This window comes from Cynocephalus volans, chromosome 3 (genome assembly GCF_027409185.1).
Source record: "Cynocephalus volans isolate mCynVol1 chromosome 3, mCynVol1.pri, whole genome shotgun sequence".
Classification (NCBI taxonomy): domain Eukaryota; kingdom Metazoa; phylum Chordata; class Mammalia; order Dermoptera; family Cynocephalidae; genus Cynocephalus; species Cynocephalus volans.
Window position 1 is genome coordinate 23,535,353 of NC_084462.1, and position 72,089 is coordinate 23,607,441.

At 40.3% G+C, this 72,089-nt stretch overlaps 2 protein-coding genes across 4 annotated transcripts in view; both read left to right on the top strand.

Moving 5' to 3' along the window:
• Positions 1 to 481: 481 nt before the first annotated feature.
• Positions 482 to 27,052, top strand: LOC134371550 (cytochrome P450 3A4-like). 2 transcript variants are annotated; one of them, XM_063088373.1, is made up of 13 exons: positions 482 to 552; positions 4,215 to 4,314; positions 6,196 to 6,248; positions 7,678 to 7,777; positions 10,115 to 10,228; positions 10,485 to 10,573; positions 11,882 to 12,030; positions 15,688 to 15,815; positions 16,944 to 17,010; positions 20,445 to 20,605; positions 22,059 to 22,285; positions 24,498 to 24,660; positions 26,892 to 27,052. In XM_063088373.1, the coding sequence occupies exons 1-13, from the start codon at positions 482 to 484 to the stop codon at positions 26,985 to 26,987; spliced, it is 1,518 nt and encodes a 505-aa protein (XP_062944443.1). In that variant the 3' UTR covers positions 26,988 to 27,052. The 2 variants fall into 2 exon arrangements, with proteins under 2 accessions (XP_062944443.1, XP_062944445.1); XM_063088375.1 differs by having other exon boundaries at positions 4,215 to 4,308.
• A 32,235-nt stretch (positions 27,053 to 59,287) lies between these two features.
• The window catches only part of LOC134371551 (cytochrome P450 3A4-like), a 26,373-nt gene continuing 13,571 nt past the window's right edge, over positions 59,288 to 72,089 (top strand). Inside the window, exons 1-7 of one of the 2 annotated variants that reach the window (XM_063088376.1) lie at positions 59,288 to 59,358; positions 63,021 to 63,120; positions 65,005 to 65,057; positions 66,483 to 66,582; positions 68,939 to 69,052; positions 69,313 to 69,401; positions 70,710 to 70,858. In XM_063088376.1, the coding sequence (XP_062944446.1) occupies positions 59,288 to 59,358; positions 63,021 to 63,120; positions 65,005 to 65,057; positions 66,483 to 66,582; positions 68,939 to 69,052; positions 69,313 to 69,401; positions 70,710 to 70,858 (676 nt within the window). The remainder of the gene's footprint in view (positions 59,359 to 63,020; positions 63,121 to 65,004; positions 65,058 to 66,482; positions 66,583 to 68,938; positions 69,053 to 69,312; positions 69,402 to 70,709; positions 70,859 to 72,089) is intronic. The other variant, XM_063088377.1, reaches the window with a different exon arrangement.

The following is a 72,089-nucleotide window of genomic DNA, read 5'->3' on the forward strand; positions in this document are numbered from 1 at the left end:
AGGAAACTACCTGGGCAAAGATCTGTAGGTATAGCACGATTGGATGGATTTCAAGTATTTTGGAATGATGGCAGCATGGAGACCAGAGCAGGATAGAGATTTAATGCCAATGGCTTCACTTCAGTTTCTGACAAGAACCCATGACCTTTGGGCTTATTGATACCACTGATTAAGTTGTTTATTGATTGACCACAGAATATGAACTCAAAGGAGGTCAAAGTAGTGGTGTCCATGATCCTTTGCCAACCGCCAGGGTGCAGAGGGCACCCGAATTCCTCCAGCTGCAGGAGGAGCACAGGTGGCCCTTCTACTGGCTGCTGCTCTGGCCCCACCTCTCTCCTCAGCACATAAATACTCCAGGCAGCCCCAGTGAATCAGTGCTGGGCAGGGCAGAAAAGCTGTGTCTGCACAGCTCAGCAAGGAGCCGCACACAGAGCCAAAAGGAAAACCCAGAGAAGAGAATTGGGGAAGGAAGATGGCGATGGACCTGATCCCAGACTTTTCCCTGGGAAGCTGGGTTCTCCTGGCTACAAGCCTGGTGCTCATCTATCTGTGAGTAACTGTCTAGGCTTGTCTGCTCTGTGATCTTGGACTTGAAGTGTTAACCAGGCCTCTCTTTTCCTTATCTGTTTTGAAGTTCAAGAGAGAGAATGGTGGGGAGGTTACTTAAGCTTTGGATGCTACAAACACATAAGAGATTATTATTAATCTTATGCTGATCCATTGAAGGAGTGAAGAAGCAATCACCTTCCCCTCTGCCCCCTGCTATTCAGCTCCCACCTCTGTGACTTGGAGGGTTTAGCGACCTAATTTGGTCCTGGGGATAATCTTTTGATTGACTGTCAGTTTGGACCTAACTAAGCAAGCAGAATTCAGCAGCAGCAGAATACAAATAACTGGCCTCCATGTGCAGTGGGATCCTCATCCCCTTTTCATGCTCTGGGGATTCTGGGCATAAGAGGGTTTGGTTTGGTTTCTGTCTCATAAACTTCACCTTCTTAGCTTCGTGTCTGCTGCAAGAGATGTGTAGAAGGATTGTCCCCTGTGGACGTGGGTGGGTCCTGCTCCCCTCCCTTCCACCCCCCAGGATTATTAAGCAAATACCATGGAGCACTGAAGACTTCACGGGATACTCAGACTTGTCTCTTCCCTCTTTTCTGTGTCCCTCCCCTGGAATTCCCTCCCTCCTGAAACTCAGTTCCTCCAGCCTGTGATATGCAGAGCTATTTACCTCTAAATGAGGAATCTTTAGAGCAAAGGAGACCAGGCAGAACTCTTGAAGTTATATTCTTTTACATTTTTCTTCCAGTCTCTGTGAGTTAAGCCTCAGTATAGAGATTTATTTCTTCTGTGATATGAAATCTACTAGTAGCCTGAGAAAGCAAGATCCCCAAAAGCCAATCTGGATTTTAAGTTTTTTTTTCACTCTAAGTTTCGGGGGAGAAGGATAAATCAAAACCATCTGGTAGAGGAATTCCTTTCAGTGGTAGGATTTGGAGCAAGTGGAGGGAAAAGTATATTTCCATGTGTGGGTGGGACAGGCTCCCCCCATGCCAGATTTGACTTCCATCTCCATCTCTCTTCAAGAGTAGAGAATCATGATGACATGAAAATGGAAAATATCTACTTGGTTATAATTCTTTGAAAGAAAGGTTGAAAATTTAGGATACTGTGGCAACATATTTTCCTTCCAATGACACTTAAAAATTAATTGACATGGTTTAATTTCATTCTATTTAATATCAGATTTTTAAAAATTGAGGTAAGAGTATTTCCAGTGTGTTTGTTACAAAGGATAAAAGAGGGTTGTTGGCTCAGTGCTTGTGATAACAGAAGCTGTAATATAACCTCAGTTTGCTAGAATAATGTCAGGAATATGAGTCTAATGCGGAAATATGAACCTTTATGACATAGGTCCCACATGTGTTTTTAAATATACCTGCCCAACAGGTTATTTTAATCCCTTAGTTTTAAATATACCTGCTTAGCAGTTTATCTTAATCTCAGTGCAGATAAGTAAGCAAGACCTTGTGCCAATGATGATATAAAAGGTATGTGGGTAGGAATCAGGATGAAGTGGGAGAATATTCCTTACCCTTCCAGAAAGAATTCCCAGAGGTATTCTTCATGGTTCTTGGCCCCTACTGGAGGACACATGAAGGGCAGATGGTTTAGCATGTCAAGTGCTTGAAGCCTGGGGACAGGGACACTGTCTAAGTCACTCTTTGTGTGGTCTGTTTGGAAGTAGAGCTGTCACTAGTGAATCTGGGAGCTGAGCAACCAACTCTGCAGCCTTAGAAGACATTGGTGCAGCCCCGGGTTTAATAGTTGTATAGCAGACAATGCCCTCATTATGCCAACACGATGTAAATGTAATAAAATAATTGGGTTTTCTGTTAGCCTCTTCATTTGTACCAAAAGCAGCATGTCTCTACTAAAAAGAGGGGAGCTGGAAAGGAACCAAGGAATTCACCCAGCCTACTGTCTGCCTTTATATAGTCCTATGTGAGATTTGACAGGCCCCCCTTGAGGGCCACTGTTGCCGGCACATTAACTCAGTTGCTTGGCCTCACTTGAGAGTTCATGTAACACACTGAAAATTCAGAAGCAGAAATTAGTCTAATTGATTTGCCATGGTTGCAATAGCAAGGGAAGGAACTGGAGTGGGACTAAACAAGGTTATCCTGGTTTGAGCAGTTGGTGCACACCTTTCCATGGACAGTTCTGGGCAAGAGACCCAAATGCCCGGCTGGGCCTTGCTGTGATGCCTCTGCTGGGTCCTTCCAATACACCTCCCTTAGTGCAATTTTGGTTTTATTTTATCTAGGTTTACTGGATTTGTACAGGATATTTGAATCCTACTCTGTCTGAAAGACTAACATCTGAAAAAGAGGAAACAGGGTTTTAATCCAACTGTCTAGAACATTTTATGGTAACTGATTTTATGTTATCTTTTGCTGAAATTTGGAAGGCCCCATCTCTTTTGTCTAAAGCCTTTGTGTGGCATGTAGAACCATTTATACACAGCACACTTTTCAGTTGTGTTTTCCTAATTTGCCTCTATGGGTCTACCTGGAAGGTTCATGGTTAAAATGGTGGCTGGCTCTCACTTCCCTCAGTCTCTCTCCTTCCTCCAGTCTGCCATCTCTCAGTAACACTACAGTTAGAGGGTCTCCTAGGAACCAGAGCTCCAGTTGTGGAAGTCCATACATGACACCTCAAAGAGGAGTTGCAGGCATGCCAGCCATAGGGAGCTCCAGCCTTAATAGATATTTGTACGGAGAATGTTGATGTAAAGAGGTGGTAAACTAACTGTTTTGTGATTGACCATCTTGAACAAATGAGTGTGCCTAGCAGTGCTTATCAGGTGAGTACAGCCAGTTGGAAGCCAGATTCTGTGAGGGAGGAATGGCCTGGAAATAGTCTTTAGTGGTTAGTTCCTCTGCACGGTGTCATTCAAGAAGCACATGGGTCGATATCATCATTCCCTGTAGCTCAAATAAACCAGATTGTCTGACAGTGAAAGCTTGGGTGTAGCTGAGAAGTGCTCACATTTCTATGAGGCCAATGAAAGCCTCAAACACAGTTTTTGTTCTATAGAAATAAGAACTTGTGACTGCTCCAAGGTCTCTGTGTGAAGGCAGATTTGAAATGGACCAGATTTTAAAACAGGATCTTGGCTTAGAGAGAATGAAAAGCACAAAAGCCTCTGAGCAAACTGTAGGAACAATGTCACCATATGTTCTCAGTGGCCCTCGGTGATGGGGTTGATGCAGTTATGCAAAATTTTATCACTGGGGCAGAAATTTTTTTTTCTTCCTTTCTACCTAGAATGAGAAAATACCTAATCATGGAAGGGTGGTCAACTTACTAAGTAGACATAAGCAAATGGGATGCCCTAGAAGAATTCCAGCCTGAACCCATCAGGAGCACTCAAGTTTGGGGATGTGTATCAAGCATTCCCTTTAGCATTGGGACCATGAAGCCTTCAGTGGCTTTTAGCTAATCATTGCATTGTTTGAGGGGTTTCCAAGTGGAGGCAGGAAAGGAGATTAGGAAGTAATGTAATTTTTGCTGTATGAGTTGCTGTTGTTATTTATGGCCTACATGTTACCTCCATCACTTGATAGTTAGTTTCTGAGTCATTGACTAGTCAGCCCCTGTATCTACAAAGTCACAATTGCTGTGATCTGGTTTTCTCTTTTACTTTTTAGATATGGAACCCATACACATGGACTATTTAAGAAGATAGGAATTCCTGGGCCAACACCTCTGCCTGTGCTGGGAACTATTACAGGATACTTCAAGGTGAGTGTTGTTTGAGCTTCTTTTGTTTTTTATGGTCATAAGTACCAAGTTAGTGCCATCATTAGAAGTGTCACTCCTTGGGAGGAAGCTCTTCAGTTTCACACTTTCAGAAACCATGTGTAGGCTCCACCCAGGGCATGGCCAGGGTCACCCCAGAAAACTGTTGTCAACAGTTAGGAGCCTTAGGATTGCCTCCGTCAAACAGCTCCAATCTCTGCAGATTCAGCACTTGATGTTCAGGATTCAATTTTCAGACTGTGTGAGCAGCACAAAAAGGATTTTCTTCTACCCAGTGCAGATTCCCAGGAAAGTGGTTTCATCAGGAGGAAAGCAGGAAGGAGAGCTGCAGTAGTGGCTCATTAAGCTGTGTACCCCAGATTCAAACTTTTCTGGTCATAGCATGAGCTCTGAGTCACTCTTTTTTGCCTTCTTCTTGGACAGTTTTGAAACTTCAGTTTATTAGGCAGCCTAAGTATTCACCATTGGGGAATCTGCACTTACTCGAGTTCTCTCAAGAACTGCTAAGTTCCCTGCAGTTATTTCCATGGCTCTACCCCGGCTTTTGTTTCCCATGACATCTTCGGGGATTTGAGACAGAGCAAAGTGTTCTGCTACATTTCTTGTCCTTCAGAGGAGGCACCCTATGGGTGAGTCTGAGCAGAGAGTGGGTATAACTGAGGCAAGATGTGGTTGTCTATCAACTCCAGATATTTAACCACTAATGAGTTTTGTGTTTTAAACAAAGGCAGAATCATTTATACAAAATCAGTAGAAAGTAGATGATTTGAAAACATTATTAAAAATTTAATTTAACTGAACAGAATATAATATGGGCCACTCAGAAAGAATCTTTGCTGAGCTTTCTTCGCTCACCTGGTCTGAGGCTTCGCCCAGAGCCTGGTCCCTGGACCGAAAGTCACGAGCTCTTGTGGGAAGGACAGTGGCAAAGCTGTGTGCAGGCTGCTCTCGGGCTCAGATTTCCATTCCCACAGAAGTGAGGCTTGTTTCTCAGATTCTGCTTCTCCCAACTGAGGCCTTTACTGTCTGATTACCACCGAAGAATTTCATACTTTTTTTTTCCTCTGAAAAAGCAATATTTTATTTTTCACAGGTCAACTCCTTAATAGATGTAACCCAAGATCTGCATGTCTGGGACTTTCTTCTGCATAGTTAAAACATGACAACTGAAACTTAGTAATGGGGAAATTTTGTTTTTAAGTTTCAAAAGTGAACACTCAGAGCAAGTAGTTTAAAATGCTGTGTCCTACGTGTAGAGGTGATAGTTCCCCACGTTTTCTGAGCTGAGCAGGAAAACGTCGTCCCTCACTCACTCATTCACGCTCACTCAGCAACGTGTCTTACTTAGACTTTTATAAAACCGCTGGACTGAACGAAGACACTTGTGTCTTCAGCTTCCTCATCCCGCTAGAATTCCAGACCGAGCTGATGAGATGAATGAAAAGATGCGGAAGGAGGAGATAAGAGCGCACACCCTTGAGACCCTCGCCCACTTTCCCTCTGCTTCAGTTCCTCACGTGCCCACGGAGGAGATAACTCAGAGGGTTGCAAGATGTTAGATTCAACCCTCGCACAAGCAAAAACACATCAGCAAGACAGGCAGTTACTTAGTATTCACAGACAAGGGTAAGTCATTCAGGGTCAACAATATTCAGAGAAAATTCAAGAGTGACATTAAATCTTCCATTTTGAATATCTCTATTTTATCTCATTTTCCCTCAGACGTCTCTGAATAAGAGCTTCCCTCCCATTGCTAGTGAACGATAGTAATACTGACTTCATTCAATTTGGGTCATTTTTGCCCCAATTACAGATAGGGTTCAGTTCATTTGGAATAATAATCGAAATTTATTTTGTTTCTCTTCCCAGGGTTTTTGGGATTTTGACATAAAATGTTATAAAAAGTATGGACATACGTGGGGGTGAGTATTCTGGAAACTTCCATTGCATACACTTGTTGTGATGAGGCACCCACTGCATGGAGGACTGTCTCTGCCCAGAGTCTCTTGGGATGCACGTGTCTAGTGTAAAGCTTTTGGAGGCTTGTCCTACCAAGGATCCCCTACGTCATCTGCTGTCGGGGTCTACAGTCTGAATCAGCCCGAGAACGTTGCAGGCCATCCCTTTCCTCCAGGCTTTGATGGGCCCGGTATCCCAGCATCACTTCCTGTCTGGTGTCTGGCTATTCCCCTCTTCTCCATTTTTCCTTCTTCAGGTCCCATTTAAATGCATAAAAATGTTTTATTTCAGACCCTTTAAATGTGTGCTCTTAAATGTATGGTATTATCTCCTCAGATATGTCACTTTCAATTAAAAGCCAAAAGTTCTTCATTTAAATTTTGGATTTAATATGCACTTTTGGAAGAAGAGCTGGGGGTTGTAAGTAAAGAGATTGGCAAGCCATGTATTCTCAGCATTTTTACTTTCTCTCCAAGTGTCAAGTTCTTTGTTTCTCTTTAAAATTTTAAGCCAAGACTTTTCAGTGGAAGTGTACATAAGTATTTATTTGTCTACTCTATTATACTGACTTTGAAGAAGAAACATAGAATATTTTTAAACCCCTGTGTTCCCTAGTGTCCTGATGGACTTTATGATTTTGTAGGGTGGGCTTGGCTGGTTAAAGCTTCTCCCCTTCAGAGCTGCTGGACGTTTGGTTTAGTGAGAGCAATGGAAGAGGGGTAGTATTGCGTTTTACGCTGAGAGCAGGCGGAGAAGACTTTGCCCCTTCTACCTCTTCACCTTCTCTCATCAAGTCCTCTGAAGCCATTGGGCTGGCCACAGAGTTCTGCTGAGTTGGCACAGCCCACAAAGGCAACATGACCGAGTTCAATGAGCGCACAGCTCTGGATCTCCTCTGGCCCAACTCCAACTGCCCCTTGCAACATTCACACTTCTTGTGAGCACTTGATAATGTACTTGCCTTTGATATTTCACTGACCTAATATCCTTGTTGGCAACGAAATATTTTAAACATAGAAAATATTATGGGGAATGGTATAGGAAATGCCCATGTATGAACCACCTACACTTCACAAAGGTTCTAATTTTTGAAGAACTATTTTTTCTTTGAAGAGCTATTTTCTCTTTAATTGTCTCTTCCCTGTTTGAGCTGCACTACCTTTCATTTTATGAAAGCTCAAGTGGCTTCTGTGGACAGAATCTGGCTGTGTGTTATACCCTAACTTGAACTAGGAGCTACCTTTGCTATGTAGCTAAGGGTATAGATACCCTTATAGAGCTCAGGGTATAGATTGTGTTAATATGTCAGGGTCAAAGTCTGCATTCCTGGGCATGGTTCCAGCTGCAGAATCTGGCTTGTGAGATTTAATCAGCTCTGTTTTCCCAACACAGGTTATATGATGGTCGACGGCCTCTGTTGGCTATCACGGATACAGACATGATCAAAACAGTGCTAGTGAAAGAATGTTATTCTTTCTTCACGAATCGGCGGGTAGGCATCCATTTTTAAAATTCAAATATTTTTCTTTTACTTGAAAGTACTTACAGACTCACAGGAAGTTGCCAAAAAAATGTACAGTGAGGTTTCCTGCACACTTTTTCCTGTTTCCCTGATGATAACATCTTGCCTAATGTTTTGCAGTCACTGTAAAGTATATTCCTGTTGTTATAGTAACAGGAAATTAACATTGATACCATCCACAGAGATTATTCAGATTTGGTCAGTTTTATATGCCTTCTTTCATGTGTGTGTGTAGGTGTATGCAGACTTATCACATGTAGGTTTGTGTAACTACCAGCACAATCAAGATACAGAACCATTCCATCACCATGAGGCTCCCTCTTGCCTCTTATAGTCACGATGTGTAGCTTGTCTTTTCCTCTTAAATGGCTCTTTATCAGAAAAAAACTTGTTTTTATTTTCAGGAGGCCACCTTATCAATTTTCCCTTTATGGATTGTGCTTTTATAGATTGTCAATCTTAAAACTTTTCTTCTAGCCCTCCTATGTTGTTGTTGTTTTTCTGTAGAAGCTTTATAGTTTTATGCCTTTAAGTCTATGAGCCATTTTGTGTTCATTTTTGTGTGTGGTATGAGGTTTAGGTGAAGGTTCAATTTTTTTTATTGTGTTTTTTCTGTTTTCACATATTGATTTTTGTTACATAGAAATGTGGTTGATAGTTGTGTATTAATCTAGTATCCTACAACCTTGCTGAATTCACTTATGATTTTTAGAGGTTTTTTTCCTATTTATCCCTTGAGATTTTCCACATCAACAATTGTATCACCTGAAGATAGGAACACTTCTAGTTTTTCATATACAGTATTTGTAGTGGATTGAGTTTTGTCCCCCCAAAATTCCCTGAAGCTTGAATTATGTCCCCCAAGTTTTTTTTTTAGATGACCAGTAAGGGGATTTTAACCCTTCATTTGGTGTTGTCAGCACCATGCTCTTCCAAGTGAACTAACTGTCCATCCCTACATAGGGATCCGAACCCTTGGCCTTGGTGTTATCAGCACCACACCCTCCCAAGTGAGCCAGTGGCTGGCCCTCCCCAAGTTTTGTGTATTAGAAACTTAGTCCCCACTGTGACTGTTAAGAGGCTGTGAGACCTTATTATGGTAATTGAAATGTGGAGCCTTGAAGAGGTGATTGGGTTGTAGGACCCTGCAGTAGTGAATGGATTAAAAATGGTGGTCAGGGGCATGGTTCTGAGGGCTTTAAAAGAAGAGAGTATGTCTTTCTTGCTCTCTCTGCTTCCACCGTCTTGCAATGTGAGACCCTTGGGTCACTGTCACCACCACCAGATGGACTTTGGACCTCCCATCCTCAGAACCTGTAGCAATAAATTTTGTTTTCCTTTTAAATCACCCAGTCTCAGGTATTTCTGTTATAGCAACACAAAAAGGATTAATACAATATGTATGCCTTTTATTTCTTTTTCTTGTCTTATTGCACTAGCTAGGACTTCTAGTATGATGTTGAATAAGACTGGTGACAGCAGACATTTTTTAATTGATCCTGACATTAGGGGGAAAGCATTCAGTCTCTCACCATTAAATGTGTTTGAAGCTGAAGATTTTCTTTGTACATTGTCTTTATCAAGTTGAAGAAGTTTGCTTCTTTTCTTAGTTTGCTAAGTTTTTATCATGAATGAGTGTAGAAAGTATACAGTTACAAATATATTTATATTTTTAGAAGATTAAAGAAAGTTTCAAGCAAGTTGACTTGATAGGCCAGTTCCAAAGTTGGAAATATAATTATCTTTTTCTTTTTCCTTCTGTAGCTGGGGGCAAAAGTAAGGGAAAAGGACTTCCATGTAATTGCATTATTTGTTCAGAATCTTTTAAGTATTAACTACTATTTCAAAAAAGAACCATATCAAGGCATTCCTTTTTTCAAGTTGCTCATGCTGCAGATATATGTGAAAATAGAACTGGTCTGAGGTGAAATACACTTGCCAAGGCCATCAGACTATCAGGGTATCTGTCCGCAGTCCCTGTCTATTCTGTGCAGCCCTGGAGGATGTACTATGTCTTTTTCCTATCTATACACCTGGAAGAACAGCTTTCCTACCATATGGTACATTTGCACTTAAAGAGAGACTGCAATATAAAGGCTGGAAACCACACCAGATAGCCAGGTTTCTCCTCTACCCACACAAGAGCCTAGGCACTTGGGAAAATTCTTTATTGAGCATTCAGCACAGGACCTGCCAGCTAGTAGCAAGTCACTAAATATCTGTTAAATAAGCGTTTGACAAATTTTCTACATCTGTGGAGACCTCCGAGACTCACATAGGGAAAAATGTCTTTTGCTTGGTCTTTAGCCGTTTGGTCCAGTGGGATTTATGAAAAGTGCCATCTCCATATCTGAGGATGAAGAATGGAAAAGAATGCGCACGTTGCTGTCTCCAACCTTCACGAGCGGGAAACTCAAGGAGGTAATGAAATGACAGGATTTTTAGTTAGAAACATAAGGAATGACTGGGGAGAGGTAGAAAGTAAATTGTTCATTTCCAATGAGTAGTTCCCTGAGTTCGGGCTTCCTAAAAATGGTCTTTTATCTTATGTCTCAGAAGGAACATTATATAATTTATTGTAAAATATCGCTAACTGCTCCATGCTTGGGACAGCCATGTCCTTTTGAGACTTGAGTGTGACCATTTAACTATAGGTGGTGTTATGTTTTGTGCTTAGATGTTTCCCATCATTGGCCAATATGGAGATGTGTTGGTGAAAAACCTGAGACGGGAAGCAGAGAAAGGCAAGCCTGTCACCATGAAAGAGTAAGTAGGAGTGCAGCTTCCGGGCTTCTGAACTGTGCCACAAAACCCTCCAGCTGCCTTCCACAGAGCTGAAATCCCCACTGTGGAATTTCTTCAGTGAACAGACAAAAGCATGTGTGTGGTGTTACAACTCCAATGAGCCACCCTAGAAGGGATGGCTCACAAGAGAAGGCAGGGCAGCCAGGGGGAGAAAGGGACTTCTCCTCTGTATACAGGAGCCAGGGCTTCATTGTTAGCTGCTATATTCTGGAAGAGGAAATACATAGTTTAGCAAGAAGAAACACGACCATACTAAAGTTTGGAGTGTTGAGAGTATGGAATGGTGGGCGGGGATGGCACTTGGTATATTGGCAGGCAGTGGGTGGGGCAGGAAAGTGACAGTGTGGAACTTGGAACAACTTAAATCCCTTCATGGCTTTGCTGAGGATACCAGCAAAATACTGAATATTAAATCTTCCCACCACTTCTCCTTCCTCCATGCTCAAAAGAGAGAAGGCTCTTTAAAGGCTATGGGTAGAGTAACCATATCACTTATTGTCTAAGCTAAGATATTTTTGAACTATGCAGGAACTACAGCTGTAACTGGGGACATGTGGTCTCTTAGCTATGGGATTCCCCAAATCCATTTTGGAGTGATTTAAAACTTTTTTCAAAACCAGGAATATTCTTAGTTCTTACATTTTACAGAAATGATTCTGCCCTCATGGCATCCTCAGGTGTCTGTGGTTGGGGAAGAATGGGTCTTTCAGTAGCTTTAACAGGAAGTGTAGAGAAGGAGGGATTGTGTTTCTGGTCACTCAGATCGGAATGATGCTGTTTTGTAACGTGCTGAGGAGAAATCAGTTCTGGGCATAGACTGTGGTGAGGTAAGACACAGCCGATGTCACCTTTCTTGAGTCCCCTAGGAAGAGTTCATTATTCTACTCTTGTCCCGCTGAAGTGTGGTGCTTTGGTGCTTACACATGTATCGTCATTCCCACTCAACACACACTACTGTAATTTGTCTGATTATGGGTCTGTTTCGTTCTGTGACTAAGCTCCTTGAGCTCAGAGGTGAGTCTAGCTCATCTTATTGTTCCTGTCACCCCTAGCACAGTGCCAGCTACATTACTGGGCCCCCAAAATGCCTCATGAGTGAGTGTGACCAGAGCATAGACTCTTCGCATGATCCAGCAGATAGTTCTGAAAGTGTATAGCACTTTGCCTGTCTTGCCCGGCATATAAATTTCCACATACTTCTTGCTGTATGTGCAGTAGAAGGATGAAAAAGAGGTGGTGATTTTAATTTTCCATGTCTTCTCTCCTCAGCATCTTCGGGGCCTACAGCATGGATGTGATCACTGGCACGTCATTTGGGATAAACATTGATTCCCTAAACAACCCGCAAGATCCCTTTGTGGAAAAAACCAAGAAGCTCTTAAGATTTAATTTCTTTGATCCTTTTTTTTTATTAATAGGTATGTGGACTCTGATTTCTCCCTCACTTGAAAAAAAAACAGCTTTTTGAGATATAATTCACATATCATATAATTCACTTACTTTTAAAATTTAGAATTCAATGGTTTTTAGTACATTCAAAGATTTGTGCAACCATCACCATTGTCGATTTTAGAATATTTTTGTCAACTCGGAAGCCATGTATCTTTTAACTATCCCTTCCCCCAACCCTCCTCACCCTAAGCATCCTCTAATCTACTTTCTCTCTGTACAAATTTGCCCATTCTGGAACCTTTATAAAATTGAAATCATAAAATATATGGTCTTTTGTGACTGGCTTCTTCCATTTATCATTATGTCTTCAAGGTTCATTCATGCTGAAGCATGCGTCAGTATTTCATTTGTATTTATGGCCGAATAATATTCCATTGTATAGACACACCGCATTTTGCCTATCTATTCATCAGTTGACGGACATTTGGGTTGTTTCCACCTTTTGGCTATTGTGAATAGTGCTTCTCTAAACATTCATGTACAAGTTTGCTTAAACACCTGTTTTCAATTCTTTTGGGTATATGCTTAGGAGTGGAATTGCTTTGTTCTGTAGTAATTCTACATTTAACTTATTAAGAAACTGCCAAATGGTTTTCCACAATAGCTGAGCCATTTTACATTTTCACCAGGTGTGTATTAGAGTTCCAGTTTCTCCACATCTTTGGCAATGCTTTTTATCATCTTTTTGATTATAGCATTCTAGTGGGTGTGAAGTGGTATCTCATTGTGGTTTTGATTCGTACTTCTGTAAAGGCTAGTGATATTGAACAATGTTGGCCATTTTTATAATATTTTTAGATAAATGTCTGTTAAAGTCCTCCACCCATGTATAGCTGAATTATTTGTCTTTTTGTTATTGAGTTGTAAGAGTTCTTTATATATACTTGAATCAAGTCCCTTATCAGACATATGGCCTGCAAAATTTTTCTCCTATTCAATAGGTGTCTTTTCACTTTGATAGTGTCCCTTGAAGCACAAAATTTTAAATTTTGATATGTGCAATTTATGCATTTTCTTTTTATTGCTTGTTCTTTGATCATCAAATCTAAAAATCAAACCTGAGGTCATGAAGATTTACATGCTTGGTTTTCTTTTTATTATTACATAGTTTTAGTGTTTATGTTTAGGTCTTTGATCAATTTTGTGTTAGATTTTGTATGCAATGTGAGGTAAGGGTCCAGCTTTATTATTTTGCATGTCTATCCAGTTGCCCCAGACCTGTTTCAGTATTTGATGAAAGGAATATATTTTTCCCAATCAATGATCCTGTCATCTTTCTCAATATTCAGTGAGTCATAGACACATGGGCTTATTTCTGGGCTATCATTTACATTCTATTGATCTTTATGTCTATCCTTAAGCCAGTCCAACATCTCCTTCATTAGAGCTTTGTGATAAGTATTGAAATTGCAAAGTATAGTGTTTTTTGCAGATTTTTTTGCCTATTCTGGATTCCTTGAAATTCTATATGAATTTTGAAATCAATTTGTCAGTTTCTACAAAGAAGCCAGCTAGGATTCTGGTAGGGAATGCATTAAATCTGATGATCAATTTAAGAAGTATTGTCATTGTAAGACTATTAAATTTTTTGATCCAGGAACATTGGATGCTTTTTCCATTTACTTAGATCCTTTTAAATATATTTCAGCAATAGTTTTCAGAGTATAGGTTTTGCACTTTTGTTCAATTAATTTCAAAGTATTTTATTATTTTTGATGCTATTTTAAATGGAATTATTTTTTAAATTTCACGTTTGCATTGTTTATCGCAGTGTATAGAAATACAATGTTTTGTACATTGATCTTCATCCTGAAATGTGACTGAACTCGTTTATTTGTTCTAATAGGTGAATAAAAGTGGTGAGAGAGGAATCATTGCCTTGTTCCTGATCTTAGGGGAAAGCTATTAAGCTCTTAAGTGTGGTGTTAGCTTCAGGATTTTTATAAATGTCCTTTATTAGGTTGAGGAATTACCCTCTATAAGTAGTTTGTTGATTGTTTTCTTTTAACCAGTAAATGGTGTTAGATTTTATCAAATGCTTTTTGTGCTTCTATTGAGATGATTCTGTGGTGTTCATTTTTTCATTTTTAATATGGTGTATTACACAATCTTGAATTTCTGGATCAACCCCACGTGGTTATGTATATAATTCTTTTCCTACGTTGCTGGATTCACTTTGTGAGTATTTTGTTGAGAATTTGTGTACCCATATTTATAATACATATTAATCTCTAATTTTCTTCTTCTGTGATATCTTTGCCTGGCTTTAGTATCAGGGTAACATTTGCCTTATGGAATATTTTGAAGTGTTCCTTCCTCTTCTGCTTCTTCTAAGTGTTTTTAAAGAGTTAGTATTCGTTCTTCTTTAAATATGAGCATATTTCCAAAAGCTTTTGGAGAAACAGAATTAAAAGATAATAAAAATCATCCAATGACCTTTTTGAAGTGCCCTTATATTTGATAGAATGCACCATTGAAACCATGTGGGCCTGATCATTTCTTTGTTGGTAGTTTTTGATTACTAGCTTGATCTCTTTAGATGTTGTAAGTATATCCAGATTGTCTATTTTTTTTTTGAGTCAGTTTCTGTAGATTGTTTCTTTTGAGGAATTTTTCCTTTTTATCTGAGTTTTCTAATTTATGCAATTGCTCTAAAAATACAATTGTTAATAGAGTTTCTTTCTAATCGTTTTTATTTTTTAAATATCAGTAGTAATTTTCTCTCTTGTGTTTCTGATGGTAGTAACCTGAGTCATTTCTTCTTTTACTTGGTCAATCTAACTAAAGTTTTGCTAATTTTGAAGATAATTTAAAGGAACCAGCTTTTGGTTTCATTGATTTTGTGGTGTTGTTTTTTATTATCTATTTCATTAATTTCTACTTTAGGCTTTATTAGGTTCTTCCTACTGCTTGATTTAGATTTACTTTGCTCTTTTTTTAGTGTGCTATGGTAGAAAGTTAGATACCTGAATTAAGATCTTTCTTTTTAAAAAAGAAAGACTTAGGCATTTGTACCTATAAATTTCCCTCAGAGCATTACTTTTCTGACATTCCATAAGTTTTGGCATATCATGTCTTCATTTTTTTTTTTTCATCTCAGTGCAATTTCTAATTGCTGTTTTGATTTCTTCTTTGAGGTATTGGTTATTTAAGAGTGTATTTAATTTCCACATATTTATGAGTTTCCCAATTTTCTTTTGGTGATTTATTTCTAGTTTCATTGCATGCTAGTTGAAGAACATGTGCTGTATTATATTTATCCTAACTACTGTTTCTTGAACAGCAATATTAATGAAAGTAGCAGATGGTCTGCTTAATGCAAAGATACTTTAGTCCAATGGATAAAAGGCTAAGAGGTCATGGATTTTAATCCTGTACCTTTGATCACTCCAAAGAGTCAGTAGGGGCCCCGATCTCACTGCTACAGTGGGGGCCGCTATGTGTGAACATGGCCTTGCCCAGCCATTGGCCTGGGAGCCTGAACAAAGTTCATAGAGGGAATGGCTTCTGGTTGAGCTTCCTGATGCCTTTTAGTTTTCTGATTGGTAGAGAAATTATAATTGCTCCAGGTAAATTTTGCCTTTTCATTACAATTTACTTTTTCTCTTTTCTCTTCCCAACAGTACTCTTTCCATTCCTTACCCCAATTTTAGAAGTATTAAATATCTCTCTGTTTCCAAGAGATGTTACAGAATTTTTTAAGGATTCTGTAAAAAGGATGAAAGAAAGTCGCCTGAAAGATAAACAAAAGGTAAAATCTGGTGGTAGATACATGAAGATGCTCTTTTTTGATAGTTTATTGGGATGTATACCTATGAATTATGTACTTCTCTTTACACAAAAGTTAGATAGAGAACCATAAAAAGTAGAAGGTAGATAGAACACTGTAGAATTAGAGCACGAGCTTTTTTACATTTGAGGGGCAATGAAGAGGTGGAGTTTGGGGAAGGAAATATGAGAATGAGTCAGAGAAACAGCATTTAAAATGTAGTAATAGGCATGACGATCGGTGTGTCATGGCATAAATTCTCTCAAACTATTGAGAGAAGATATTTACTACTTCTCTTTCCTTCAAAAAATTGTCACAGGATCAAAATCACTGTTTAAAAATTATTTTACTCATATTATAATTTCCTCAGATCATAGATTGGTAAAGAATCATTTCCATTTCAAGCCTCTTCTTTTACACTCTTTCCAGTGGAAGGCCTGCTGAGACAGCCCCCCTGGTGGAGTACAGTCTGTGTTAAATTTGAGACTCTTATGGCCTGGAGTGGGCACGGGTCTTCTGTGGGCATTGAGCCTGCAAGCTGGCTATCCCAGCTTTGCCTTCATGAAGCCTGGGGGCCAGCACATGGATGTCTGCAGGTCAGGGAGGCAGGATTGGGCACCCCAGGTGTCACTGAAGATTGTATAGGGTCCTGGGAGGGTAAAGTGTTTGAAGATGCTTACGCAGAAGCTGCCCACGAGCTCTGGAAATGTCAGGAGATTGATCCATGTGGCCATTGGTTAAGATTTAAGGACGTGAACAAACAGGGGTGAAGTGTGGGACTTCTTCCTGAGGAAGCAGGTGTGACAGGAGAAGGAGCAGGCAACTGTTTGTCCTGGAAGCTGTGTTCAAAAGCCAGAGAAGCTGAGGATCAGGGAGAGCAAAGACCAAAAAGCTGTTAAGCACAATAGATGGATTCTCTCAGGGAAACATCCTAGTCTCCGAGATTTGTAGATGGATGTTTTTGTTCACTGGTGATTCAGGAAATACAAGGTAGACTTCTGCACTTCAAGTGACAATGTTCTCAGAAGGAAGGTGAAGGACTGTGCTCCTGATTCACTTTGGACTCTACACGTGACTGTTTGTCATTGAAACTTCTCTTTCTGCTTCCAGCATCGAGTAGATCTTCTTCAGCTGATGATTGACTCCCAGAATTCTGGAGAAACTCAGTCCCATAAAGGTAACCAAGGAGTGCTTCAGGGAGCTGCTGATAGGGAAGCTCGAGCTAGAGGGTTGTTGTGAAAAATGTGCTGGAAGTTTTCCAGGTAGATGGGAATTTCTGCCAAATTACAGAAAGACACACATTGGGGTGTTATTAATGGTAGCCAGAGGCATTTGCTGGAAACACACAGGAATAACTATGTTCAGATGTTGAAAGGCAACCGTAAACAAGCACTTCATGGCTGGAAGTCAACCAATGGTCTGTGGATCACTCACACGAGAACTAATGCCGATTCTCAGCCTCATCCAGATCCACTGAACCAGAACCTCTGCTTGGACACTTGCAGCTAGACATCAAATCAGGAGGCACACTCTTCCCAATAGTGGTGATATCAACTAAGAATGCTTGGTGAAAGTGTGTTCACTAGCTTAACTTCCTGTAAAGTTCTGTTTTTCCCTTTGTAATTAATAAGTACTTTGTGGGGGAAACCTTTGAGACTGTGTAAACATCCTGTTCCTCTTCCAAGTTTTACCTATGAGTTTTATCATTCATGGATGATATTTGAGTGAAACCATTATGATCTTTGCAAAATGATAACTTTCTAATTCCAATTTCCTCTACAATGATGAGTTGGCATATCATTGTAAGAGAACATTTCATTCTTCCCTATTGATTGATTGACTGGTTGATATCACTGTGATCTTGTATATTACCAGTTTACTCTCTTACTATCACTATTTATTACGATACCCAAATTCTCACAGGTTTGTCCACTAGAAGCCCTTTCAGGCAAGGTCCTGAGTCTTTCTTCTTCTTTAATTTTTTATTTTTAAAATAAACACTACTGTTTTAGAGCAGTTTTAGGTTTATAGCAAAATTGAGGTAAAGGTATAGAGATTTACCATATATTCTTTTCCTCTAATATGCTTTCCCTCAGTGTGAACATTCCCCCACCACAGTGGTACATTGTTTACAGTCAGTGAACTTACTTAACACATCATTAATACCGCAAGTCCACAGTTTACATTAGAGTTCTCATTAGAGAAGGGCCAATGACCATCTATAGAGTCATTCTTTCTTCTGCTATTTTAGTGTCATTTATTAGACTAGAGTCAATCATCGTTCTTCTAGTTTTTTGCCTCTTTCTGTCACCCTGAGATCATACATTTTGAAGACTTGTGTTTCAGTGTTTTATTACTTGATGCCTCTCAAAGGCCTTGTGCATTCAACAGGTTTTGACAAATATAAAATGACACATATAGACTATCCTTATCCTTTTCACCTATAACATTCGGGACCCTTTCTTGCTTTCTGGTGCAAGATATTCCATCTTTCTCTTCTATTTACCCTGACCAGTTTTGAAACCAGCCATTTCTCCAAGGAACCCTGCTTCTTTTTAGTGAGAAATGGTATATAGACACCAAACTCTGGGAGCCAGGTGTGATCATAGCTCCTAGGGTTTCTTTGCTTCTAGATCCTCCAAGTGAATCAAGCTAAGAAAATGAAATATTTTTACACAGAACTGAGAATTAGAAATATTTCTACATCTGGGCCAGCCCCATGGCTCACTCGGGAGAGTGCAGCACTGGTATCACCGAGGCTGCAGGTTCGGATCCCATATAGGGATAGCCGTTGCACTCACTGGATGAGCATGGTGCCAAGGGTTGCGATCCCCTTACTGCTCAAAAAAAAGAAAAAAAAAGAAAAGAAATATTTCTAGATCTATCCATATCTAGTAATATAAACAGGCTCTTTAGTTCTCTCTCTCTCAAAACATAATTTCCCCATTTATAGCCTATTTCTGTGACATACATAAATACTCATAAATAAATAAATAAATATATAAATATATGGTCAATTTCAAGCTACCAGTGGTTTACCAACTATGTCACAAAATTCCCTAGTATTTAACAATTGCTTCTTGAAAGCAGGAATGGGGTGGTTCCATCACACCAGTATAAATATGTCTATGTGTACATCTACTTCTCCCTGCAAGGAGTCTTCAGAAAGTTCACAATCTTTTAATTCTATTTTTCCATATTTTTTGAAGCCGTGTCCTATCTATGTATCTGTCTCTATCTAGTGCAATACAACTTTCTGCATTGAAGAAAATAGTCAATTTCACTGCTCAATACAGTAATCAGTAGACACATGGAGGTATTGAGCACTTGGCATGTGATAAGTGGGAGAAGGAATTTGATAGTTGAATTTGCCCAGAACAGCATGACAGAAGTCATCACTGGTAGATCAGAACCCAGCAGATCTTTCTCACACTCATTTCAGATTGTTTTTAGTTATGAATTACGTGATTGGGTGGGAAACATGTTTATTTCAGTGTTCTAGGTATCTCAAAGTCCTAATTCAGTCCCAATCAAACAGACCAGTTCCTGACCATGCTTAGCTTCTCTCAGGATAAAAATCAAGAGGGAGGCCAACTTATACTCATAGGGCCATTTTGTGAGCATAAAGTAGGGCAAAGAGAGGGGGCATGTACTAAGGGACAAGACATTCAGGCCATGAGTGAATAAGTATTGCAAATTTGACTCACTGGATGCTACTTTCTGTATTTCATGCTGGCCAATGCCCTTCTACAGACTTATTCTTTCTTCTGCAGTTTTAATACCATTCATCAAACTAAAGTTCATCATTCTTCTAGATTTTTGTGTTTTCTACAGACAAAATTCTGTCATGCTGAGATCGTGCGTTTTGAAGATTTGCATTTCAGATATTCTATTACCCAATGCCTCTCAAAGGTGTAATCCATGCTTCTCATGCTAGGTTGTGCACACAAATCACCACATCTTGTGAAAGTTCAGATTTTGATTTGGTAGATCTCAGTTGGGGTTTGAGAATCTATATTTATATCAAGCTGCCAGAGGCTCCTGATGCTGCTTGTGCATGGGCCATAGTTTGAGTAGCAAGAGTTTATCTGTAGCTCGATATAGTTTCCTTAATTTCCTGCAAACATGTTCAGATGAAAGATCCTTTAATGTTCCTTACACTTAAGCCTTAGTATTTCAAACTCTCTCAAAGTTTTTCAAGCTGTATTTTAGTTAGAATAACTGAAATTATTCCTGGGGCAGGATGGTACCCCATATTTTACTTGTGCCTAAAATACTTTTATGATCATCTAAGGGGCATAATAGGAACAGTGTATGTTCAACAGAAATGCTACTCTTGAAATCATTCAGTTATGTTGGTTGTGAGGCTAGCATTTTGAAGAGTGGATGGGCAAGAATTGTATACCTTGGGGGAAATTGAATTAAAGCAATTTTGCCTTTTGCTGGCTCTGTAAGATAGACAGAGTGAAAACCACTCTCGGTGTGACTCTGAATTGCTCTTCCATTTTTCTCCAAAGGGATTTCGGAACTTCATTTGGTTTTCTCTTCATCCAAACTGCAATGTTTTTCTTTTACCTGCTTTACCTAAAATATCTTTTCCTCTGCTTTTAGTTTTGTCTGATCTGGAGCTTGTAGCCCAATCAATCATTTTCATTTTTGCTGGCTATGAGACCACTAGCAGCACTCTTTCCTTCATTATGTATTTATTGGCCACTCACCCTGACATCCAGCAGAAATTGCAGGAGGAGATTGATGCAACGTTGCCCAACAAGGTGAGTGGATGATACCTGGACAAGAAAGGACGAGGTGAAGCCTTAACAATAATGCCTGTTCATCATGTCCTAGGAGAGTTTTTGCAAAAAGTGTAAGCATTGATTCTTTCACTGGCATTATTTAGGAAGGATGTGAAAAGAAAAACAAAGGGAGAAACGTTAGTAGTGGATGCTACTCACAGAAGTGTAAGATCTCCGTAAAACAGTGCTGGTCCTGGTGTACCAGTTTCTCAAAGTATATTTTAGCTAGAATAATTTAAATTTTTCCTGGGAGCAGGGAATGGCACTCCACATCTGTTACCATAAAAATACCAAGTAAAAAAGATCCTCAAAACTGCAGGGGCATCTAACAATAAGCATTTATTGCTCAAGTGTCTGGATAGTTAGCTCTGTTGGTGTTGCCTGGACTTGTTGCCCTGGTCTCCTGTTGTCTGATTGAGGCTGGCCTTGGCTGAGATAGGCAGGCAGACTCAGCTCTGCTCCACACATCTCTCATAGTCCAGTCATATATTTGGTGATGAAGAAGCCAAGAAACGGATCCGGTTGTCTGGCTCCTAAGCCAAACTCATAACCTCTACGATGTTGCCTCCAATGTAACACCAGCTGGTAGCCATGCATTGCCCATACTGCTTTCAGATCTCTGCTCTAACTGAGATCCTTTGGGCTGTGAAGAGACCCAGCCTGTTGGCTTGGCTGGTTTGGCTTGAGGTGAACACAAAGGGATTCTCCTCAGAGCTTACAATCAAGCCCTGAAGCAACAACTGGGAGGCTGTTCCAGCAAAGGAGGGTAGGGCTGAGTGGAGGGTTTTCACTTTTACTAGAACTGAAATTCTGTGTCCTAGGAGCATCCGATTGTAACCTTCTATTGTTATATTTGAGATAGAAAGGAAGTAGTTTATCCCAAAATTATTTATCGAGTTTTCATATAATATAGTGTTTCTTTCCAAATTTTTTGTTTTTACATATATATAAAATCGAAAGAACTAGCAACGAGCGTTTTTTTTTTTTTTTTTTTTAACTAAAAAGCGATATGTGGAATGGGAAACTTACTCTGTTTCTCATGTTCTCTTTCTTTGGTATAGACATGTCGCCTCTCTTTTGAAAGGGGACAGTGACTTTGGCATAGTCTACTTGAGAGTGATGGTCATAACCTTTGGGTCATATTTGTTTATCTGAGAAAGAAAAAGCAGCACCTGCTAGTGCTAAGGATTTCAGGCCTTGGGGAGAAGACTGTCCAAAGGTCTCCCATATTTATAACTACTCCATACATCTCAATGGGCTGTTGAGCATATCAAAGGACATGATAGTTATTAAAATGTCTTATAAATGCTGAGGTCCTTATACCAATATGACTTATTCTACAAAGCTCCTAACTGTTCAACAGTACTACATAAAATGATTTGAGAGTTAATTCCAAACTTCCACTTATTAATATCTCTTTCTTTCTTCCCAGGCACCTGCCACCTATGACAGCCTGGTACAGATGGAGTATCTTGACATGGTGGTGAACGAATCTCTCAGATTATTCCCAATTGCTGGCAGACTTGAGAGGCTCTGTAAGAAAGATGTTGAAATCAATGGAGTCTTTATTCCCAAAGGGGTAGTGGTCATGATACCAGTCTTTGCTCTTCACCGAGACCCCAAGTACTGGACAGAGCCTGAGGAGTTCCGTCCTGAAAGGTACTAAGCCCCTGGAAAAGGCAGCTTCCCCACACCAGGCTGGTTCTAGCACATTCTGACCGATCATAGAGCAGATCACAAACATGTTATTGTGCAAATATTTGCTTGTAAGTCTTTTTATATTTAGAACTTTTTAATACAAAAGTGATAAGTAACACAACTTTGAAAAATGTAGAATAGAAAAAAGAAAATTATAGGCATCCACCATTCCAATACCTAAAGATAAGCTTTATTAATAATGTGATGTACGTCCTTATGTTTTTATATGCATATACAGATTTTTAAACTGTAGAATGATATGATATTTTATTTGGTTTTGAATGCTGCTTACTTTGTTTAACAGTAAACTACAAACTCTCCTAACTAGTATATATATGTATGACATATATGTATAGATGAGATATATACATTTGGAAATTGTATGCATGTGCCATAATTTACTTAAGTACTATTTTAGGTGTATCGGCTTTTTATTCCTTCCTGTTTTTCGATGTTGTTCCCTTAGTTCTCTGAATTTGCAATCAATTTTAGGAAACGTTTTTACCTTCTATTTTTTAAAACATTGGTTGCTGTTTCCACTTGCATAATTATAAAAGTGCAGGCTGACGCCACCTCCTTATGGTTTAGGCAGCCACAGTGAGGACAGGGGAGAGTGCAGGTCCTCTTGACTGTGTCAGTGTCTGTATCTCTGTGCCAGCTACCTGCAGTTGGTGACAATCCAAAGCAAAGCCATCTACCCTCTAGACCTATGAGGCATTCCTCCTGAGAGGTGTCTTGATAATGCTATTCTGGGAATTAAGAGCCAAATATCAGGCTTTGGGCACAGTGTGTACTCTGGAAATAGTTGATGTTTCCAATTATTTTATTGGTAAACAAAATTTATTGTCAAGTTTTTAGGGTACTGGCTGGAGCGTCAGGAAGCATGGGACCTAGTGTTTTATCAGCCCCTAATTATACGGTTCCTGGTGGCAGGGACCTTGCATTTTGGCTGTAGTGTCCCTAGCATTAGCATAGGGGCTACACGTAGTACTTGATAGAGTAAATCAGAATTGACCGGGTCTTCCATTTTCTGGACCTGGAGACTTCTGTAAGCTCAGCACTCCCACCTCTTGCAGCGTCGTGAACATAAAATCACCACTCACGCTGTAGTTCTCTTTGATTGATTCTGGCATGAAAGTGTTAGTATGTGTGCTTGTACGGGCCAGGGACCAGGGCCAGGCAGTGAGAAATTCAAATGTTAAACAAATGCTGATTATGGAGAATGTTTGACAATTCTGCAAGTATATTCTCTAGACACAGTCTGGAAAATACTTTTAATGCACCTCCGAGTGCCCAGCACCTGCCCCCACAACCATCAGCCATGTCAGCCACCCCATCCGCACACCATCGCCCTCCCCCAACTCTTACGTTATTTTAAAGCACATCACCTGTAAATATTTCTAAACGTTCTCCAAAATAGAGGACTCTGAAAAACACACAATCACAAACCCATTATCACTTTCCCCAAATCAATATTTTTTCTTAATATAATGAAATATTAAAGAATCAAATTTGAGTAAAACATGGGTCTTAACTTCAAGGAATTGACAGCTTCATGCAGCCAATAGACAAGGAAATCAGAGACGATGTCATAGCAGAGTAGCCTCATATGCCCATGTAAATGGTCTGACTTAAACTCTTCAATGGAGGCAGGGGAGAGAGAGAAAGGGAAAGAGAGATGGAGAGAAAAGAAGAAGGACGAGGAGGAAAGGAGGGAAAGGAAAAGAAAGGAGAGAAAGAAGGAGGAGAGAAGGAAAGGGAAAACAACTGAAATATTGGAGAAACATTTTCTCCTGCTCCTTCCTCAGTGAGCACACGTGAGTTGAGGCAGGAACCTACCTTTCTTTTAATCATTCTCATTTCCTATGTGCCTTTCAGAGTGTGAACACATGACCACCTGGAATGTAATTTTGGTGTTTAAAGATAAATTTTCCTTTAAACAGCGTTCGTCTCATCTCAACAAGACTGAAAGCTTTTGTAGAATAAGGGGAATGGATAGGGCCTTTAGCTCACAATTCTCATAGCTAAATAACCATGGCAGGACTTCAGTGACCAGCCCATGAACGTATCCAGGATACTACTGGTTGAGGGGTCTAAGTGAGAGCCTCACACATGCAGCTGTTGTGGTTTCTGTGTTTCACTCATTTGTTTTCATTTGCTGTTGTGGAACCAGGTTCAGTAAGAAGAACAAGGACAGCATAGATCCGTACATATACATGCCCTTTGGAAGTGGACCCCGGAACTGCATTGGCATGAGGTTTGCTCTCATGAACATAAAACTCGCTCTCATCAGAGTTCTGCAGAACTTCTCCTTCAAACCTTGCAAAGAAACCCAGGTCAGACAAGTAAACTTTCTGCATAAATCATGGTTTTTTTGGGAGTTAAAAAAACTCCCAAAACCTTAGGGAACTATGTACAAAAAAGAACATGCTCATTCATCTTTTAAGAATGTGTTCCTTGGGTAATTGAATCTATTTGGAGCCATCTATGAGCTTTAAGGGTCCTTCAGTTCTGCAGTTCTAAATTCATGGCTTTATAAAGACCAAAGTATAAAGATCATGTAGAGTCAATGCAGATTAGCATGACATGATTATGTGCAGTGTCTTTGAACTTGAGCAGAGTTGTAAAGTCAGGTTCAAGTCAACGGGAGATGGGAAAGTCATGCACAAGCATGAAGTGCAATGATTACCTCATCATGATTTTTGAACGGTGATCTCCATCAGAACGTATGGAAGGTCTCTTGTGAGAGTCGTTCTTAATCACTGGCTGTACATTGGAATCGCTGCGGAGCTTTCCAAAATCATGATCTTTGGGTCATCTTTGAAATTCTAAAGTAATTCACCCAGAATGTGGCTCTAAATGCTCTGCATTAGTTCTCATGTGTAGCCTTGGTTGAGAATCACTGATTTAAGACATTTCTGTCAGATATGAAGGACTCCTGCAGTGCGGGGCCATCAGGACTCATTTTGACCTCATCTTGCAGTAGCCCTGCTCCAGACAGCTGAGCTCTTCTACATCCCAAGAGCATCTCTATGAATGTTCTTCCTTCTCTCCTCCTCACTGTGCTCTTGTCCTTCCCACGTTATTTCATTCTTCACAACCCTCCAAGGACCCATCCCCACCCAGTGCAGTGCCCATCCACTCCTCTTCTCTCTTACTGGTTACTGCAGGCTGCTATCATTGCCTAGCTTAAACTTTGCAATTAAACCATTTACTTTGGCTCTCTGTGTGTTCTTTGTCTCCAATAATGTGTCCCCCTCACCTTACCATATCACTTCATTTTACTTCTTTTGTAGACTCACAGTGATATCTTGCAAGGGACTTTATTCCTTGCAAACATTCAGTAAATGGTTAAGAGGTGATTTGCAGTTGATTTGGGGTTCTTGCTACAACTTTTAAGCTATGTTAACTTTCAAATTTAACATATGACATTTGTGAATGTGCATGGGTGACATTTGTGTATATGCATGTGTGTGTGTCTATCTGCCTGTCCGCAGGGAAAATACGTATGTGCCATTTGACATTTTAAAATTGTAAGTTGTTACACTAGTACAAAATTGAGGAATCTCCCCTCTGAAGACTTAAATAATAGTTATGATTGATTGCTATTTAGGAAGGCCCTAGAATGCTTGACCCTAGTACTTTTGCATTTGATATGCAGCTCCTGCTCTTAGGCAGGCTTCCTGCATGAGAGGATAAGGGTGGAGCTGGTTTTCATCTCATCTGTGCCTTTCGGGCAGGACGTAGCCCTTCTGTAAGTTTGTAGAGACAGGGAGCTCAGTCCTGAGAGAAAGTGGACCTCAGGCATATCTGGAATGGGGCAGGGACTCCCAGGCAAGCTCCCAGTCATCTACAGGCTGGTCCTTCTCAATCTCCATGACAACTTACCTGCCCTTCACTCAACTGAGGTTCGAAAGTTACTCTGTTGATGGCTCCCCCAGTATTGAAGGAGCGACTCAGGGAGAATGGGCTAAAAGTACTGGTCAAACCCTGTAGGACTTCTGAAGTTTTCTATTTGCACAACCTTTGGAAGATGAGAGGAGATGTTAGAAAATAGAAGCATAATGTTTCCTACAGGTCTCTTTATCTTTAAACTGAATAGTTCAACTGGAGGAGGGGGAGTTACTGGATTCTTTGGAAGTCAAAGACTGCCCATAAAATTCAAATGTGCAGTTCCTACTCAGGATTACCTTGCAAGTTTCAATATACAGAAGATAAACTTCATTGGCTTTTCAAAAATAGTTTGCCATAATGCCTAAATCCTGGCTTAAATTTCTAAACTCATCCTTTTTATTTAAAATTTAAATCAAATAACATAAGCCATTGTGACTTTGTCTCGGGCCGGGTACTGAATAGATACACATTAAATATTTTGTTGGATGAATTCGTTCACTGTCCAATCTTGACACAGCTTATAGAATAAGTATAAAGAATGCAAGATACATAATGCTAAAGTAGTTATATGGTTGTAAAGTATTAGTGTTTCTAATGTATCTTTTCTACTTTGCTTCTGTTGTTGGTGATGTTTCATTTATTGGTTCTGAATCTGCTTGTTTAATTGCTGCAGATCCCAGTGAAATTAAGGGACCAAGGAATTCTTCAACCATCAAAACCCATTGTTCTTGCAGTTGAATCGAGAATTGAGACCGTAAGTGGAGCCTGACTTTCCCTAATTACTTCGGCTTTGTTCTTCAAGGAAGCTGTACCCAGAGGACCAGAGATCTGAATTCACTTTTTGATTAAAACCCAGAAATGGAGATTGGCTTACCCTACTGCAGTTGATGAATGATTAGGGATTCTGTGCACTCACTCAGCTTTCTGTGTAGAGTATTGAACAGTGTGTAATATAAAGGAAGTGACTAAATCCGTGCCAGATATGTAGACTTGGCTTTTCTGGTTCTGTGATCAGAGAATAAATATTTCTCAACAATTTCTCAACAATGTTTAATGAAAATGTGTATTATTGTGGTGACTCTAGTCGTAACATTTACACCACGTTTTGTTTGTTATATTCTGTAAGTATGAGGGTACTTCAGAAAGTTTATGGAAAAATGGAATTAAAAAGTGATACGAATTCTGCTGTGAACTTTTTGAAGACCCCTCCTATTAAATTGAGTAAGTCAATAAACACCTCTGTGCAAAAGTAATATCTAATGCCTTTATGCACTTCAAGGGTTAATCTATAGAACTGAATCAGTGAGAACCAGCAACTAAATATTTTTGATTATTTTAATGACTGGTCACCAGGGACCTTTTTCAGTACTTCAATTTGATTATTAAGGTAGAGTTAATCCACTGTGTCTCTGCCCATTGCTTAGGAAGTGTGTTCATAGCTGAATTCTGCCTGTTTTTGAAGCACATAATTTTTCTAACACTTAACCGAGGCACTGATTATTATACAATGAATTTTGATTTGATGTTTTTACCTCATCTCCCCTGATATTTCTGAAGGAAACATGTTTTATTATACCTCTTGGTATTCCATCTTCAACTCCCAGCTGTCTTAACATAATGAACATTGAATAAGGAACGGTTGATTGTTCCATTGCTTGGGCAGCAAGACACTCGTCATTTTTAGGTGGTACCTGAAGCTTCACATGGTTCTTTTTCCTTTTCTGCTCTTTCCCTTTCCTTCCCTTCCTGAACAATCCAGTTCTAAGGCAACCCGGTGGGGCACAGGAGGTGGCAGGCACACACTGGGGACAAAGAGGGAGTCATGGTGGTTCCAAGTCAGAGGGTGGGAAGGCATCCATGGGAGGGGCAGCTTGTATGCCTATGGGCGCCCAGGCAAGATGAGAAGGGGTGCACGTGAGGGGTGGCCTTGAAAGAGCAGCCAGAGCCCAGAAAGGATTTGCAGAACCCAGGTGAGGTCAGGAGGGCCTCTGAGAGCGGGAAGGGATGGATGGGAGTTGGCTACATAAAGTGGGATTGATCAAATAAGTAAACATACTAAGGATAATGGAAGCCAGAGTTCTCCCTGTTTGAGGAGGGAGTCACTGATTCAGAGTGAACCCTGTGGAGTCAGATTGGAATGGAATGTATCAGTGTAAATTGATGCTTTTCTAGGTAGACAGATGGATGATAGATGTAAATGCATGTGCACGTATGTGTGTGTATAGAAATGTATTCCCTACTTCTCTTTGCTGATAAGGCTGAAAGAGAAATTTTAGTAGTAATGAGCACACCTAGTACCTAGCTCTTGGCTAATGAATACTAATTTCCACTGAAAGGAACCAGCTCTGCTTAGACAAATGGCTAATTCCAGGGTCAGTGACAGGGAAGTAGCAGATGAGCCTGAAACCGCTTGCTGTGCCAGAAGGCAAGAAAATGCTCAAAAATGACGGGGATGTATTGAAAGGACACAGAAGCAGCTTGAGGCACTTCCACTGACCAAATCAGGGACAACTTGGTCTTCATAAATAATGATATTCAGAGATTATAGTCATGAAATAATATAGAAGAACATGAGAACCTACAGGTGTATACAAAAGAATAAATTGAAATTTTGATATTACACAGTTCCAAATATTAGTGCAAAAATACCCATGAACTACAAAGGGGAAAGAGTAACTTTACAGTGGAGAAACATGGCAGACGCCTCCTGAATCAAGTGATCAGGGTGGATATTATCAGGAGTGGGATACATCGATTGTAGGCCACCTGATAGGACACAGTGAGAAGAACAGAGTGTCACCACTGTGATATTCCCATCAAGGAGGCAAACCTGAACAAGATCACAAAAAATCATCAAGACAAATCCAGACTGAGTTATATTGTACTCCTGCCTTGTTCATGGCATATAATCTTGAAAAGAATCAATGTCTAACCAAATACAGACTGAGAAGTCTTGCAGACTGAAAGAGACTGAAGAGACAAGATGCCTAAACACACAGTAGGGCTGGATCCCTCTATTAAAGACATTATTGTGACAGCAGGGGGAATGCGAATGGGGTCTGAGGATCAGATGGCAGAAATGCATCAGTGTAGCCTACTGATCGTGACGGTCCTATTGTGGTAACAGAGGGGAATATTCTCCTCTATTTGCAAGAAAGGATTATTAAATATCAGATTAACCATTTACTCTCAGGAATATAATTCTTTCAACAAAATTTTCTGTAAGTTTGTGATTGAAGGGGAAGGGCACACAGGCACCTTCTGCTCGTACAGCCTTCCCTGTCCTCTCACGTCAGTCTTGCTGGCGTTCTTCAACTAATACACGGAAGCAGCACCACACAGTACTCGAGGGCATGATCTCTGAAGCTGGAGTTCCTGGGTGTTGAATCCCAGCTCAACCTAGGGCTAAGTCAAGACCAACCAGTGGTTTTGGACAAATGAGAAAAAGGCACCTCCTCTACACAGTTTGGCCTGCAGAGTTTGAATTGAATTTCAGCACCTAGAAGGCCCTCAGCTGAATGCCAGTGTGCACAGAGTAGCTCTGGCTTAGCCACTGTCTTAGGTCAGGTTTCCTAAAGCAGAGCTTGAGATGGGGATTCTGGTCCACGTGGTTTCTTAAGACAGAGTTCTCAAGATAAAATACAGTGGGGGAGGTGGGTGGTAGGAGGGGAAAGCTGAGTGAAGATGTGGTCTCAGTGGAGCCTTGCTTCTGCTGATCCCACAGAGAGCTCTGAAGCTGACACCGTATTACAGAGTTGAGCCTCCTTTGAGGCAAGGAGGCTGGCCTTTATACCCCTTTGGTCGTTGGTAGACTGTCCTCCAACCAACCTCCCGGGAGGCATCACCGCCAACTGATGTGACATTAGTTTCACCATAGGTGATTCCCCAGAGATTTGGGTGGCTGTGAGATATTGGCAGCCAATACTCCCAGTGACTGTGGATGGGTAGAACCCCCAGACAAAAGGATCAGGCACTCCTTTAGTCCATTTCTGTTGCTTATTACAGAATACTTGAAACTGGTAATTTAAGAGGAAATGTAATCTATTCCTTATGTCTGGGAGACTGTGAAGACCAAAGTCCAGGGAACACAGCTGATGAGGGTCTTGTTCTTGGTGGTGACTCTACAGCACCTCAGAGTATCACGTGGTGAGAATGGGCTGAGAGAGTGCTAACCTTCTCACTTAATCCCTTTATAAAGCCATCAGAACCACACCCATGACCTCCCATCAAACCATCAACACATTACTGCTCGAATGGATCAATCCATTCATCAGGGCGTGATCTTCACAATCTAATCACCTCTTCAAAGACCCCCACCTTTCAAATACCATAATTAGATTTCCCACCTTTTCAACACTGTTATGGTGAAGATTAAGTTTCCAATACATGACCTCTTGGGGGACACATTTGACCCATAGTATCACTCCAAAATATGGCAGCTTGGCATTTGAAAAAACAGCAGAAGCAGGAAGGTCATCTCATGATCTCCAGCCCTTCTCCCCTGGAGCAGATCAAAAGACCCTCATTCGAGAGGAACTCACTCTATACCTGGAGGCATGGAACATCCTTATCTCTGTAAACACAGGGACACAGAGAAGAATCTCAACAAACAGTTCTTGCTAAGTTTCCTGCAGTTTATTACTATTAAATTGTACCCCCTTTGTACAATCATACTTCTTCACAACTATCCACTTCTGCATCAAACCTACTATTAAAAAAGTACACAGACTTACCTGTTCCTTTAGGTCTTCATTTCTGAAGCCTCCTGTGTCACATAAAGCTGAATAAGAAAGAAAGATACAATACACAATAATATGTTAAACTTTCAAAAGTCAAGAACAAAACTGTGGTTACTAGTGGTGGGAAGGGGAGGAGAGTTAGGGCGAAATTGGTAAATGGTCACAAAGAATGATTACATTTTGTAATGATGAATGCACTAATTATCCTGATTGGATCTTCACATATTGTACACAGGTATTGACATTCAACTCTCTACCCCACAAATATGTGTAATTAATTATGCTTCAATAAAAAACATTCGGTTTTTTACTGCGTAGTTGTTTGAGTTCTTTATATGTTCTGGATATTAATCTCGTTAGATGTACAGTTTGCAAATATTTTCTTCCACTCTGTAGGTTGTCCTTATACTCTGTTGATTGTTTCCTCTGCTGTGCAGACACCTTTTCCTTTGATATAGTTCCATTTGTTTATTTTTTCTTTTGCTGCTTGTGCTTTTGGAGTCTTATTCATAAAGAATTTGCCAAGTCCTACTTCCTGGAGTGTTTCCCCTAAATTTTCCTTTAGTAATTTTATGGTTTGGGGTCATATGTAAGTCTTTAATCCATTTTGAGTTGACTTTGGTATATGGTGAGAGGTAAAAGTCCAGTTTCATTCTTCTGTGTATAGAAGTAGCAGGTTGGATGTGGGCAGGACATGAAGGGAGGGGGAGAGTCTATACTGGGGAGAGAAGACTTCTGGGGTAGTGGTGTATGCAGTGACAGCGGCTGTGTCCTGTCCTTGACTAATATTCCTTCCAAACCGAGGGTGGCTCTGTCTTCCCTTCTCTTTTTAGCCCCCCAGTCCCCCAATACTTTCCCATAGATACAGGAGAAGAAAATGTTCTTGTTATTACTTCCCACTTATTAGGACAATACTCTTTCCACATACTTCTATTTTAAGAAAACCAAAACAAAGAAAGTCTAACTTACAACAGAGAGGAATTTTCCCCTGGCTTCTGGGTCATTGCCGTCAGCATACAGGCATCTCCCAGTTTAAAACATCCGCCCTTGACCCACATTCTCCTCTGGCTGTTAGCCCATTTCTCTCCTCCTGTTTTCAGCAGAAGTCCTCAAAATGTGGGCAGTACTCACTCTCCAGTTTCCCTTTTGTTCTCTCATGACCCCCATTTTCAGGCTTCTCCACCAACCCATAAAACTTCTCCTCCCAAGGTCACCATAGCTCCATCTGGAGGTTGGTTCTCAGGCCCCATCTTACTAAAGCTGACAAGCAGCATTTGCCACAGTTGGTCACTCCCTTCTTGAGATATGTTCTTCACTCGATTTCGAGGCCTCACTCTCTGTCTTGAAACTTCTCCAACCTTACTAGCTACTCGCTCTCTGTGTCCTTTGCTGGTTCCTTCCCATTCTTCTGGTCTCTAGCTGTGGGGTGCCCCTGCACCATCTAAAGCCTCACCTCTTCTCTATTTACTCTCATAAGTGGTCACATTAGCATTAAATACCACAAAAATGTGAAAATATCCAAACTTCTATCTCCATTTTGGGATTTCCCCCCACCCCTTGAACTTCAAACTTATTTATATCCAGCTGCCTACTCCCAATATGCATTTGGATGTCTTACAGACATCTGAGATTTAACTTGTCAAAATCGGTGTTGAAGATCTTCCTCTCCTTAAACCTGCTGCTTCCTCAGCCACCCCCATCTCATTCTTTCAACCGCTCAAGCCAAACCTTGACATCATCCTTAACTGCTATTTCCCTTACTGGCCACCTCCAATACATTGGCAAATCCTGTCATCTCTAACTTTAAAATATATCCTAAATGGATCCACTTTCTCCCTATATCCATTGCTACCTTTAGGGTCTAGACAACCATTATTTCCATCCAGATTATTGCAATAGCCTCTTAGCTGGGCTCTCTGTTTCTACTCTTGCTCTACTCCTGATGGTCTATTTCTGCATAGCAACCAGAGTGAACATTAAGAAATGTAAGTCAGATGATGTTACTTCTCTCTTCAGAATCCTTCAATGGCCTCCTGTCTCACTCAGAACCAAATCCAAGGTCCTCACCAAATCTTACAGGGCCATGCATTAGCTGGACCTCTACTGTCTCCCTGATCGCACCCAAGCATGTTCCTACCTCAGGGCCTTTGCACTTGTTATCCCCTCTGCTCAGAATTCTCTTCCCTTAATCCTTCTCTTCATTCCCATATGTGCTCAAATGTTGTCTCTGTTCAGGGTTCTCCGAAACACCTATCTAAAATAACATCCCAAAATGCAAATTAAAACCACAGTGAAATATCATCTCACCCCAGTTAAAGTGGCCATTATCAATCAGACAGAAAATGACAAATACTGGTGAGGATGTGGAGAAAAGGGATCTCTCCTGCATTGTTGGTGGGAATGTAAATTGGTGCAGCCATTGTGGAAAACAGTATGGAGGTTCCTTAGAGAACTGAAAATGGATCTACCTTACAACCCAGCTATCCCACTACTAGGTATAAACCTAAAGGACATGAAATCAATGTAGCAAAAAGACACCTGCATCCCATGTTCATTGCATTCACAATAGCCAAGAGATTGAATCAACCTAAATGCCCATCAACAGATGAATGGATAAAAGAAGCTGTGGTATAGATACACAATGGAATACTATTCAGCCATAAAAAGAAATAATATCCTGTCTTTCACAGCAACATGAATGGGACTGGAAACCACCATGTTACGTGAAGTAAGTCAGGCATAGAAAGACAAATACCACATGATCTCACTCATGTGTGGAATCTAAAAATTAAAACAGAAATGGTTTTCGTAGAAGTAGAGAGTAGAATCATGGTTACCAGAGGCTGGGAGTGGAGAAAGTGGCGGGGAGGAGAAGAGGTGGATTAATGGGTACAAAACTATGCTATCTACTGTAAGTGAATCATTGTGCAGTATATGCATGTATTGAAATGACACTATGTGCCCCCAAAAGTTATATGTACAAGTAAATGTTAAAATTAAAAAAGAGTCTGACACAGAATAGGTTCTTGATAAATGTTTGTTGAATAAATGGAAGAAAAACAAAAGGAAAAAAAATAGCACCTGGTCTCTGTCATTCCCCTTATTTTGCTTTATTTTAATTCTCAGGTTGATCTATCTCTTCATTCATTTATGCTTCTGTGTCTCTAGAGTATAAGCTCATGAGAGCAGGAACTTTGTCTGTTTTTATGTATTACTACATTTTTAGTGTTTAGAACTGTGCCTAGACTATCAGAGACAATTTTTTTGTGCCTTTGTTGAATGACCAAATAATAGTTCTTAATGTTTCTCTCTCTGACCTTATGACATTGAAATTGGGCAAGACTTTAGACATAGTTCTCGTTAACCTGATATCAACCTAGTGTCTCTGAAACTTCAATGATATTTATTTATCATCTGTACTATTATTTTCTTAATACTTTAATCCACTAATTTAGTAAGTTGAAACCCATCAATTAAAAGAGAAAATTTGTAGCACCATGATACATATAAAAGCAGTATCCTTTTTTGAAATTTTAAGCTAGATACCACTACCTGCAGAAAGTTCTGAGTCTGAAACCTGCTTTTTCTTGGTTAAAACAGGAGAATGTAAAGTCAGAATGTAAAGGAGAATGTAAAGAATGTAAGAGAGGAGTTAAGGAAATATGAGTACCCATTTGAGTTTTTGTTTGAGAGGTAGTCAGAAGGGTTGAGAGAGAACTCAAAAGGGAAAAATTTCTCACCATGTGATTTCGTGTTATTTATCTCCATGTCTATAAACCACCTAATGCTAGCTCTCAGACCCCCATAGTAACAGACTCCAGATAATGAGGAGCCCTGCACCATCCCATACCCACCTGGACCCAAACTCCTATTTGTTTAGGTCTGATTTCTCTTCCTGATTCTTAGGCAACCAGCATGCACATTCGTCGTGTTTTCTTGCTCCCACAGCAGTTCTGCATCTCTCTCTGGTGACTGCCACAGCTCTCGGGTTTGTGTCAGCTTGAACACTGATCCTATTTCATGAAAGCCCAAGGGGTAGAGAAAAATTCTCATCTTTAACTTTGAGATCTTCAGATTTAATTTTGTTCAACGACTGAGCCATAAAATAATTTAGAAGGGGAGCCAACAAATTAAAGGAAACTACAGATAATAAACCTAAAACCGGATATAAGCCACATAGAAAAAGAAACATAATTAGGTAAAGTAGAAATCTGATTGATTCTTTGAAAAAAAAAAACTGGTAAACAATATCACCTTTGATAAACAAATGAAACAGAAAATTTTAATTAAGTCAGGATTTGGAAATATGCTTAACAGCTAGTACAATAGTTTCATTTTTAAGTTGAATATTATTTTCAGTGATGGGATAATATGGCTTTTCAAATAAAAATAAATGTCTACTTACAAATACATAAAATATCCCCAAAGATGCAAAAAGAATTAGAGAACATGAATGTAAAGAATTATAAAGCTATTAAATGGTTTCTAAAAGGGCATCTGACTCCAATGCAGAAAAGTTTCTAACTTACCTAGAAAGAATAATTTATGCAGTAATAAAACATTTTAAAAAAATCAAAAATGATGGCATAATCAACATCTGCAAAATGGATTTAGTAATATTTGCTAAAAGGGAATGTTGTGAGGATTAAATGAGAAAATGCACATAATGTGCTCAGGACAGTGCATTGTATGTAGTAGGCACACAGCAAACATTTGCTATTATTATTGCTATTATCATTATTATAATTAAATACATTTTTGAGGCAAATATGATTTTAATCCCAAACTAGACAAAGACAACAGAAAGAATATTTTAGGCCAGTTTTGTTTATAGACATAGATGCAAATGCCCCCAAATAATGTATTTGCAAACTAAGAAAACAACACAATGAAAGAATTATCCATTAAACTCAAATCAATTAGCCCAGTTGATCACAGCAAAATATCCAAATAATGTAAATAGAACCTGGTGAATCATCCAGGTAAATTTATCATCACCTTACAGTTTAAAACTCCGAAAACATTAGGACTGTTTTTTCTTAATAGATAAACTGTGTATTTAAAAATGAGTCAACATCACGTTTATTGAAGAATATTTAAAATTTTCCCCTAAAAAGAACATAATATGCATGTTTTCTTTTATCATTCCTTATTTAACATTTCCCTAGAAATGCTGGTGATGGGCTATCTGAAAAGAAAAAAGAAACAAAAATAGAACTATTTGCAAGAGATCTGTCCTACAACTAAGCTATTAAAAGAAATAAAGTAATTTTTAAAAATAAAGTTAGTTTAACAAAGTTGCAGGATATAATATCACACAAATATCAGTAAATTCCTTATCGATATGCCAACAATAAGTAACCATTCAAAAAGCAATTAAAAAGATGATTTCATTCCCATTGATGAAGAAGGTGAATATTTGGATCTGAATTCAACTTGAAAAATACAATGTTTGTTCAAAGAAAATTATACCCCAGCTAGACTGGCTGTTCTCAAAAAGACGGAGAATAACAAATCTCGACAAGGATTTGGAGTAAAGGGAACTCCTCCACACCATTGGTGGGACTGTAAATTAGTAGAGCCATTATGGAAAACAGTATGGAGGTTTCTCAAACTACAGATAGAACTACCGTACAATCCAGCAATCCCCCTACTGGGTTGGAAATCATCATGTTAGAGGAATACCTGTACTCCCATGTTCTCTGCAGCCTCTATTTACAATAGCCAAGATATGGAACCAACCTAAATGTCCATTGACAGATGACTAGATAAGGAAAATGTGGTATATATATGCCATGGAATATTACACAGCCATAAAAAAGAATGAAATTCTACCATTCACAGCAGCATCGATGAGCTTGGAGAAAAATATGTTTAGTGAAATAAGCGAAGTAGAGAAAGAATACCGCATATCCTCACTCCTAAGGGGGAGGAAAGGGGGGGTGGGGGAGAGAGAGAGAGAGAACAATAAAACATTGAACTTTCAGGAGGAGAGAACAGACCTATTAGAGGTCGGGGCAGGGGAAGGGATTAGGGAGTTTTTGGGTAAGGGACACAGAATAATTATGATCTGTAATGATGAACATGCAAATAATATTGATTTGATCATCACATACTCTACATAAATACTAAGTTAACTCTGTATCCCATAAATATGTATAATCAATTGTTTCAATAAAAAAAACTATATATAAAAAAGAAAACTGTAATGGATAAAGTTAAGGAATATGTAAGATAGAAATAGATTCTAATCCAAAGGTCTCTGCCCAGGTTAAACATTAAAAGGTGTTGGAAATTGCTGGATAACAGAATTCCTTGGATAGCCTCCATTGTAGGGAATGAGGGCAGGGGCTGAGGGAGTTTGTCTGGGACTCAGATTCTGTGTGATTTTGGAAGTCTGTACTCTGCTTTCTTTTCTGGAAAATGATGGGGTTGGGTCCATGGATGGTTTCTAAGGTCCCCTACGGGTCTCAGTTTCTGCTTGTCTTTGAGAAGTGGAGGAGGAGATGTCTTTTGGCTAATATATTTTGGGGCTTTGGGGGAGGAGTGTCTCTTCCTTCCCCCACATCGGCACTCACCTGTCCAGTTGGTCTGATTTCTGCCAACCCCACCAAGGAACCTGCCATCTCCTGAGTTGCTTCTCCTTTCTCAGGAGGGATAGAAAGCTCACAAGCAGCCTAGGGCCAGAGATACCATCCTGGGCCCCATGGAGAGCGAGATGGAAAAACAAGATGGGAAGCAAGTGGGTGGAAGGCAGGGTGAGGGAGGTGGCTGGGGAGAGCAGAGCCCCCATTCCCTGATTCTTGGGCCAAGGAGAGGTGTGTAGCCCTCCCACTTGGATTATTTGCAGGGCTACTCTTGGGCTCTAGGGAGCATTCCCCAAAGGGCATAATCAGAAATCAATGTAGAGTATGTAGCCTTGGGTCCTGCTAGGCCTGTTTCTCCTGGGCTCCACACCTCTCATCTCCTTAGGGTTTTTCCACTTGAAAGTTATTGCCTTCAGTGGTTTGTTACTTTTGTCTCCAGGGGAAGTTTTTACAGTTTCTTAGTTTTTATCTTCAGTCTAGGGAATTGATCTTGTTTACTCATCAGGTCAGAACTCCCAAGTTCATGTTGATGGTCATCTTTTTAAAATTATGGTAAAATACACATAACATAAAATTTACCATCTTAATCATTTCGGGGTGTGTAGTTCAGCAGTGTTAAGTACATTCACATTGTTATGCAACTAATCTCCAGAACTCATTTTATCTTTCCAAACTGAAACCTGGGACCCATTAAACAACTCCGCATTCCTTCCTCTTTCCAGCCCCTGGCAACCACACTTCTACTCTTGTCTCTATAAATTTGATTACTCTAGGTACCTCATGTGACTGGAATAATACAGTATTTGTCCTTTTGTGACTGGTTTAGTTCACTTAGCATAATGTCCTCAAAGTTCATCTGTGTTATAGCATGTGTCAGAATTTCCTTCCTCTTTAAGGCTAATGACATTCCATTGTGTATATTACATTTTTTTTAATCCATTCATCTGTCAATGGACATGTGGATTGTTTCCAACTTTTGGATATTGTGAATAATGCTGCTATAAATATGGATGTAAAAATATTCCTTGGAGATCCTGCTTTCAATTCTTTTATGTGTATACCCAAATAGTGGAATTGCTGGATTATAAGGTAATTCTATTCTTAATATTTTGAGGAATCACTACAGTTTTTCATAGAGGCTGCACCATTTTACCTTCCCACCAACAGTGTACAAGTGTGTTCCAGATTCATCCTCGCCAATCATTTTATTTTCTGTTTTTTGTTTTGGTAATAACTATCCTAATGTGTATGAGATGATATCTCATTGTGGTTTTGTTTTGTATTTCTCTAATGATTAGTGATACCATGCACGTTTTTATGTACTTGTTGGCCATTTACATATCTTCTTTGGAGAAATGTCTATTCATTTGCCTATTTTGAGATCAGGTTGGATGGTTGTTTTTATCATTGTTAGAGTCGTAGGAATTTTTATACATTCTGGATATTAACCCCTTATCGTATATATGACTTGCAAATATTTTCTCTCTTTCCATAGGTTGCTTTTTTATTCTTTTGATTGTGTTCATTGGTGCATGAAAGTTGTAAATTTTGATGTAGTTCGATTATGTATATTTTCTTTTCTTGACTGTGCTTTTGGTGTCATGTCCACGAAATCATCACCAAATTCAGTGTTATGAATCTTTTCCTCTATGTTTTCTTCTAGGAGTTTGATAGTTTTAGCTCACCCTTAGGTCTTTGATCCATTTTCAGTGTATTTTTGGATATGGCATAAGGTAAGGGTCCAACTTCATTCTTTTGCATGTGGCTATCCAGTTTTCCCAACACTGTTTGTGAAGAAGAGTGTCCTTTCCCCATTGAGCGATCTTGGCACCCTTGTTGAAAACCATGTGACCATATATATGAGAGTTTATTTCTGGGCTCTCTATTCTGTTCCATTGGTCTGTACATGTGTCTTTAAGCCAGTACCACACTGTTTTGATAACTGTAGCTTTGCAATCATTAAGTGTGAGACCTTCAGGTTTGTTCTTCTTTCAAGATTGTATTGGCTATTTAGGGTCCCTTGAGATTCCATATGAATTTTAGGGTGAATTTTTCTATTTCTGAAAAAAATGCCATTGAGATTATGATAGAAATTGCATTAAATTTAGAAATCATTTTGGAGAGTATTAACCCCTTAACAGTACTGTCTTCCAATCCACAAAAATGGATGTCTTTCCACTTATTGATATCTTTATTTCAGCAACATTTTGTAGTTTTCAGTATTTATTTCTAAGTATTTGATTCTTTTTGATGCCATTGTAAATGGAATAGCTTTCTTAATTTCTTTTTCAGACTGTTTATTGTTAGTGTATAGAAACACAGCTCATTTTTGCATGTTGATTTTGTATCTTGCAACTTTGCTAAACTTGCTTATTTAGTTCTAATAGCTTTCTGTGTGTGTGTGTGAATCTTTAGGGTTTACTACATATAAAATCAAGCCATCTGTGAACAGAGGTAATTTTACTTCTTCCTTTCAGGTTTGGATGCCTTTTATTTCTTTTTCTTACCTAATTTCTCTGGCTAGGACTTCCACTATTTTATTGAATAGATGTGGTGAAGTGGGTATTCTAGTCTTGTTCTTGATCTTAGAGAACAAGCTTTCAATCTTTCATCATTGGGTCTGATGTTAACTGTAGCCTTTTCACATATGGCCTTCATTATGTTTAGGTAGTTTCCATCTATTCCTAATTCGTTGTGGATTTTTATCTTGCAGGGGTCTTGGATTTTGTCACGTTTTGTGCATCAACTGAGATGATCATGTAGGTTTTTCTCTTTCATTCTGTTACTGTGGTGTACATTGATTGATTGTTTTATGTTGAACTATCCTTGCATTCCAGGAATAAATCCCACTTGGTCATGGTTTATAACCCTTTTAATGTGCTGTTGAATTCTATTTGCTAGAATTTGATTGAGGATTTTTGCCTCAATATTTATCAGGGATATTGGTCTGTAGTTTTCTCGTAGTGTCTATATCTGCCTTTTGTATCAGGGTAATGCTACACTCAGAATGAGTGTGGAAATGTTCCTTTCTCTTCAATGTTTTGGAAGAGTTTGAGGAGGATTGGTGTTAATTATTGTTGAAATATTTGATGGAATTCACAAGTGAAACCATCTGTCCAGGGCTTTTCTTAGTTGGGAGGTTTTTGATTATTGATTCACTCTCCTTACTATTTTTAGGTCTGTTCAGATTATGTATTTCATGATTTATTAATTGCTCAGATTATTTATTTCATGATTTAGACTTTGTGGGTTGTGTGTTTCTAGGAATTTGTTCATTTTACCCATATTATCTAATTTGTTGCCATAAAATTGAACAAAGTACTCCCATAATTCTTTTTATTTCTGTAAAATTGGTTGTTATGTTCCCTCTTTTCTGATTTTAGTTGAGTCTTTTCCTTTTTCTTTAGTCTATCTAACTAAAAGTTTGTCCATTTTGTTGGTTGTCTGAAGAACAAACTCTCAGTTTTGTAATTTTCTCTATTTTTAATCCTTTGTTTTGTTTATCTGTGCTCTAACTTTCATTATTACCTTTCTTCTGTTAGCCTTGGGTTTAGTTGATTCTTCCTTCAGTAGTGGACATGAGATTTTCTAATGTTTTAATGTTTACAGCTATAAATTTTCCTTTTAGCTCTGCTTTGCTACATCCTATAAGTTTTGGTATTTTTTGTTTTCATTTTAATCTGTCTCAAGATATTTTCCAATTTCTCTTGTGATTTATTCTTCGACCCACTGGTTGTTTAAGAGTGTGTTGTTTAGTTTTCCTATATGAGGGGACTTCAAAAAGTTTGTGAAAAAATGAAATCAAAAGATAAAAATTAAGAATATAAACTTTATTTCTCAGCACAAGCTCCCTCGAGTTTAAGAAACTTTTTTACGGGATGATACCAGTCGATTAGTCCATCCCTAAAGAACTGTGTATCCTAAGAATTGAACCATCTCAGTGCAATCTTTTTACATTATTAACTGCAGAAAAATGGGTGCCGTTTAAAGATTTTTTAATATTAGGAAACAAAAAGAATTCAGAAGGAGCCAAATCAGGACTGGAAGGTGGATGCCTAATAATTTTCCATTGAAACTCTTGCAAAATTTCCCTTTTTTGATGGGAAGATTGAGCAGGAGAGGTGTCATGGTGAAAAAGAACTCTCTGGTGAAGCTTTCTTGGGCATTATTCTTTTTTCTTTTCTTTTTTATTTCCCTTCATTAAAAAAATTTTTTCCTCGGCAATTTTCTGCTAAAGTTTGGTCTAACTTCTGAAAACACTCTCATAATAAGCAGACATTATCATTCTTTGGCCATCCAGAAAGTTCACAAGAAAAATGTCTTGATCATCCCTCAAAACTGTTGCTATGACCTTTGCCCTTGACTTCTGCTTTTGCTTTGATTGGACCACTTTTACCTTTTGGTAGCCATTATTTTCATTCTGATTTGTCTTCAGGATCATAGTGGTAAAGCTGTGTCTCATCTCTTCCAATTCTTTGAAGAAATACCTCAGAATCTTGATTCCACTTCTTCATCTTCTTTTTTTTTTTTTTTTTTTACTGAAATCTCTGCTCTTGTTTGCAGCCAATCTGGACACAACAGTTTTGGCACCAATCGATAAAAAAATTTGCTCAATTATAATCTTTTATTCAGAATTCTGTAGGCTGAACCACTTGGGGTGTCTATGGTCTGTTTTTTCTGCTATTAATCATTGGTCCTGTTAAATTAGGGCACAAAGAAGATTAATACTTTTCTCACAAGTTGATGTGGATGGTCTGTTGCTTCAGGCTTCATCTTTGTTATTATCTTCTCCCTTCTTAAAGTGATTTTTCATTTGTACACTGCTGATTTCTTTGGGGACATTGTCCCCATAAACTTTTCATACCGTATCAATGACTTCAGCATTTTTCTACCCAAGCTTCACCATAAATTTGATGTTTGATCTTGCTTCAATTTTAGCAGAATTTATGTTGCTGTCCTAGAGGTTGTTTTCAAATTGATATCTTATCTTTCTTAGTGCCTCAAACTAGATCCTGTCAGACATGTCATAATAAATTAGTATGAGTTTATTTTGGTGCAAAAATTTAAAAATCCATGCATAGTTTTTAAAATAATATACATTTTCCATGACTTTCAGAAGACCCCTCATATTTGTGGATTTTCCAGTTTCCTTTAAGCTATTGCTTTGTAGTTTCATTTCATTATGATTGGAAAAGATACTTTATATGATTCCAATCTTTTAAAAATTATTAAGACTTGTTTTGTGGCCTAATATGAGGTCTATAGTAGAGAATATTTCATATGCACTTGAAAATAATATGTATTCCACTGTTGTTGGGTAGAGTGTTCTGTAAATGTGTTGGGACCAATTGGTCTATAGTGTTGTCAAGTCTTCTATTTTCTTATATGTGTCTTCTGTTGGATTGTTCTATCCATCATGGAAAGTGGACTACTGAAGTTTCATACTATTATTGTAGAGCTATCTGTTTCTGCATCAGTTCTGTTAGTGTTTGCCTCATACACTTAGGAATTCTGATGTTTGGTGCATATATGTTTATAATTGATATATCTTCTTGGTGAATTCAACAGTTTATTATTACATAATGTCCTTTCTGTTGTTTTGTTATGTTTTGTTTTTTGTGACAATTTTTGAATTGAAATTTTGTCTATTCTTAGTATAAACACTTCTGCTATCTTTTGGTTATTATTTGCTTGAATATCTTTTTCCATCCTTTCTCTTTCAACCTATACATATCCTTAGGTTTAAAGTGAATCTTCTGTAGATAGAATATAGATGGATTCTGTTTGTTTTATTCATTCTTCCAATCTATGTCTTTTGACTAAGGCGTTTAATCCATTTACATTTAAAGTAATTACTGATAGTTTAGAAGCTATGATTAGTGATTTTTTATTATTTATTAGTTAATTTTTATATGTCTTGTGCATATCTTATACATTTTTTGTCCCTCATTTCCTCCCTTGCTGTCTTCTTTTGTTTGTTTGACATTTTTCAGTGACATGTTTTGATTCCCTTCTCACTTCCTATTGTGTATATTGTACAGAAATTTTCTTTGTGGTTATCGTGGGGATTACATAAAACATCCTAAAATTATAACAGTCTATTTTAAGGTGATTACAACTTCAATTGCATTTTAAAAAAACTCAAAAACCAAAAACCTCTACTCCTTCACAGCTCCAAACTCCTCTGTATGTTATTGATGTCACAAATTACAATCATGTACCCATTGACATAGACTTATTTTTTATGCTTTTCCCTTTTACATCCTATAAAAGAATAAAATGTAGAGCTACAAACCAAAGTTACAATAATGTAGGTTTTCAAATTTAGCCATATATTTACTTTTACCAAAAAGCTTTATAGTTTCATATGGTTTCAAGTCACTCTCTAGGATAAAAGAAAATGAGAATCCCTCTTTTCCATCCCATCATAAAACTACCAGAATGCTACAGAACCCTGTGCTCTTCTTGAAAAGCATATGAAAACTTCAGGCTTTTGTTGTTGGGAAAGTACCATCACCGTAATTGGGTCTTATTGTTTAAAGTTCCCAGATAATTAAATGGGCATGAATTTTTATTTTTCAGCCAGCTTCTTCAGTGCCTTTGCTTTGGCAAATATAACTTCTGGACATGCAAGTAACTGTCTTTTATATTTTTCTTCGAGGTATATATTCTGAGAGCATTGAAACTGTCAAGGAAATCTTGGCTTTTAGTGGCAGGCACTAGAGTTTTTCTTAATAATGTGATTTTGGACTGAGCAGAATTTATATTTTCAACCTGCCTGAATTAGTTTGATTATAATCTGAACTTCCTAAAGTTCATGTGCTCAGCTGAGGTTCTTGTTTAATATTTAACAAGGACTGTGCCAGTCAGTCAGTGCTGTAGAAAAACATCAGGTATGTGTTATTATTGGTGCCTTTTATTTGAATTGCAACATATTCCAACTGGCTGCCAACTCAGCCACTGCCCCTGCCTTCTATTCCCTGTCTTCAAGGTCTGCAAACTTAGAAGTTCAAACTTAGCTCATAGAGCCCAGGGCACAAAAGACCTGTAGTTTTCCTGATAGGGAAGCTGAGAAGGAAAGATCTTGTCCCTGGTCAAGTGAGTGAGTGACAGATTTAGAGTGGGACCCTGAGGTCTGGCCTCCCATCATGACTTACTCCTGACAATGTGGTTCCAGTTGTCCCTTCCTTTCCTCCAGAATCTCATATCTGGTCTGATCTGGCTGTTTCCTGCCTTCCATTCCCTGTCTCCTTCAGTTCCCCATCCCACAGGTCACTCTGTGGCTCGGAGACCCTCTGTCGCCTGTGACTACATTATTTAATTGAATGCTTAATCTCAACTTACAAAGCTGTTCTGGGTGAAGCCTTTGGGGACTGGGACTTGACTACTTGGCATCATGTTTTTCTGATATCCGATTTCTACCTCTGAGAGTGGCTCCTGATGGAGAAGAGCTGAATAGGAGTTCAGATTAGACCCTTCAACTGACCTGCGGTACTCAATCAGCTGCTGCCCTGCTGTTTCCAGCTCTGTGTGTCATCCGTATAGACATGTCCTTCTTTTCAACCTGTCAATTCTGCATGTTGTCCTCCTGCAAAGACTTGGCCCCCAAGAGTGTGCTGGACTCCACACAGAGACCTGCAGGCCTTTGGCAATGGTCTGTAGGAGGCTCTGGAACAGGATGTGAGGGCAGCATCACAGCCAGCCAGGAGGAGAAAGCTGGGCCTAGAAAGCCCCTCACTGCCATCCAGTTGGATAAGCATGCAGTTCCTAAGCGCCTTGCCAGGCATGGTGCTTATTGTGGAGAAATGAAAATAGCTTTACTTCTACCAATATTTACCACCTCTTATCTATTCATTTCATTCTATTGAGAGTTTGGGGGGGTACATGCTTCAATAAGGAACAAAGAGAAGGAAAACTAATATTCAGTTATGTGTCTATTGCACTAGATGTGCTGGTATCTTACACGTATTCCTGCAGATGGTTTCCTTGCTGGGGGCTTCCCATGCCTCAGTGACTGAGAAATTCCCTGCCCACTGGCATGTGCTTGGCTCACTGAGGGACAGGCAGGAAGTGCCAGGTAGTTAATACCCAAAGGAGAAATCCTTCACAAATAATGGGTGTGAATTAAAGGGAAAACATTCCACCTTCCCTGTTCTTCCATCCATTTCTGAGGCATGTTCCACAGAGACCATCAGAGGTTCCCTAGTGGGATGGGCTCCAGTTGCCCACAGCTGTCACCTGCTCTCTATTGCACACTATATTTGCTTTCCTATCTTCTTTGAGTCACATCTCCAACCTATCAAAATGCTTCCCAGGATTACCTCCCACATAAACTACTTATATGCAAATATTTGTCTCAGGGTCTGCTTTGGGAGAAGCTCAAATTAAGAGCCCTGTTACAGAGCAGGATGTCAGTTACTTTTCACACAAGCCGTGAAATATGCATCAAGTCCTTTTTAGAGATGAGGATGCTGAGGTTCAGCGAGGTTAAGCTGATTCCTCAGGGTCACATAGCAATTAAGGGTAGAGCCAGAATTTGATACCATACCTGTGTGGCTCCTAAGCCTGTCCTATTCCTCCCACTCCAGGATGCTTCAGGTAAAACTCTAGGGTGGGGCTCAGCAGACCTAAGCTCTGGGTCCATTCTTTCTCCCGATTGATGTGTGATCTCAGGCAGATCCTTTGGTTGTTCTTGGTCTAAATCTGAATTGCATTCCTACCTCAGCGTTTTTGCACTAGCTATTCATTTTGACTGGAATATTCTTCCAGTTTCTATGTTAGGGGTCCTTATTACCACCCTCAGATTCAATGCTTCTGTAGAAGGACTCACAGAACTCAGTAAAATTGTTATTCTCACGGTGATGGTTTATTGCAGCATAAGGAGACAGATTAAGATTAGCAAAGGTAAAAGGCACATAGGATGGAAGCTTCTGATTTTCCTCTCACAGACAGCGGTTAATTCTCCCAGCAACGATGTGTGACAACACGTACATGTATTACTAAGACAGGATAGCACTAGGCCTGTGAACCAAACTGTCTCCATTTTCCTGCAGAGGACATTTTGTTACTTTCCCACTCCCCCGGGGTGCTTGATTGCCCCATGGCCTTGATAAAAGTAACTGAAAGAGACCAGTTGGGCATAACCACCCTGATAAAATAAACTGATATAAGAGGGGAACAGATATTTACTGAGTTGCAAAATCCCTTTCCTAAGGCTTGTGAAAATATAACTGCTAGCCTTGTTTAAAATTTATCATTATCGACCCATTCTTTGTTTTCCCAGAAGTGTAAAAATTAAGTTACAGATTATCCTTACAACTCCTTTAGAAGGTACACACAAGATGCTTGTGGAACTGAGCTCTCTTATGAGCACCGTAAAAATACCAGAAGTCATTAAAACAAGATGTTGATGTCAATTGAGGAACTGCTTGTTTTTATAAACCTTTCCTCAACTTCCCCCAGGCAGCTAGCCTGACTCCTGTGCATGTGCACAAAGCTTCAAGGTGACCACTACAGTGACCCTCCTGGCATGGTGATAATGAGCAAAACCACCATCTTGGACCTACTGAGTAGACATGAGCATCTAACTGAGCATGAACCCATGATCCAACAAGAAAGAACAGAATGGAGCACCTCCAGAGGTGCAGAATGATGATGCTGACCTGTGTCCTTTCGCCTTTGCCCTAAAAGGACCCTGGGCAGCTCCCTTTTGGGAGCTAGCTTCCCAATAGCTCCTTCCCTTATGAATAAGTCTATCTCCTCTTTTAAAAAAGCATTGTTTGCTTTACTGCTGGGTGCATCGCTCATTTGAATGACTTTGAGACCAAAGAGCCTAATTTGGTAACATTACCAGCCATGGAAGGTCATCTGAATCTTGGTGTCCAAGATTTATATTCAGGGTCAGTCATGTATGCATGGAGCACCTATGTAGCTGGTCTTACTTATTTAGTCTCCAGCCCCTTGAGAGGTCAAACTGATAAAGCACAGCCTCAGACCTGCACCTTAAATCATATTGTTATAGAAAACTACCTGGCATGGTCCAAGCCCTCCAGATATACCAAGGTACTCTTATTAGGCAGGATATTCCAAGGGCTTAAATGTTATGTCCTGGTCAGAGTCAGTCCTTCCTTTGGAATGTGCAGAGTCTGGACAACACATGCTTGCTGCATTAACCCTTTGCTGTGCACTCTTGTGGCTCTTTCCTGTCATTCACATCTCAGCACAAACATGGCTTCCTCAGAAAAACCTTAGCCAACCAGCCAAACTGAACTCCATCACTTTCCCTTGGTTTATCTTCATCACTGCTCTTTTAACCACCACATATTTTCCAGTTTGTTTATCATCTACCTTCTCCCTCTAGAATGTAAGGTTTTTGAGAGTAGAGACTGTTGACTGTTTTATAGCTCAAATGCCAAGAACAGAGAATAGCAAAGAATAAGCATTTAATACAAACTTTCTGATGAGTGAAGGAATCTGGACAATGAACTGATTTCCAGTATCTTTTCAAGCTCTAAAGTACCATCAATCAAGTTAATTGACTCATATTTCCTAACCAGACTTTGAGTTCTTATAATGGAAGACTATTTTCCCTATGATAGTTCCTCCTGGAATTTCTCAAGGCAGGGTTAGGCAAGAACAGGCACTTGAGAAAAGCTTGCTCAGCTGGCAGTATTAGGGATCAGTCACTCTTACAAGCTTTAGATTCTGTGAAAGGAGTATGTAGCCAGCTGGAGTATCTTGCATATGTTCTATAGCATTCCAGAACTTTTCTTTATCCAACCAATATCTGTTAAACTCCTCCTGTTTCCCAGACACTGTTTCCATGTTGAGGATGTGGAAGTAAACTAGACAGTTGGGTTTCCTGCTTTTGTGGGGCTCACATCCTAGTGGGGAGAGAGACAGCAAACAAGAATGCAAAGAAATTCAGTAATCACATATTGCTCAAGTGCCAAGAAGGAAATAAACATGGGACAGAAGGTGAAAGTAACAGGGTTGGTGGATCCCATTAGCCCAAAGGGTCAGGGAAGGCCTCTCTGAGGAGCAGGGATTTCAAGCTGAGACATAAACAGTTAGGCATCCATGCCATGAACTGCCATGGGAAGAGCATTCTAGGTGGTGGAAACAGCAAGTGCAAAGGCCCTGAGGCATGAAGGGGCTTGGGTTTGTTTGACTAATGACAGAGGACCCATGGGCTGGAAGGTGCAGAGTGAGGTGAGGGCGTGAAAGGAAATGAGTGTGGGAGGGGAACCTATTGGAAGGTCTTTGGACTGGCTTGGGGGTAGGGGCCAGAGTGAAAGTGGGAGGTGTGGTTGGGAGCCATCGTAGCTCATTGAGGTAAAAGATGGTGGCTTGGGCCAGGGTGATGGCAGTGGTGATGACAAGGGCCTGACAAAGGCAGGGGTGCTGGGAATGAGAAGTGTCTAAAATGATATTAGAAAGACATGTAAATTTGAACAAAAACATGGAAAAATTGTAAACACCCATGTGCCCATGAGCTAGATTCAATAGTTAGCAGTTTTCTGCATTTGCTTTATCACCTGTCCATACACCCCTCCATACAACAATCTGCTTTATTTTCAGCTGCGTTCCAGGGTAAGTCGCAGCATGAGGTCACTTCACCCGTCAGCACTGCAGCATGCATGTCATTTATTAGATAAACACTTTAAGTAAAGGTAAACTTCTGATCCTGAGTTTATTTAAAATTTTGTGATTTTGTATATCATAGTTTTATTGTGTTAATATTGATTTTTAAAGATATCACATTACGGTATGATTTATCTGGATTACTGAGATTTTTGGCAACTTTGTGCTCAAGTGGAATGTGTCACTCTCTCTTGGGGAAGTCCAGACTGAATTTTATAAATATACTGTGTAGGTGAGGAAGGAATGAACTCCTCCTACTCCTTCCTTTGACCACTTTGGGATTTATCTTTTCTCTGCCTACAGATTGCTTAACTTTAGGAAATGTATAGAGAGAAGTTCTGCCCCAGCTGAGGGAGAGGTGGGTGGGAGAAGTTTCAGCCACGGCAAGGGGTGGGGGAGAGTAGGGGATACTTCAAGACCCTGAGCAGGTGGGGAAAGGTGGGGAGTGGTGGTCCCACCCAGGAACCTGTGCTCACACAGCTGGGCAGACTCCAATAGCCCCAGTTAGAGTCTTGGGAATTAAGTCCCCAAACATACATGACATCAGTGGCTCCTCACACAGCAGGCAGCAATAAAAGCTCTTCAGACACAAGTGATAAAGGATAAAGGTCCACAGTCCACACACATCAAACACCCAGCCTTTTAATTATAATTTTTTCAAATAGAATTTGAACTCATGACTCCTTTTCTTGATGGAAGAAAATACATTGTGCACTTTGGGGTTATTCTATAACTCTTGTTGTCTCTCAGCCAGCAGGTGAATTTTCAAAATATTTTATGGTTGGACTGCCAAGGGTCAGGTACCAGGCTGTGAAATGTCTCCTGTTCTCTCTGATCAAAGCCAGAATGAGCCAGACTTGCAGATCTAGGCCCCAAGCCCACTTCTGGTCACAGGACAGGGTCTGGCCTGGTCTGGGGTTCTTTGGGAGGGAAAGATGTAATAATTAACACCCATTTTATAGGGTAGGCAACTGAGGCTGAGGAAGTTTAAATAATTCATATGGGGCCTGTGCATCAGCTGCATTCTGAGGATCCCTGCATAGCTAGGTGTCTGCAGAATAGAGAGAATAGGAGTTTTAGGAGTCCATAGAAAGCCCAGGGACCACCTGGGCTGGGTTCCCAACCACACCCTTTTCCTGTCCCATCTCTCTCTGGCGTATTCTCATAGATTCTTAACCATTTGTGGTTGCACAAAGTCAAAATCCCAGAAATTTTACCACTTCACATCCACTAGGTTGGCCATGAAAAATAAAAAGATAATAAGTGTTGGCAAAGGTGTGGAGATACTGGATCCCTTGCACACTCCTGGAGAGTATGTAAAATGGTGCAGCTGGTGTGGAAAATAGTTTGGTGCTCCTCAAAAAGTTAAACAGAGAATTACTATATGACCCAGCAATTCCACTAGTTGTTATATATCTAAGATAACTGAAAATAGTTACTTATACAAATATGTTCATAACAGAACAATTCACAATAGCCAAAGGGTGGAAACAACTGAAACATCCATCAACAGATGAATGGATAAAAAATGTGGTATATCCATATAATGAAATATTATTTGGCCATAAAAAGAATGAAGTGCTGGCACATGCTACAACATAGGTGAAATTTGAAAACATCATGTTAAGTGACAGAAACCAGGCACAAAAGGTCATATATTATATGATCCTGTTTCCATGAAACATTCAGAATGGGTAAACACATACAGACAGAATGCACAATCATGGTTGCCAGAGGGTGGGGAATGGGAAGAGTAGGGAGAAACTGCTTATTGGTTACAGGATTGTAGTTTGGAGTGATGGGAATGTTTTGGAACTAGAAAGGTTGTGGTTACACAACACTGTGAATGTGCTAAATCCCACTTATTTGTTCACTTTAAAATGGTGAATTTTATGTTGTTTGAATTTTACCTCTGTACGTTTTCCAAAATCTCAGAAATATATGCTAACAAGTATGAGGCATATGACTATGGTGCCTGTCAAGCCCAGTGACTTTCCACGAGCCGTCCCTAGCCAAGTTCAGCCCACCTCTGACCTCCAGCAGAAGATGCCTGATTCTGATTGGTTGCATGGTTATCCCCAGGGCCATGGGGCCTTCTGTACCAGTCCGAATTGGGTCTTCACTGTGCCCAGTGATATAATGCACCAAGGAGGGACAGACCATAAGACAAAGTGTGAACAAGACCCTCACAAAGGGAGCCATACCCAAAGACCCTAGGTGGGGTAATCCACTGTAAGGAGATGACTGCAAAGACCCTGGAGCTTAGGGGAGGCAGAGATAAAGGAATCTGGAGCCATCCCAGGTGGGGGGCTTCCCAGAGGAGTGACACTCTGCTTGCACTACCACGGACACAGAACTGCATGCAGACATGAGAGGTGCTTGCTAATTTTCTGGGGAGAGGCTTCATTACTTTGATCCGATTATCAAAGGAACCCATGTTCCAACTAAAGGTCGAGAACTCCAGCTTGTGAACTGAATGAACTCACTGGCTTTCTCCTTTCTGTTTGTCCCTAGCTGCCCATGAAATCAGATCAGTACAAGCTACCTATGAGACAGAATAATATTACATTTTTTTCAGTGATTTTCAAACTTTGCACTCTTTTCATCCTGGGATCCCCAAGCTGGATTCCTCAAAAGATACAACAATTACAACAACAACAATAAACATGTAAAAGGTCGTTCCCATTTACAGCAAAAAGTCAGTTGATTGATGGGATTTCCTTTATTTTAGAATTGTTACTATTTTTGAAAAGGTCATATGTGCACATGGTAAAACATTAAAATGGTAGAAGAGGATAATGTTTTCATTTATTAATGATGCTGTCATTTTTTGGTAGACACTTTTAGCAGATAAAGGAAATTCCCTGCTATTAGTTATTTAAGACTTTTATATCATAAGTGAGAGTTAGATATGGTCAAATTATTTGTCTGAAGAGATTGAGAAAATATGACTTTTCTCCTTTAATCTATTGATATGATCATTGGTATCTATATATTTTTTCTACTAACCACCCTTGAATTCCAGAGTGAAATTCAACTTGGTCACGGTGTATCATCTTTTGATCACTGCTGGATTTGGTTTGCTACTATTTTGTTGAAGATTTTTACATTGAAGCTCATGAGTGAGACCGGATATAATTCCTTTGTTGTCCTGTTTTTTGGTGTGACTTGCTTTCATAGAATGAGTTAGGGATGATGCTCTGATTTTCAGTTCTATACATTGATTTGACACTTTGGGTTCTCTCAGCTTCAGCTCTAGATGGCTGTCAATGGTCCATGCCTCCTAGTAGTTAAGCCCCTGTGCAGTCCTCTCTCCTTTCTGATGTTCTGATGGGTCCAGTGATCTGTACTTTTTAAAAGCTCACTGTGCACTTGGAGTGTAACGTGCATCCTGGGTTGACAGCCACTGTGTGTTCCTCCGTAGGAACTGGGAGCATGCAGTAGTGGGACCCTCCCCACCACCTGCCTGCTGAGGCAGTAGAAGAGCCTTGTTGGGGAAGACGATGGCCTAAGTTGACTCCTGAAGGATGGTCAGGAATTTACCAGATGGAAAATGGGTTTGGCCTACTCCAGTCTGAAGAACAGCCTGTGCAGACACAAGGAGATGTGGACATGTCACATTTGGGGAGTTTGGGGAGTGGCAAATCATACTATTTGCTTAAAACATCTCATCCATATGGAGAAATGGACTGAGACAAGACTGAAGTAGCCAGCTGTGGGCAGATGAATGAGTCTTGCATTGCTACCTGGAGACATTTAGCTTTTATCCTATGATGACGGGGGCAGTTGGAACAATTAAAGCAAAGGAGGAAAGTTGTAAGATTTGTGTTTTACTCGGCTCTCTCTGGTGACTGAGTAGGGGGGATTCCCTTGATAAGGCCAGCCTGGGGCCAGGTAAAACATGTTAGGATGGAACTGCAACAATTATGAGAGACAGCTCAGGCTTTGAAGTTCCTTTGCAACACACCCCATGACGCTTATCTTTTTATTCATTAATTTTCTGTTTCATTAATTTACTTGCACGTGTTCTTGTAAAGTTTGCTTAATGTTCTGATTTCTCTTGTTCTTTGGTTTAATCACCTTTTACTTTCTGCTTTCCTGGCAACACATATGATTCTGATTGTGACATGTCAGACTATTTGCAACATCCAGCTTCTGGCTAATGCCCCGAGTTCAGTAAACACTCAATTTGGTAATGGGTAGAAGGGTGTGCTTGTGATCTTTGTTTTTGTATTCACAACCAGTTCTGTAGCATTTTGTAGCCACATTGGCAGTGTACTGGGAAGTGTGGATAAAATATTTATCCCGTGTGAGGCTGACACACCCTGCCGAGTTATTTCAGGAGGCCCCTTGGAATCCAAGCACGTATTACACTGGCAAAATTTGGAAGCCTGTGTCCATGCCCTGACTTCATGGTATAATCATTTGAGAAAGTCTCTTGCCCTTCTGTCTTTATCCACATCTGCAAAGTGGGATTTACCATCTTCCCAGCACTAGTTATCTTACAGAGTTGTGAGGATCAATCAAGAGAGATGGGAAAAAACTTTATAAACTGTAAAGTACCACAGAGATGTTAGTGGTTAGTTTATCAGGAAAAAGACACTCTTGGATGGAGTAGAATGTGAGCAGCCATGAATAAGTCCTTGACCTCTTCCTCCTTTTGCTGTAAGGTCTACAGAAGTGCTTATGCCTTAGGGCAAGGGAGCAGAAAGGACGTTCAACTGCAACCCCCATTGTAGGTGTCATCAACAGGCTTGCTAGGGGTTCTCACCGTGTTCCTCTGCCTGGTCACTATCCATTCAGGAGGCCTGGGTTGTACTGCTAGTTCTCCCACTAATTCTGTCTGGCCTTGGGAAAAGCTGAGGCTGTGTTAAAAGATTAGGACCTTTCTTCTAAAGCTAGACAATCTAAATTTGAATCCTGGCTGTGCTGGAAATTGGTGATGTAAACTTGATGGGTCAGTTAATCTTTCTGTGGCTCAGTTTGCTCATTTGTAAAGTAGCATCATAACAATACCTGTGTCATAGGGTTGTTGGACAGATTGAATCAGTTAAAGCAGGCAAAGTACTTAGAATGATAAACATTAGGTGTTGTTGCCTGAAGTAAGGTAGGGGTGTGTGTGTGTGTATGTGTCCATTTCTCTGTCCTGGGAGACAAATCATTCTGGAATATAAAGCTCAGGGCCTACATGGGCTGTTTTCTTTTCCCAGGTTCATCCTATTCCATCTTTGCTCTTTATCTTGCCCATAGGATGTCTTGGTTCCTGATGGAGAAGGAGGACCTGGGGGATCCTAAGTGATATAAAAGCGAAGGAAAATGAAGGAGGGGGATGTCTTAGAAAATCCTAGAGGGACACAGAGGCTGAGGGAGGCAGGCAGTCCTACGGGGGTCTCGTGATTGGGAGGAGGATGATCTTGGTCTTCTTAGGTCAATTCTGGTCAATTTCCCTCACAGACAGATGAGGAAACAGGCCTGGGCTTGCCCAAGGTTTCACCCTGCCATCCATGAAGTCCTTTTGATTCTGTTGTCTTTATATCTTTCAAAGGAGGAGAGAATTAAAGCAAAGATAGAAGAGTCAACTGTGTTAAATACTGCTGGGAGCTTAAGTAAAGTGTTCTTGTATTTCATCGCATTTATCTCAATTCGTAATTCTATATTAATTTGTGTGATTGTTTGTTTAGAGTCTCTTTCCTTGTTAGAGTGTAAGCTTCATGAGGATAAGGACCTAACTCTATTATATTTAGTGCCTGCGATGTGGTCTGAACACATCAGACATACAGCACAACCAACATACAATGGTGTTGAGGTGAGGCAGCCACCTCTCCAGTGCCAAAAGAGAATGTCCATGGACCTGCCACTCTCTTCACTACCACCTCCCCCAACCATGAGGCCCAGAGGCTACTCTCCACCTCCAGTCACCAAAACTTAGATACCACCTCGTTACCCCCAACAGGCAAGATCAAGTTTCACCCTACTGAGAAGAATAAGGACTTGAGAACTGAGTTACAGAAAAATAATTTTGCTTTTTTTTTTTTTTTTTTTTTTTGTATTTAAAAATTGTAACCTGTGAAGTTTGAATCTAAAACAGTAATCATTCTGGAGCAATGCTGCCTCCCCATACCATGAGCAATTCACTTGGCCCATGGAAGTCACAACAAGCTTCCCAGAAGAAGTACCACTTGGGCTAACAAAAAAGGACAGAAATATCGGACTGATGGTGCTCTTTGTATCACCAAGTCTCTGGACAACCTCCCCATCTATGCTGATAACTCAGCCTTATGCTTCTCAGAAGGTTATTTATGATATCACTTTCACCCACTGCTAAGGAGACCGAGAAAGAAGATGAGTCATTCAATGTTAATAAGGACACTATGTCTCTCATACCTGTATAATTACCTTTACTTGTCTTTGCTTTAATTATCTGTATATTGGTGTCTATCTTCAACCAGAATAATGTCTGGGCCTTAGTCATATTTGTACCCATAGCTCTTGGAGCAGAGCTTTAAAAGTACAGAGGAATGCTTTAATACACAAGTGAGTAGATGAGAGACATAGGGTGGTCGGGATGTTCTTCCAATACATAGTGTTTTTCTTCACACGTTCAGCACAATTCTTAGTAGGTAAGTCTCTTAGTAGGCGTTACCTTCTGTGGAATTAGGTGGCACAAAGAACATGCCTTCTATTATTTCCCCTTGCAGAGTAAGACTATTTGCTTTGCTTAGTACGTGGTGCTGGCTACATTTTAGTCCCAGCCAATGACCAGCCTATTAGTGTTGACATAGATTCCAACCAGTTGGACCAGGTCCTGAGGTAGGTAGAGCAGGTGGATGGTCATATTAGAATTAGTTATAAAATACCTTAGTCCATTTTTTGTTGCTTATAGCAGAATGCCTGAAACTGGGTACTTTATAAAGAAGACAATTATTTCTCACAGTTCTGGAGGTTTGGAAGTCCAATGTTGGGGGGTCTCATTTGGTGAGGCTCTTCTTGCTGGTGAGGACTCTCTGCCGAGCCACAAGATGGTACAAGGTATCACATAGTGAGGGGGCTAGTATGTGCAAACTCAGGTCTCTCTTCCTCTTCTTATAAAGCCACCAGACCCACTCTCTTGATCACCCATTAATCCATTAACCCATTGTTTCTTTGATCCCTGAATGTGTGAATTCATCCATCAGGGCAGAGCTCTCATGACCACATCAATTGTTAAATGATTCATATTTCAAATACCATAGGTAGATTTCTCACCTTCCTTATTAGATATGTCCTTATCTGTTGCAATGGTGATTAAGTTTCAATATGAGTTTCAGAGGGGACAGACATTTAAACTATAGCATCAACTTAGACAAATACATGTTTTGGAGGAAGATAAAAATGCAGTTTTCACAGGAGTTTTGTTTCCAAGAAGTACAAATAAGGCCTTGGGTTTAGGTGAGCTAATTAAGTTGTGGATTGTTAACAGATGACACTCTTATCAGTCCTTGTTTGGATGTATTCTGTGTACTTCTCTAGTTGGGATCATAGACAGGGAGATCCCACACAACAGCACCCTTAGTATGGTCATGCCTTGCGCTTTTTTTGTCTGTGGTGAGATGAGATGGAGTCCTTTGCTTGGGGAGCTGTTTGAGTAACCATGGAGATAGGGACTAGCATCTAAACCAATTTGTTTTTGCAGTCTTGGATCTTGCTATTTCCCATAGTGACCCTTATCAGGAATGATAGGTGCTAAATAATGGACTTTTCAATCTCTACATTACCTTATGTAAAATATTTTGTTGTGATCAATAGCTGTTGCAAAGACACTTGCAGTCTCTAAGTTCAGTTTCTACATTTGTAAACCAGGAATAGGAGCATGACCCTATTTAATAGTGTCCAGTGGAGCCATTGGAAGGACGCAGAATTCCCTGGGTTTTCAGTCCTACTTTTCCTAAGGATTGTCTCCCACCTCCCCATGTCTGTTCTTTGCTGATATTCTAGCTTGCTGTCACTTCTTTCTGTAATTGCCTCTCTGTTGGGCTCTGCTATCCCAGAGAATCCAGAGTATTCCACATGCACACTTCCTTTCCTGCGTGTTTCTGTCTGTCACTCCACTGGGAGGCTGTTCCTGAGGAAGGGGAGATTGTGGCTTCTAGCCCACACCTGGCACAATACCTACACGTGATGTTCACCCACTTGGCTTGAATCAGTGCACGAATGAATAGATGTATTGTTGCATTACACTTGCCAGGAGCGAGGGATTTTACTCAGTGCTTGGAGGAGAAATCCTTAACCCAAGGTTACAAACTATGATGGTAGACATTTCAGTCTGCTTGACAAGCTCCCAAGGAAAGAAAGGGAGGCAGGTGAGATAGTTGTGACTTAATACATTTTACCAATGAGGTGTCCACCTACTCAGGCCAGTGTCGGGCAGCCTTGGGCACTTACAAGCAAGACAGATGGGAAGAGTTGGTGAGGTACGGGTGTCAGCTTCTGCAGAAGAGCTGAAAGTGGGAAAGGATAACAATAAAAGGAAGTACACAAGAACAGCTTAAACTTCTCTCTGTTGAGTTTTAAGAACTTTGAGGTATTGTTTGTCACTTAATCCATGATTCCTCAGGCCAAGCTTATATGGAACATGGGTCAGAGTGATGATAATGAGCCCGTGTGATTCCCAAATGCTCAGCCATGGGATCTCTGCCATCAGGAGTGCAGCGGGGGCTCACAGGTGACAGTGACTGCTGCTGCAGTCCTCCTCCTATGGGCTCCTGGGGCCTGTTCTCCACCCATTAGAAAACCCCCCATTCATTGTAAAGCAGGAAGCCATATGGTCTGATCTCCACTGCCCCAAAGAGAAAGCTCGAATCATCTTTTTGGAGCTCTGGATGCTGTGTGTGCTGCCTGTAGTGACATCTACTACGTCATTGGTGGCTAAGGGGGTTGGGATCCATCTGGCCGTCCAGGCTGCCGCTCTCTCCTTCTCTCCCTTTTTATCCACAGTTCTTCGACATGCAGTCTTTCCAGAGAGAGGGGGCTATTCTTTTGTTAAGAATCTGTCTAAATTGCTGTCTACTGCAGGACCATCTCAGGGACTGTTCAGGAAGCAGCATGAATCTGTACTGGTTGCTGCAGCCATCAGCTCCATATCTTGCATGTTGTGTGGCTCTTTGAGGGGCCCTGATGCCAACAGAATCTTGGTAGATCACTGTGAACTTGCAGCGATGGCAGATGAGGCCCAGGCAAGCCTTCTTGCTGTATAATAATACAGGAAGATGGAGTGGTCACAAAAAGTCACAGGGAAATGACACGCAAGAACCCAGCAATCTCACCCAACTCAGCTCAAGCAACCAGCAGCAAGCCCTCTCTGTGGAAGTCACTCTGCTGGAGACTAGGGAGATTATGGTGAATGGTCCTCAGACTGTTCCCTCGAGAATCTCATGGTGTGGTACAGGAAACATGTGCTAGAGTGAAGAGAGGATAAAAACAGTTGTGTGGGGGGAATAGAAGTTGCCCAGAGGAGGAGGTGGTTGCATATGTTTGAGGAAGTTGGTGAGGAAAGTGTCTAACAGAAAGAAGGGATTCTGTCTGAGTTGGTTTTGGAAGGAAGAGTAGGAGACTTGTATGGGGCACAGGGGATTCTAGGCAGAGGAAACTACCTGGGCAAAGATCTGTAGGTATAGCACGATTGGATGGATTTCAAGTATTTTGGAATGATGGCAGCATGGAGACCAGAGCAGGATAGAGATTTAATGCCAATGGCTTCACTTCAGTTTCTGACAAGAACCCATGACCTTTGAGCTTGTTGATAATATTGATTGAGTTGTTTATTGATTGACCACAGAATATGAATTCAAAGGAGGTCAAAGTAGTGGTGTCCATGATCCTTTGCCAACCGCCAGGGTGCAGAGGGCACCGGAATTCCTCCAGCTGCAGGAGGAGCACAGGTGGCCCTTCTACTGGCTGCTGCTCTGGCCCCACCTCTCTCCTCAGCACATAAATACTCCAGGTAGCCCCAGTGAATCAGTGCTGGGCAGGGCAGGAAAGCTGTGTCTGCACAGCTCGGCAAGGAGCCGCACACAGAGCCAAAAGGAAAACCCAGAGAAGAGAATTGGGGAAGGAAAATGGCGATGGACCTGATCCCAGACTTTTCCCTGGGAAGCTGGGTTCTCCTGGCTACAAGCCTGGTGCTCATCTATCTGTGAGTAACTGTCCAGGCTTGTCTGCTCTGTGATCTTGGACTTGAAGTGTTAACCAGGCCTCTCTTTTCCTTATCTGTTTTGAAGTTCAAGAGAGAGAATGGAGGGGAGGTTACTTAAGCTTTGGATGCTACAAACACATAAGGGATTATTATTAATCTTATGCTGATCCATTGAAGGAGTGAAGAAGCAATCGCCTTCCCCTCTGCCCCCTGCCATTCAGCTCCCACCTCTGTGACTAGGAGGGTTTAGTGACCTCGTTTGGTCCTGGGGATAATCTTCTGATTGGCTTTCAGTTTGGACCTAACTAAGCAAGCAGAATTCAGCAGCGGCAGAATACAAATAACTGGCCTCCATGTGCAGTGGGATCCTCATCCCCTTTTCATGCTCTGGGGATTCTGGGCATAAGAGGGTTTGGTTTGGTTTCTGTCTCATAAACTTCACCTTCTGAGCTCCGTGTCTGCTGCAAGAGATGTGTAGAAGGATTGTCCCCTGTGGACGTGGGTGGGTCCTGCTCCCCTCCCTTCCACCCCCCAGGATCATTAAGCAAATACCATGGAGCACTGAAGACTTCACGGGATACTCAGACTTGTCTCTTCCCTCTTTTCTGTGTCCCTCCCCTGGAATTCCCTCCCTCCTGAAACTCAGTTCCTCCAGCCTGTGATATGCAGAGCTATTTCCCTCTAAATGAGGAATCTTTAGAGCAAAGGAGACCAGGCAGAACTCTTGAAGTTATATTCTTTTACATTTTTCTTCCAGTCTCTGTGAGTTAAGCCTCAGTATAGAGATTTATTTCTTCTGTGATATGAAATCTACTAGTAGCCTGAGAAAGCAAGATCCCCAAAAGCCAATCTGGATTTTAAGTTTTTTTTTCACTCTAAGTTTCGGGGGAGAAGGATTAATCAAAACCATCTGGTAGAGGAATTCCTTTCAGTGGTAGGATTTGGAGCAAGTGGAGGGAAATGTATATTTCCATGTGTGGGTGGGACAGGCTCCCCCCATGCCAGATTTGACTTCCATCTCCATCTCTCTTCAAGAGTAGAGAATCATGACGACATGAAAATGGAAAATATCTACTTGGTTATAATTCTTTGAAAGAAAGGTTGAAAATTTAGGATACTGTGGCAACATATTTTCCTTCCAATGACACTTAAAAATTAATTGACATGGTTTAATTTCATTCTATTTAATATCAGATTTTTAAAAATTGAGGTAAGAGTATTTCCAGTGTGTTTGTTACAAAGGATAAAAGAGGGTTGTTGGTTCAGTGCTTGTGATAACAGAAGCTGTAATATAACCTCAGTTTGCTAGAATAATGTCAGGAATATGAGTCTAATGCGGAAATATGAACCTTTATGACATAGGTCCCACATGTGTTTTTAAATATACCTGCCCAACAGGTTATTTTAATCCCTTAGTTTTAAATATACCTGCTTAGCAGTTTATCTTAATCTCAGTGCAGATAAGTAAGCAAGACCTTGTGCCAATGATGATATAAAAGGTATGTGGGTAGGAATCAGGATGAAGTGGGAGAATATTCCTTACCCTTCCAGAAAGAATTCCCAGAGGTATTCTTCATGGTTCTTGGCCCCTACTGGAGGACACATGAAGGGCAGATGGTTTAGCATGTCAAGTGCTTGAAGCCTGGGGACAGGGACACTGTCTAAGTCACTCTTTGTGTGGTCTGTTTGGAAGTAGAGCTGTCACTAGTGAATCTGGGAGCTGAGCAACCAACTCTGCAGCCTTAGAAGACATTGGTGCAGCCCCGGGTTTAATAGTTGTATAGCAGACAATGCCTTCATTATGCCAACACGATGTAAATGTAATAAAATAATTGGGTTTTCTGTTAGCCTCTTCATTTGTACCAAAAGCAGCATGTCTCTAGTAAAAAGAGGGGAGCTGGAAAGGAACCAAGGAATTCACCCAGCCTACTGTCTGCCTTTATATAGTCCTATGTGAGATTTGACAGGCCCCCCTTGAGGGCCACTGTTGCTGGCACATTAACTCAGTTGCTTGGCCTCACTTGAGAGTTCATGTAACACACTGAAAATTCAGAAGCAGAAATTAGTCTAATTGATTTGCCATGGTTGCAATAGCAAGGGAAGGAACTGGAGTGGGACTAAACAAGGTTATCCTGGTTTGAGCAGTTGGTGCACACCTTTCCATGGACAGTTCTGGGCAAGGGACCCAAAGCCCAGCTGGGCCTGGCTGAGATGCCTCTGCTGGGTCCTTCCAATACACCTCCCTTAGTACAATTTTGGTCTTATTTTATCTAGGTTTACTGGATTTGTACAGGATATTTGAAACCCACACTGTCTTAAAGACTAACGTCTGAAAAAGAGGAAACAGCATCTTAATCCAAATGTCTAGAACATTTTATGGTAACTGATTTTATGTTATCTTTTGCTGAAATTTGGAAGGCCCCATCTCTTTTGTCTAAAGCCTTTGTGTGGCATGTAGAACCATTTCTACACAGCACACTTTACATTCGTGTTTTCCTAATTTGCCTCTATGGGTCTACCTGGTAGCTTCATGGTTAAAATGGTTGCTGGCAGCCTCTTCCCTCAGCCTCTCTCCTTCCCCCAGTCTGCCATCTCTCAGTAACATCAGAGTGGGAAGGTCTCCAAGGAACCAGAACTCTGGTTGTGGAAGTCCATACATGACACCTCAAAGATGAGTTGCAGGCAGGCCAGCCATAGGGAGCTCCAGCCTTAATAGATATTTGTACGGAGAATGTTGATGTAAAGAGGTGGTGAACTAACTGTTTTGTGATTGGCCATCTTGAACAAATGGGTGTTCCTAGCAGTGCTTATCAGGTGAGTACAGCCAGTTGGAAGCCAGATTCTGTGAGGGAGGAATGGCCTGGAAATAGTCTTTATTGGTTAGTTCCTCTGCACGGTGTCATTCAGGAAGCACATGGGTCGATATCATCATTCCCTGTAGCTCAAATCAACCAGATTGTCTGACAGTGAAAGCTTGGGTGTAGCTGAGAAGTGCTCACATTTCTATGAGGCCAATGAAAGCCTCAAACACAGTTCTTGTTCTATAGAAATAAGAACTTGTGACCGCTCCAAGGTCTCTGTGTGAAGGCAGATTTGAAATGGACCAGATTTTAAAATAGGATCTGGGCTTAGAGAGAATGAAAAGCACCAAAGCCTCTGAGCAAACTGTAGGAACAGTGTCACCATATGTTCTCAGTGGCGCTCTGTGATTGAGTGGGTACAGTTATGTAAAATCTCATCATTGTAGCAGAAAAAAATTTTTTCTGCCTTTTTACCTAGAATGAGAAAATACCTAATCATGGTAGAGTTGTCAACTTACTAAGTAGACATAGGTAAATGAAATGCCCTAGAAGAATTCCAGCCTGACTCTTTCAGGAGTGCTCAAGTTTGGGGATGTGTATCAAGCATTAACTCTAAGATAGGGACCATGAAGACTTCTGCTGCTTTTAGCTAATCATTGCGTCTTTTGAGGGGTCTCCCAGTGGAGGCAGGAAAGGAGATTAGGAAGTAATGTAATTTTTGCTGTATGAGTTGCTGTTGTTATTTATGGCCTACATGTTACCTCCGTCACTTGATAGTTAGTTTCTGAGTCATTGACTAGTCAGCCCCTGTATCTACAAAGTCACAATTGCTGTGATCTGGTTTTCTCTTTTACTTTTTAGATATGGAACCCATACACATGGACTATTTAAGAAGATAGGAATTCCTGGGCCAACACCTCTGCCTGTGCTGGGAACTATTGCAGGATACTTCAAGGTGAGTGTTGTTTGAACTTCTTTTGTTTCTTATGGTCATAATTACGAGGATAGTTCCATCATTAGAAGTGTCACTCCTTGGGAGGAAGTTCTTCAGTTTCACACTTTCAGAAACCATGTGTAGGCTCCACCCAGGGCATGGCCAGGGTCACCCCAGAAAACTGTTGTCAACAGTTAGGAGCCTTAGGATTGCCTCCATCAAACAGCTCCAATCTCTGCAGATTCAGCACTTGATGTTCAGGATTTAATTTTCAGACTGTGTGAGCAGCACAAAAAGGATTTTCTTCTACCCAGTGCAGATTCCCAGGAAAGTGGTGTCATCAGGAGGAAAGCAGGAAGGAGAGCTGCAGTAGCAGCTCATTAAGCTGTGTACCCCAGATTCAAACTTTTCTGCTTGTAGTAAGAGTTCATGAGTAGCCTGTCTTCCCCCTTCTTCCTGGATAGTTTTGAAACTTCAGTTTATTAGGCAGCCTAAGTATTCACCATTGGGGAATCTGCACTTACTCGAGTTCTCTCAATAACGGCTAAGTTCCCTGCAGTTATTTCCATGGCTCTACCCCGGCTTTTGTTTCCCATGATATCTTCGGGGATTTGAGACAGAGCAAAGTGTTCTGCTACATTTCTTGTCCTTCAGAGGAGGCACCCTATGGGTGAGTCTGAGCAGAGAGTGGGTATAACTGAGGCAAGATGTGGTTGTCTATCAACTCCAGATATTTAACCACTAATGAGTTTTGTGTTTTAAACAAAGGCAGAATCATTTATACAAAATCAGTAGAAAGTAGATGATTTGAAAACATTATTAAAAATTTAATTTAACTGAACAGAATATAATATGGGCCACTCAGAAAGAATCTTTGCTGAGCTTTCTTCTCTCACCTGGTCTGAGGCTTTGCCCAGAGCCTGGTCCCTGGACCGAAAGTCACGAGCTCTTGTGGGAAGGCCAGTGGCAAAGCTGTGTGCAGGCTGCTCTCGGGCTCAGATTTCCATTCCCACAGAAGTGAGGCTTGTTTCTCAGATTCTGCTTCTCCCAACTGAGGCCTTTACTGTCTGATTACCACCGAAGAATTTCATACTTTTTTTTTCCTCTGAAAAAGCAATATTTTATTTTTCACAGGTCAACTCCTTAATAGATGTAACCCAAGATCTGCATGTCTGGGACTTTCTTCTGCATAGTTAAAACATGACAACTGAAACTTAGTAATGGGGAAATTTTGTTTTTAAGTTTCAAAAGTGAACACTCAGAGCAAGTAGTTTAAAATGCTGTGTCCTACGTGTAGAGGTGATAGTTCCCCACGTTTTCTGAGCTGAGCAGGAAAACGTCGTCCCTCACTCACTCATTCACGCTCACTCAGCAACGTGTCTTACTTAGACTTTTATAAAACCGCTGGACTGAACGAAGACACTTGTGTCTTCAGCTTCCTCATCCCGCTAGAATTCCAGACCGAGCTGATGAGATGAATGAAAAGATGCGGAAGGAGGAGATAAGAGGCGCACACCCTTGAGACCCTTGCCCACTTTCCCTCTGCTTCAGTTCCTCACGTGCCCACGGAGGAGATAACTCAGAGGGTTGCAAGATGTTAGATTCAACCCTCACACAAGCAAAAACACATCAGCAAGACAGGCAGTTACTTAGTATTCACAGAGAAGGGTAAGTCGTTCAGGGTCAACAATATTCAGAGAAAATTCAAGAGTGACATTAAATCTTCCATCTTGAATATCGCTATTTTATCTCATTTCCCCTCAGACGTCTCTGAATAAGAGCTTCCCTCCCATTGCTAGTGAACGATAATAATACTGACTTCATTCAATTGGGGTCATTTTTGCCCCAATTACAGGTAGGGTTCAGTTCATTTAGAATAATAATCGAAATTTATTTTGTTTCTCTTCCCAGGGTTTTTGGGATTTTGACATAAAATGTTATAAAAAGTATGGACATACGTGGGGGTGAGTATTCTGGAAACTTCCATTGCAAACACTTGTTGTGATGAGGCACCCACTGCATGGAGGACTGTCTCTGCCCAGAGTCTCTTGGGATGCAGCTGTCCAGTGTAAAGCTTTTGGAGGCTTGTCCTACCAAGGATCCCCTACGTCATCTGCTGTCGGGGTCTACAGTCTGAATCAGCCCGAGAACGTTGCAGGCCATCCCTTTCCTCCAGGCTTTGATGGGCCCGGAATCCCAGCATCACTTCCTGTCTGGTGTCTGGCTATTCCCCTCTTCTCCATTTTTCCTTCTTCAGGTCCCATTCAAATGCATAAAAATGTTTTATTTCAGACCCTTTAAATGTGTGCTCTTAAATGCATGGCATTATCTCCTCAGATATATCACTTTCAATTAAAAGCCAAAAGTTCTTCATTTAAATTTTGGATTTAATATGCACTTTTGGAAGAAGAGCCGGGGGCTGTAGGTAAAGAGATTGGGAAGCCATGTATTCTCACCATTTTTACTTACTCTGCGAGTGTCGAGTTCTTTGTTTCTCTTTAAAATTTTAAGCCAAGATTTTTCAGTAGAAGTGTACACAAGTATTTATTTGTCTACTCTATTATAGTGACTTTGAAGAAGAGACATAGAGTATTTTTAAACCCCTGTGTTCCCTAGTGTCCTTATGGACTTTATGATTTTGTAGGGTGGGCTTGGCCGGTTAAATCTTTTCCCCTTCAGAGCTGCTGGAGGTTTGGTTTAGTGAGAACAACGGAAGAGGGGTAGTTGTACTTGTTACTCTGAAAGCAGGTGGAGAAGACTTTGCCCCTTCTACCTCTACACCTCTCATCAAGTCCTTTTAAGCCATTGGGCTGGCCACAGAGTTCTGCTGAGTTGGCACAGCCCACAAAGGCAACGTGACCGAGTACAATGAGTGCACAGCTCTGGATGTCCTCTGGCCCAACTCCAACTGCCCCTTGCAACAATCACACTTCTTGTGAGCACTTGATAATGTACTTGCCTTTGATATTTCACTGACCTAATATCCTTGTTGGCAACAAAATATTTTAAACATACAAAATATTATGGGGAATGGTATAGGAAATGCCCATGTATGAACCACCAACATTTCACAAAGGTTCTAATTTTGGAAGAACTGTTTTTCTTTGAAGAGCTATTTTCTCTTTAATTGTCTCATCCCTGTTTGAGCTGCACTACCTTTCGTTTTATGAAAGCTCAAGTGGCTTCCGTGGACAGAATCTGGCTGTGTGTTTTACCCTAACTTGAACTAGAAGCTACCGTTGCTATGTAGCTAAGGGTATAGATACCCTAATATAGCTCAGGGTATAGATTGTGTTAATATGTCAGGGTCAAAGTCTGCGTTCCTGGGCGTGGCTCCAGCTGCAGAATCTTGCTTGTGAGGTTTAATCACCTCTGTTTTCCCAACACAGGTTATATGACGGTCGACAGCCTGTGTTGGCTATCACGGATACAGAAATGATCAAAACAGTGCTAGTGAAAGAATGTTATTCTTTCTTCACAAATCGGCGGGTAGGCATCCATTTTTGAAATTTAAATATATATATTTTTTATTTTGAAATACTTACAGAGTCACAGGAATTTTCCAAAAAGATGTACAGCGAGGTTTCCTGCACACTTTTTCATGTTTCCCTGATGATAACATCTTGCATAATGTCTTGCGTCACTGTAAAGTATATTCCTGCTGTTATAGTCACAGGAATTTGACCTTGATACCATCCACAGAGATTATTCAGATTTGGTCAGTTTTATATGCCTTTTTTCATGTATGTGTGTGCATGGGTGTGTGTAGCTGTATGCAGACTTATCACATGTGTAGATTTGTGTAACTACCAGCACAATCAAGATACAGAACTATTCCATCACCATGAGGCTCCCTCTTGCCTCTTATAGTCACGATGTGTATCTTGTCTTTTCCTCTTAAAATGCTCTTTATCAGAAAAAAAAACTTGTTTTTATTTTCAAGAGGCCACCTTATCAATTTATCCCTTTATGGATTGTGCTTTTATGCATTGTCAATCTAAAAATTTTTTTTCTAGCCCTCCTATGTTGTTGTTGTTTTTCCCTAAAAGGTATTTAGTTTTATGTCTTTAAGTCTATGATCCATTTTGTGTTCATTTTTGTGTGAGGTCTGCGGTTTAGGTCAAGGTTCAATTTGTTTGTATTGTGTTTTTTCTGTTTTCACATATTGATTGTTGTTACATAGAAATGTGGTTGATATTTGTGTATTAATCTAGTATCCTACAACCTTGCTGAATTCAGTTATAATTTTTAAAGGTTTTTTATATACATCCCTTGTGATTTTCTACACCAACAATTGTATCACCTGAAAATAGGAACACTTCTAGTTTTTCATATACAGTATTTATAGTGGATTGAATCGTGTCCCCCCAAAACTCCCTGAAGGTTGAATTATGACCCCCAAGTTTTTTTTTTAGATGACCAGTAAGGGGATCTTAACCCTTCATTTGGTGTTGTCAGCACCACACTCTTCCAAGTGAACTAACTGTCCATCCCTACACAGGGATCCAAAGCCTTGGCCTTGGTGTTATCAGCACCACACCCTCCCAAGTGAGCCAGGGGCTGGCCCTCCCCAAGTTTTGTGTATTAGAAACTTAGTCCCCACTGTGACTCTTAAGAGTGTGTGAGACCCTATTATGGTAATTGAAATGTGGAGCCTTGAAGAGGTGATTGGGTTGTAGGACCCTGCACTTGTGAATGGATTAAAAATGGTCAGGAGTGTGGTTCTGAGGGCTTTAAAAGAAGGGAGTATGACTCTCTTGCTCTCTCTGCTTCCACTGTCTTGCAATGTGAGACCCCTGGGTCACTGTCACTACCACCAGATGGACTTTGGACCTCCCATCCTCAGAACCTGTAGCAATAAATTTTGTTTTCCTTTATAAATCACCCAGTCTCAGGTATTTCTGTTATAGCAACACAAAAAGGACTAATAAAATATGTATGCCTTTTCTTTCTTTTTCTTGTGTTATTGCACTAGCTAGGACTTCTAGTATGATGTTGAATAAGACTGGTGACAGCAGACATTTTTTTATTGATCCTGACATTAGAGGGAAAGCATTCAGTCTCTCACCATTAAGTGTGTTTGAAACTGAAGATTTTCTTCATACGTTGTCTTTATCAAGTTGAAGAAGTTTGTCTCTTTTCTTAGTTTGCTAAGTTTTTATCATGAATGAGTGTAGAAAGTATATAGTTATAAATATATATATATTTTTAGAAGATTAAAGAAAGTTTCAAGAAAGATGACTGGATAGGCCAGTTCCAAAGTTGGAAATATAATTATCTTTTTCTTTTTCCTTCTGTAGCTGGGGGCAAAAGTAAGGGAAAAGGACTTCCATGTAATTGCATTATTTGTTCAGAATCTTTTAAGTATTAACTACTATTTCAAAAAGGAACCATATCAAGGCATTCCTTTTTTCAAGTTGCTCATGCTGTAGATATATGTGAAAATAGAACTGCTCTGAGGTGAAATACACTTTGCCAAGGCCATCAGACTATCAGGGTATCTGCCAGCAGTCCCTCTCTATTCTGTGCTGCCCTGGAGGATGTACTAAGTCTTTTTCCTGTCTATACCCCTGGAAGAACATCTTTCCTACCACACGGTACATTTGCACTTAACAGGAGACTGCAATACGAAGGCTGGAAACCACACCAGGAAGCCAGGTTTCTCCTCCACACTCACAAGAGCCTAGGCATTTGGGAAAAATCTTTATTGAGCATTCAGCACAGGACCTGCCAGCTAGTAGCCAGTCACTAAGTATCTGTTAAATAAGCATTTGACAAATTTTCTGCATCTGGAGAGACCCCCCAGACTCATGTATGGAAAAATGTCTTTTGCTTTGGACTTTAGCCGTTTGGTCCAGTGGGATTTATGAAAAGTGCCGTCTCTATATCTGAGGATGAAGAATGGAAGAGAATGCGAACGTTGTTGTCTCCAGCCTTCACCAGTGGGAAACTCAAGGAGGTAATGAAATGAGAGGACTTTTAGTTAGAAACATAAGGAATAACTGTGGACAGGTAGAAAGTAAATTCATTGTCCATTACCGAGGGGTAGTCCACTGAGTTTGAGCTTCCTAAAAATCATCTTTTATCTTACATCTTAGAAGGAACATTATAAAATTCAGTGTAAAATGACACTAACTGCTCCATGATTGGGAAAGACATGTCCTTTTGGGACTTGAGGGTCTGCATTTAACTATGGGTGGTGTTATATTTTGTGCTTAGATGTTTCCCATCATTGGCCATTATGGAGATGTGTTGGTGAAAAACCTGAGACGGGAAGCAGAGAAAGGCAAGCCTGTCACCATGAAAGAGTAAGTAGGAGTGCAGCTTCTGGGCTTCTGAACTGTGCCACAAAACCCTCCAGCTCCCTTCCACAGAGCTGAAATCCCCACTGTGGAATTTCTTCAGTGAACAAACAAAAGCAGGTGTGTGGTGTTACAACTCCAATGGGCCACCCTAGAAGGGATGGGTCACAAGAGAAGGCAGGGCAGCCAGGGGGAGAAAGGGACTTCTCCTCTGTGTACAGGAGCCAGGACTTCTTTGTTAGCTCCTATATTCTGGAAGAGGAAATACACAGTTTAGAAAGAAGAAGCACGACCATACTAAATTTGGAGTGTTGAGGGTATGGAATGGTGGGCGGGGACGGCACTTGGTATATTGGCAGGCAGTGGGTGGGGCAGGGAAGTGACAGTGTGGAACTAGGAACAACTTAAATCCTTTCATAGCTTTGCTGAGGATACCAGCAAAATACTGAATATTAAATCTTCCCACCACTTCTCCTTCCTCCATGCTCAAAAGAGAGAAGGCTCTTTAAAGGCTATGGGTAGGGCAACCATATCACTTATTGTCTAAGCTAAGATATTTTTGAACTATGCAGGAACTGCAGCTGTAACTGGGGACATGTGGTCTCTTAGCTATGGGATCCCCCAAATCCATTTTGGAGTGATTTAAAACTTTTTTCAAAACCAGGAATATTCTTAGTTCTTACATTTTACAGAAATGATTCTGCCCTCAGGGCATCCTCAGGTGCCTGCGGTTGGGGAAGAATGGGTCTTTCAGTAGCTTTAACAGGAAGTGTAGAGAAGGAGGGATTGTGTTTCTGGTCACTCAGATCGGAATGATGCTGTTCTGTAACGTGCTGAGGAGAAATCAGTTCTGTGCATAGACGGTGGTGAGGTAAGACCCAGCCAATGTCACCTTTCTTGACTCCCCTAGGAAGAGTTCATTATTCTACTCTTTTCCCGCTGAAGTGTGGTGCTTTGGTGCTTACACATGTATCGTCATTCCCACTCAACACACACTACTGTAATTTGTCTGATTATGGGTCTGTTTCGCTCTGAGACTAAGCTCCTTGTGCTCAGAGGTGAGTCTAACTCATCTTATTGTTCCTGTCACCCCTAGCACAGGGCCAGCTACATCACTGGCCCCCGAAAAATGCCTCATGAGTGAGTGTGACCAGAGCATAGACTCTTCACATGATCCAGCAGAAACTCCTGAAAGTGTATAGCACTTTGCCTGTCTTGCCCGGCATATAAATTTCCACATACTTCTTGCTGTATGTGCAGTAGATGGATGAAAAAGAGGTGGTGATTTTAATTTTCCATGTCTTCTCTCCTCAGCATCTTCGGGGCCTACAGCATGGATGTGATCACTGGCACGTCATTTGGGATAAACATTGATTCCCTAAACAACCCGCAAGATCCCTTTGTGGAAAAAGCCAAGAAGCTCTTAAGATTAAATTTCTTTGATCCTTTTTTTTTATTAATAGGTATGTGGACTCTGATTTCTCCCTCACTTTAAAAAAAACAGCTTTATTGAGATATAATTCACATATCATATAATTCAACTACTTTTTAAATTTACAAGTACATTCAAAGATTTGTGCAACCATCACCATGGTCAATTTTAGAATATTTTTGTCGACTCAGAAGCCATGTACCTTTTAACTATCCCTTCCCGCAACCCTCCTCACCCTAAGCAACCACTAATCTACTCTCTCTCTGTACAGATTTGCCCATTGTGGACACTTTATATACATGAAATTATAAAATATATCGTCTTTTCTGACTGGCTTCTTCCATTTATTATTATGTCTTCAAGGTTCATTCGTGGTGAAGCATGCATCAGTATTTCATTTCTATTTATGGCCAAATAATATTCCATTGTATAGACACACCACATTTCGACTATCCATTCATCAGTTGATGGACATTTGGGTTTTTTTGACCTTTTGGCTATTGTGAATAGAGCTGCTCTAAACATTCATGTACAAGTTTGCTTAAACACCTGTTTTCAATTCTTTTGGGTATATGCTTAGGAGTGGAATTGCTTTGTTCTGTAGTAATTCTACATTTAACTTATTAAGAAACTGCCAAACTGTTTTCCACAATAGCTGTGCCATTTTACATTTTCACCAGGAGTGTATTAGAGTTCCAGTTTCTCCACATCTTTGGCAATGCTTTTTATCATCTTTTTGATTATAGCATTCTAGTGGGTGTGAAGTGGTATCTCATTGTGGTTTTGATTCGTACTTCTGTAAAGGCTAGTGATATTGAAAAATGTTGGCCGTTTTAATCACATTTTTAGATAAAGGTCTGTTGAAGTCCTTTGCCCATGTATAGCTGAATTGTTTGTCTTTTTCTTATTGAGTTGTAAGAGTTCTTTATATATTCTTGAAACAAGTCCCTTATCAGACATATGATCTGCAAAATTTTTCTCCTATTCTATCGGTGTCTTTTCACTTTGATAGTGTCCTTTGAAGCACAAAATTTTAAATTTTGATATGTACAATTTATGCATTTTCTTTTTATTGCTTGTTCCTTGGTCATAAAATCTAAAAATCAAACCTGTGGTCGTGAAGATTTACACACTTGGCGTTCTTTTAATTGTTGTATAGTTTTAGTGTTTATGTTTAGGTCTTTGATCCATTTTTAGTTAGATTTTGTATGCAATGTGAGGTAAGGGTCCAGCTTTATTATTTTGCATGTCTATCCAGTTGT

What these genes read in the sequence shown, in the direction of transcription:
- LOC134371550 (XM_063088373.1), top strand. Translation starts at nt 482, where the DNA reads ATGGACCTGATCCCAGACTTTTCCCTGGGAAGCTGGGTTCTCCTGGCT. An exon ending in CTTTCTTCACGAATCGGCGG is followed by an intron (nt 7,778 to 10,114) that starts GTAGGCATCCAT and finishes CTTGGTCTTTAG; the next exon opens with CCGTTTGGTCCAGTGGGATT. An exon ending in GAGGAGTTCCGTCCTGAAAG is followed by an intron (nt 22,286 to 24,497) that starts GTACTAAGCCCC and finishes TTGTGGAACCAG; the next exon opens with GTTCAGTAAGAAGAACAAGG.